Genomic DNA, 72,089 nt, shown 5'->3' on the forward strand with positions numbered 1-72,089 from the left:
TTACAAGTCAATCTGGTGAAATCATAAATTATACATACATAAAAATAAATGTCATATGTACACTTGCATATGTATCTCTATATACTTATTATTTATATATGTATAATTTTATTCTATTTTCTAAATAAATACTGTGGTTCATCCATAGAAGTATCAATGCTTCAATTTTACAGTGTTTTAATAAGAGTGTGTATCCAAAAAAGGTGATCAAAATGGCACATTTGTCTTCTCATTATATTCAACATTTTCTCATATTTCATTAAATACATGATATTTTCCTTTTTGCTGCCTTCTAAATAGAAGAAGTTCTGTTTTAAAAAAAAGAGAGAGAGAGATAGTATTTCTACCTTCAAGCCCAATTTGGACTTCTCAGTTAGGTTCATAAAAAAAAATTATGTAAACATCTCATTTTCACTTGATTGAATACCTTGTGTAGCTATTGAAAAGTAGACAAAGCTATTGAAAAGTAGATATGAGTCACTGTAAAATAGTTAAGAAAATGCATTGAATGTATACTCTGGGACACTAGCTGTTAAGAGCAACTAAATAGATTTACACACAGCATGGGAAGCATTCTCAACTGTGCGAAGTGAACAAAGAAGTATTGCAAATCTCTCTCACAGCATTCTTTTTGTAAATTAAAAATACACACACACAACACAGCACAAGGACAAAGAAGTAATGAAGGAGACAATGAAAAACATACTGCTGCTCACCTGGAACAGCTTGCCTTCATCCTATCCAAACTTAGTGGTCTATCAGTCCCCAGAAAAGGACTTATCTCTATACACAAATTTCCCAGAAAAAAACTACCTTGCTTTTGATCTTCTTTATATTCTGATTTCTTAGAGTAAATTTACACATTGTCCATTAGGCAATGTCACACAGGTAACAAAGCGAAGATACTATTATTAGCTGTTAACTGGTGTTTCTCACAACCACCTTCTTGTCTCCAACTAGCTGTTGGGTTAATTGATTAAGTCCATGCCTGCTCCGTGGAGCACTGGGCTTGTTGCTGGTTGGACTTTATGAAAGTATTTTATCTTCATGCTGAGTCACAGTCGAAAGCACTCTACCCTTGCTCAGGGCTCAGTATCATTTTTGGTTGTTCCCACACTTGCCCCCTAAACTGTCTCCATTATCTTCTCTTTCCATAGCTTTCCTTCAAATTCCCACCCACTCCTCACCCACTACACATTTCTTCTCGTTCTTTTACTTGAGAGAAAACCTTGGCATGCACCTGGCTTTCTTTTGCTTTTCTTTCTTCTTCACTGAATACTGCAAGATCAGGGACAGAGAATGGCAGTTTTCAGTATTGTTTTTGTCTTACCTGTTTCAATGATTTCTTTTAACTGGGTAGCTGGAAAAATATGTATGCATTCTTGAGTGGCTCTCCTGGCTGTGTAAAGTCCTCCTTCATCCTTGTCTGTGAACAAATTTATTTTCATCTTTCTGCATTAAATGTACCTTGGTTTATTACCTTGGGTGTAGTTGTGAAAATAAAGAATAGTGCAATTAGATGGTGACATAATCCCACTGGCTCTGCCAATCGGCAGTTTCTCATAGTGTTTGAGATTCACTTTACGTTGGTAGGGAGTCTTGCGAGTGGGATTTTCTTAGGTCCAGGATGGCTAAGGTCCTTAAGGTAAATCAAAAGTCTGTACAATCATCACTTCCAAGGGACCAAATCCTGGCTTTTTTCCAGTCTGAAAAAGAACACAGCCTCACAGTAAAAATACATTATAACTAACAGAGGGATGGAGCTGAGTTTGAGGATCCTGAAAAACCTTATAACTAATTCAAACCCAATGTCAAGACTGTCTCCACTGATGGTGTCATGAAGCTCGATATTTTCACAAGTTTTTACTTTTCCTCCTCCTTCTCCTTTTTCTTATTATTTTATGATACAGTTCCTTGGCTCTGGGATTTCCCTACTCTCTTTTTCCAAATCCACACCCCATTCTGATTTTCCATGTTATTACAATAATTTACTTCTTTGTAAACAGTCATTAAGTCCATCATTGTGGGCATGGCCAATGGCAGAGAGTCCAGTATCCTATTGTCAAGATATAGTAAACAGTTTCATTAGGAGTCTATCTGTGATCTGGAAGTAGAGATGCATAGTGCATTGTATCCTCACATCTGGATATGATAGTCTCCATTATACAGTTACTATATATCCTCTTAAAGAAAAAGGCACACACACACACACAAAAACCAACAACAGGATGAAAAATAGAAGTTTACAACGCCATGAAGTTAAGTAACATGCCATTGAAAGACTATTGTGTCAATGAAACATTAAAAAGAAAATCAAGCTGCTTCTTGAAGCAAATGATGCTACTGTATGACCTATGCGTCGATGAAGAATTTAATGAGAAAAAAAGCTATTTTGCAGAAAAGAAACAGAAAAGAAACATAACAAACTTTGTGAGATATAGTTTCTGCTGATGTTTGTGAGATGTGTCTCCTATAGGCAACAGATGGATGGGTTTTGATTTTTTGATCCAGTCTACTAATTTGGTCCTATTATTTTAGCAATGGGTTGCTCATTGTTTGATTTAGTCTTCTGTTATCCTTTTACTGGGATGTTCTTCACATTTGCCTTTGGTTTTGGTGGGTGCTATTCCTTTTCTCTGTCAGAAGAACATCTCTAAGTATCATTTTAAAGCAGGTCTAACTCTTTCATTCTGTGATTGAGACTTTCCACTGAATTTTTAATTTGCTCTGTTTTGTCCTTCATTTCCAATATTTTGGCTTGATTTTGTTTTAGTGTTTCTGTGTGACATACTACTTAAATTCATTGAATTCCTTCATGTGCGTCTCATTGTTGGTAAGAAGCTTTATAATGAATTTTCTTAACTTTGTATCCCTCATAACCTTGATGTATTTATTCCTCAGATAACTGTAATGTTGATGAAGGATTTATTGTTTTGCTGGGAAGTCTTCAGTGATATTCATTGTGCCTTTGTCTCTTTTGCTCTTGGTCATTGTACTTCTGGTTAGTGATTCTTCTCCTTGGAGCAGCTTTCCAAGCTGTGTCACACACAGGTCTACAGTTTGATATTATTGTTTTTGGTACCCAATTCTTGGTTTGCAGTCAGTTGTGCTACTCCCTCCAGCGATCTCCAGGTCTGGGTTCTTATGTTAGACTTCCACCACAGTTGCCATAGCCCCAGGCCCTGGCTTAACATGCTCCACTTCTGGTGATCCCGTGCTGGGACTGCACCATTGTTTATATAACTCTTCTCCCACTTCTGCTTCAAGCAGTCCCCAGGATTGGGGAAATACAAGGTGTTCTAAATAGCTAGGTAGTTGGTGGTGCTGATCTTGCCAGAACCTGCTGACCATTAGGTCTGAGGGCCCCATGGACATATTTTGAGTTGTAAGATGCCTAAGATGGTATTATATCCTCTGTGGGACCAGTGCAATGCCCTGAGCTCAGTGAGTTCACTCCCAGCTCAGCACATGTGCAGCTCACTGTTGTCCCTCCGGTCTCAAAGCCTTTGCTACAGTACTGTACAAAATGATGCCTGATGTTCCACTGGTGGAGTTCTGCATCTGCTGGCCATTAGCTCTGGGGTCTAACTGGACCTATTTTGGTTATAATCTGTAGCATGTCAGGTTGTTGCAATTCACTGAGCCAGAAATGAGTTTGCTCCCAGCTCAGTGCATGTACAGTTCTGTCCCATTTGGGCTTGTGTACATACACAAAGTGGCACCTGATTTGGCTCTACCTGGGGTCTCGGCTGTGAGTTCCACACTGCTCCCAAACTGCCTGTTTGGGGTATACTGCTCTGTCTCTCCTTTTGCTCAAATCAAACAAATCAGCAGAACAGGCAGTTCTTTGCTTGGGTTCAGCTCCTGAGTGCCCGGTGAGCTACCATTCCTACCTCATTGCTGGTGGAGTTCAGATCACTGGTGTAGTACAGATCACTGCTTGCTGAATTCTGCTGGGGTATCTGGTCACTGCAACACGACCCCTCTGTCTCCACTGCTTTCCTATTTCCATCAGTATGCAGGTGCCCCTCTATCGTCAATCTGCCCTCTTCTATTTCCTCTTCTATTGCCCTCTCTGCTTTAACCTGGATAATATTTCTCCATCTGTTGAAATTCTGCCATCTTGAGAAAAAAGAATAAAAACTGCTTTGAATAAATGACAATAAAAACAAAAATAGCAAAACCTATGAGATGTAACAAGCATAGTATTGAAAGATATATTTATAACTTCAGATGAAAATAAACAGTCAAATGTTTCAAATGATCTAGTAATTCAAATAAAGGAATTAAAAAAGAAAACATGAATAAGAAACAAGAAATGCTAAAATTCACTGCAAAAATAAATGCAATTGATATTAAGAGACTGCAAACTGCAACCACAAAGAACCATTTTTTAAGAATGTGAGCAAAACAAACCTTTAGCCATATTAGCAAAGAGAAGAATGAGGGAAAAATTAACTAAAATTAGAGATGAAAAAATGATTCCAACTTTGTTCTTGTTCTGTGGGTCACGGCAATGTTGGTGTAGGCAATGGTAGAAAGTGTATTATTTTTTTGTCTAAGTATATTTAGAAGTTTCATTCGGAGTCTACATTTATTCCATTGTATAGATGTATTCTGTCATTTTTCTTTGATTCCAGGTACTCTGATCTCCATTACATCCTTCCTTTGTGTGATTACATATGTGTGTTTATTTACCTTTATTTTCTGTTTTGTATTTTCAAAGGAGGTTGTCTTATATTAGAGCTAACATATATTCATTGTTTTGGAAATGACCCATTTCACTTAGTCTGAATGGTCTCCATTTGGGCTCTTTAGTTGCGAATGATAATGATACGCCATCCTTTTTTCAGCTAAGTAGTATTCCATATGATAGATATACCACAGTTTCTTTATCCAGTCCCCCGTCAATGAGCATCAATGTGGTTTCCATGATTTTGTTATTGTTGATTGTGCTCAATGATTACAGGGATGTAGGTTGCCTTTTCATGTGCATGTGCCAGATGTTTTGGACATATTCCCAGGCAGGTTTGGGATTGCTGGGTCATACGGCAAATGAATTTTCACTTGCCTGCGTATTTTCCATACTGACTTCCATAGTGGCTGCCCCCTACTACAGTCCCATTAGCAGTACTGGAGGGTATCTTTTTTCCCCACATCCTCATCAACAGGTGTTGTTGATAGTTTTCTGTATGTAGGCCATTCTTACTGGAGTTAAGTGGAACCTCAGTGTGGTTTTTATTTGGATTTCCCTTATTGCTAGGGAGTTTGAACATTTTTTCATATGTTTATTCGTGATTTGGATTTGTTCCTTTGAAAAGCTGATTTCCTTCACCCATTTCCTGATTGGTTTTCTTGTTTTGCTGTTAATCGTGTTTCTGGATTTCCTTGTATATCCTGTATATTAAGCCCCTATCTGGGGCCCAGTGCAATAGTGCAATGGTTAAGGTCCCCACCTTGAATGCTCCGGGATTCCACATGGGCGCTGGTTCTAATCCTGGCAGCTCCACTTCCCATCCAGCTCCCTGCTTGTGGCCTGGGAAAGCAGTCGAGGATGGACCAAAGCTTTGGGACCCTGCCTCTGCTTGAGAGATCTGGAAAGAAGTTCCTGGTTCTTGGCTTCAGATTGGTGCAGTACCGGCCATTGCGGTCACTTGGGGAGTGAATCATCGCATGGAAGATCTTCCTCTTTATCTCTCTCCTTCTCTCTGTACATCTGTCTTTCCAATAAAATAAATATATCTTTTAAAAAAACACCCTATCTGTTTTTGCAGTGTGCAAAGATTTTTCTCCTACTCTGTTGGTTGTTTTTTTACTTTGTTGATTGCTTTTTTTGCTGTGCAGATGCTTCTTAGTTTGATGTAATGCTATTAATTTATTTTGGTTTGGACTGCCTGTTCTTTTGATAATTTTTCTGGGAAGTCTTTGCCTACACCTATATCTTGTGGAATATTTCTCTTGTTTTCTTCTTTCCAGCTCTAGGTTTAGATCCTTTATCCACTTAGATTTGATGTTTGTGTACAAAGAAAGTTATAGTCTTTTGTTGTTGTTCTTCTGCTGGCTGCTATCCAGTTGTCCATACAGCACTTATTGAAGACGCCATCTTTTTCCCTTGGGTTTCTTTCTGTTTCTTCCTGTTCTCAGATGGGTGTACATTTGTGGGCTCTCTTCTGGTGTTTCTATTTTGCTCCATTGATTTTCCTCTCTGTTTCTGTACTGGTACCAGGCTGATTTGATCACTACTGCCCTGTAATATGTCCTAGGATTTGGAAAAATATTCCCTCCATCTAGATTGTTAATACAGCTTTGGTTATCAGTGAGCTCTTGCATTCCAATGAAATTTTCTGTCCTTCTTTCCAGTTCTTGAAGAATGTTCTTGGTGTTTTGATTGTGATTACATTGAATCTGTATATTACTTTCAATAGTATGGATTTTGATGGTGTTGAATCTACCTATTGAGGAACATGGCCTATTTCTCCACTTTTTAAAATCTTCTATTTCTATTTTATCTTCTCTGTTACTTTTGAAAGGTACCATACTGCCTAGTTCTTTTAGCATCCTAGATTTGTTTGTATACACTCAGGACATTGATGTGTGTTCATTTATTTCATACCTGCCACCTTACCAAACACTTTCATAAGTTCTGGTTGTCCCTTTACGGAGTCTTTTATTTCTGTGTATAGAACCATGTCATCTGTGAACAGAAATAGTTTGACTTCCTCTTTTTCAATTTGAATTTCTTTAATTTCTTTTTGTTCTCTAACAGTTCTTGGGAGTACTTCCAGTACGTTGTTAAATAGCAGTGGTGATAGTGGACATCCTTGTGTAGTTTCAGATCTTAGTGGGAAAGCTTCCAATTTTTCCCCATTCAGTATGATGCTGGCATTGGCATTGGATTTTTCATAAATTGCTTTGATTGTGTTGTGAAACATTCCTTCTATGCCCATCTTGCTTATAGTTTTCAAATGAAATGGTGTTGAATTATATCAAATGTTTTCCCTGAATCTATCAAGATTATCATACAATATTTTTGTTCTTTAAATCTTGGTGTGGTGTATCACATTTATAGGTTTGTGTATGCCAAAACATCCCTGCATTGTAGGGATAAATTCCACCTGATCCAGGTGAATGATCTGTCTGATGTGTTGCTGTGTTCCATTGGCTAGTATTTTGTGTCTATGTTCACCAGGGATATCAGTCTGTAATTTTTCTTCTCTGCTGTGTTCCTGCCTCTTTTTTTTAAATCCTTGTGAATAAATGTTCTTTGGTGTTTTAGGAGGAAAAAGCAAATGTAGATTTTGATAAATCAAATTTCAGATTAATAACTAAGCTTTGAAAGAAGAACATTTTTTCTATTTTTAATGAATATTAATTTATTTTTAATGGAAAGGTAGATACACAGGGAAGAAGAGAGACAGAGAGAAAGATCTGGTCTTCCCAGTGGTTGCAGGGTCCCAAGGCTTAGGGACATTTTTGAATGCTTTCCCAGGCCACAAGCAGGGAGCTGGATGGGATGCAGGGACACAGGAACACAAACCGATGCCCATATGAGATCCGGGTGTGCAAGGCGAGGACTTTACTAATAGGCTACTGTGCCAGGCCCAGCAGGCTGGTTTCTTATGGGGCCTCTGCTATCATAAGCTTGCCCGCTGGCACACTGGCACAGGTAAGCCTGAATTAACATGGCCCACTTGTGTAAGTGTGACCATGGTATCCTTCTTTTGCTTTTTTCCCCCACATTTTGTTATTATTATTGTTACTATCATTTTATGATTTCATTTTATTTAACTTCATGGCATTGTAAAATTGTATTTTTCCATAAGCTCCTGGTATTTCCCTTATTCCAGCCCCAAATCCGCTCCCCACCAACTAGTTCCTCTATATGATTACTAAAGTATAGTTCTTCATACACAGTCATATGTCCATCATTGCAGGCATGGACAATGGCAGAGAGTCCAGTATCCTATTGTCAAGATATAACAAACAGTTTCATTGTAAGTCCATCTTTGTCTGGAAGTAGAAATGCATACTACATTGTATCCTCACATTTGGATATGACAGTCTCCATTTCACCTCTACTGTACATCCTCTCATGAAAAGCCACAATACAAAATCAACAACAACAGGTAGGAAATAGAAATTTACAATGTGATGAAGTTAAACAGCATGTTACTAGATATGACAGTCTCCATTGCACAGCTACTACACATTCCTTTAAATGAAAAGCCACAAAACAAAATCAACAACAGGAAGGAAAAAGAAATTAACAACACCGTGAAGTTAAATAACATGCTACTAAATGACCAACGTGTAGCTGAAGGAATGAAAATCAAGAACCTTCTGGCAGAAAATGATGCTACGGTATGATCTATGAGTCACTGAAGAATTTAATCAGAAGAAAGTGTTTTGAAGAGAGGAAACTAACAGAAAACATCAAAATCCATGCAATACAGTTTCTGCTGATGTGTTTTTCTTTTTGGTGAAAAGTGTCTCCTAGATAACAAAAAGATGGGTTTTGCTTTTAATCCAGTCTAATACTCTATGACATTTGATTGAGTTTAAGTCATTCACATTCAGGGTAAATACGTTCGGGTGGTACTTCGGTCCTGTCATTTTAGGAATGGGTTGTTCATTGATTTAGTCTTCTGCTGTTATGTTACTGGGATGTTCTTCACATTTGCCTTTGGTTTTGTTTGGTGCCATTCCTTTTCTCTGTCATCTTGAAGTATCATCTTGAAGTATCATTTGTAGGGCAGGTTTGGATGAGGCAAATTCTTTTAATTTTCCTTGACTGAAAGAATTTTATTCCATTTTTGAAGACAAAAGAAAGCTTTTCTGGGTATCCTAGGCCGACAATTTTTTTCTTTTAGAATCTGGAGTATATTACTCCGTTCTCTTCATGCCTGTAAAGTTTCCTGTGAGAGATCTTTCACAGGAAACTTTAATTGGCATTTCTTTATATGTCAATTGAACTTTTTTATGTGCACATTTAAGGATCATTTCCTTGTGTATGATTGAAGAGAGCATAATGATTATGTGTCTTGGTGAAGACTGCTTTTGATCAGGCCCATTGGATGCTCTGTGCCCCTCCTGGATCTTGTTTTCCATTTCTTTCTCTAGATAAAGGAAAAGTTCCTTAATTATTTTATTAAATATATTTGCAAAACCAATTTTTCTTTCTGCACCTTCTGGGACTCCCATAACTCTTATATTTGGCCTCTTAATGGTGTCTTTCAATTTTGAATACTTGTTTTGGCCTGATCCAGCTCTGCTTCCAGCTTTTTGTTTGCTTCCCCCGATGACAGGAAGCTTCAAAATGAGTTTTTTAAATTCTGTGACCCCAATTTTTTCGTCGTCTTCCTCAGTTAACTCTGAGGTTGGACTAGGGTTTTGTTCATTTACAGGGAAGTCTTCAGTAATGTTCATTGTGCCTTTGTCTCTTCTTTTGCTCTTGGTCATTGTACTTCTGGTTATCAGATTCTTTTCCTGAGCAGGCTTCTAAGCTGTGTTACGCACAGGTCTACAGTTTGATTTTACTTATTGCAGTTGGTTCACAACTCTTTGCTTGCAGCCAGTTGTTTCACTCCCTCCTGTCAATACCAGGTCTGAGTTCTTATGTTAGGTTTCCACAAAGAACTCCATAGCCCCAGTTCCTGGCTCACCAATCTCTACCTCCTGTGATGCCATGCTGAGGCTGCATGATTGTCTCTGCAACCTTTCTCCCACTTGTGGTTGGAGCAGGTCCCAAGATTAGAGAGACACCAGGTGTCCTATCGAGTTAGGTTGTTGGTGGAGCTGACCTTTCTGGAACCTGTGGGATGTTAGGTCTTGGTGCCACACGGACCTATTTTGACCTTAATGATGCCACAGTCAATATTATTTTCCTGCAGGACTAGTGCAATACACGGAACTCAGTGAGTTCTCGCAAGCTCAGCACATGCGCAGTTCACTGTTGTTCCTTGCAGTCCTAAAGCTTTTGGTGCAGTGTACAAAATGGCGCCCAACATGCCCCTACTAGAGTTCTTGATTTAGGGCTACCCAGACCTGTCTTGGGTGGAACCTGTAGAATGACACGTTGATGCAGTTCACTGAGTCAGAAATGAATTCACTCCAAGCTCAGCATATGCTCAATCCTTTCCCTTGCCTTTGCCTCCTTACGCAAAATGGTGCCCAATTCAGCTCTAGGGGGCTGACTGGGCTGTGAAATCTACCCTGTTCTTGCACTGCCTGTCTGGGATCTGTCATTCTGTCTCTGCTCCTGGTGCAATCAAATGGACCAGCAGGGCGGACAGTTCTTTGTCTGTGTTCATCTCGCAAAATCACAGTGAAAGTCCCTTTGCACCTGGTTGCTGGAGTATTTCTTGCTACTGGTACATTTCAGATCCCCACTTGCTGAATGCACCTAGGGTATCAGTCACTGCAACACCACATCATCGTTTTCGCTGCTTTCCTGTGTCTGACCATCTCTAGGTACCCCTCTGCTGTTGTTCTGCCCTCTCATATTTCCTGGAATGTGTCCTCTCAGCTTCATCCTGATTAAATGTTTCTCTGTTTAAATGTGTGCTTACCCTATTCTGCCATCTTGGTTCTCCAAGAAGACCACTTTACACAATTTCAGTGAAGTGTGAATATTTTTTTGACAATGGCTTTCTCAAAGAGAATGAAACTTTTGCAACATTTTCAGTTTTTACAGAGATGCCAAATGGATATATTTACATGTAATGGAAACCTTAAAATAAGTTTTATTGAACAATTGTTCATAGCTGTGCAGACATTTTAATTCAGTTTCCAAAGCTCTTAAAAACAAAACAAAGCAAAACAAAAACACAAAACACATAAAAAGCCTGTTTTTGAAGGTTGGAGTGATACAATTTGGGGCGTTAACTCATGACTGATTCCTAACGACTCAACTGTCGAAGCCTTCAGTTATTTCCACAGATTTTCAGGTTTGTGTTGCATGCATGTTACCAATGACTGGAATTCTGTGACATTTTGGTAATAAATGAAGTGGGATAACTGAAACATGGAAAAAAATGTGATGTTGGGCTCCTAGAAAAGGTTTGGAAGGATTGCCTTCTTTTTAATTTTCTGAATGATTTATGCAGAATTGGAGGTAATTTCACCTTGGAATGTTTATTGAAAACAGCAGTGAAGCTGTCTGGGTCCAGGATTTTTTGTTAGGCAGGATTTAATTACTGATTCAGTCTTTGTGTTGGTTATAGGTTTATTTAGATTTTCTGTTGCCCCATGATGGTGTATGTCCAGGAATCTATCCATTTCTTGACAGTTCTGATTTGTTGTCATATATTTTACTTACACTTTTGGATAATTCTTTGTATGTCTGTAGTATCTGTTCTGTTGTTCCCATTTTCATCTTTGAGTCTATTAATTCTTATCTTTCTACACTTTTTTTTGTCAGTTGTGCTGTTGGATGTCTATCCTGTTTTGTTACAGAATAAACTCTTGGTTTCATTGATGTTGTGTATTGTTCTCTTTTTCTTCATTTGTTTATTTCCTCTCTTATTTTGATTATTTATTTTTTTCTGTTGATCTTGGGATTATTTTATTTCCGTGTTTCTAGCTCCTTCAGATAAATGCTCAGCTCATTTACCTGGTGTCTTTCTTACTTCCTAATACAGATACAGATTGTGATAAATTTACCTCTTAACACTGTGTTGCACAGTCCCACAGGTTTTGGCATGTTGGGTTTGAGTCTTCATTGTTTTCAAGGAATTTTAAAATTTCTTCTTTGATTTCTTCTCTACTATATTCTTCATTCAGTAGCATGCTGTTCAGTTTCCAAGAATTCACAATTTTTTTTTTTTACCATGTTTTGGTTTACTGATCTCTGGTCTGACTCTGGTATTCTGAGAAAATGCATGGGATGATTTCATTTTTTTTTTTGAAAAAATTGCTGAAGCTTGTTTTGTGACCTATATGATCAGTCCTGGAGAAGTTTCCATGTGTAGGTGGAAGAACATGTATATTTAATATTTGTGGGATGAATGGTTCTGTAAATGTCAATTAAGTCCATTGTTTTATTGTCTTTGTGATATCTGTTGCTTTCTTGTTGAGCTTTTCTCCCATCAATCTGTCTATTGTGTTAAAGAGGTGCTTAAGTCCCTCACTATTATTGAATTGGCATCTATATCTCCCCTTACATGAGTCAATAAGTATTTAACGTATCAGGGTTTCCTTGTATTTGGTGTGTGTACATTTATTTTTATTTGTTGGCGGATGGTTACATTTCTCGTGATCCAATATTCCTGTTTATCTCTTAATTTTTTTTTGGTGAAGTTTTTATAGTTTGATATTAGAATGGCTATGCTGGCTCTTTCCACTTATCCATTGGTGTGAAATTTTCTTTTGCCTGTATTCTCTCAACTTCCATAGATCTTTTTTGATTATATGTGTCTCTTGTAGACAACATACATGGGTTCTGCTTATTTTTGTTTTTAAGGATTTATTTGTTTTCATTGGAAAGGCAGATTTACAAAGAGAAGAGTCAGAAGGATCTTCCTTCTGCTGGTTCACACCCAAAGTGGCTGCAACAGCTGGTGCTGAACCAATCTGAAGCAGGAGCTTCTCTTGATTCTCCAATGCAGGTGGGGGTCCCAAGGTTTTGGGCCATTCATACTGCTCTCCCAGTCCACAAGCAGGGAGAGGGATGGGAAGTGGAGCAGCAGGGATAGAAAGAGGTGCGCATATGGGACTCCGGTGCATGTAAGGCATGGACTTTAGCCACTATGCTACCATGCTGTGCTGTTTCCCTTAGATTCTTGGCAGTACCCCTCTTTGTCTCACCTTGCCCACAGCCCATTGAGTCGTGTAGAGGGGCAGGCCAGCAGTTTTGTTGCTTGCATTTCTGCTAAGGCCTTCTCTCTAAACCCTATAACAGGTATATGTATGTATCTCTTTTTTTTGCTATTATTGTTAGATGCTTTAATTTTATAAGCAATAATAGCATATGTAGTTTTTACCACATTGTATAATATTTATTCAATTAGAAATTTAAACAGCTTCTTTTTCATGTATGTCATTCGGAACATTTTCTTTCTGGTTAAATAGCTACCCATAAATCTATGCTTCCCATAAATCTAAGTTTCTAAGTGAGTAAATCTAGGTTTCATCCTGTCCCACTTATTTTGTTATCAATGTTGAGATTATTTTTCTGCTGGTATGTAATTCTATATTGACAAGTTTTTGGTTAACTTTGTTTTTAGAGTACATAAGACTTTCTCTATGGTGTGCCATTTTTTCCTCCTAACTTCTCTTTGCTTCTTTCATAATTTTTCTCTGGGTAATGGACCTCTCATGTCCTCATTGTCTTGGTAGATTGTTGATACATCAAATTGATCAGAAATAAGATTATCAACATTTTTAGTTCTTTTTTTTTAAAGATTTATTTTTATTATTTTTCATTGGAAAGGCGGATATACAGAGAGGAGAGACAGAGAGGAAGATCTTCCGTCCGATGATTCACTCCCCAAGTGAGCGCAACGGGCCGATACTATGCTGATCCGAAGCCAGGAGCCTCTTCCGGGTCTCCCTCGCGGGTGCAGGTTCCCAAAGCTTTGGGCCGTCCTTGACTGCTTTCCCAGGCCACAGGCAGGGAGCTGGAAGGGAAGCAGGGCTGCCGGGATTAGAACCGGTGCCCATATGGGATCCCGGGCGTGCAAGGCGAGGACCTTTAACCACTTGCGCCACAGCGCCGGGCCCAACATTTTTAGTTCTTAAAAAGAGGTTGCAAGACAGTATGTTGAAAATGTCAATCACATTGAAATATAAATAGATATAAATATACATTTATATACATATAAATATTATATATTGTTTTATGTATAGTGTGGTTATATAAGATATACTGACGTTATTTTATAAATTATAACATGATAAATACAGATAATATGTAAGTTATAACATATACAATATGTAATGATAAATGATTTCTAGTTGCATCGATTCTGTTGCGAAAGGCAAGATCTCCTTCAAAAAAATTTTTTGATGATCTTTACATAGTTGACTAAGGATCAAGGGGTAAAAGATCACAAGAAAGTGGATAAGATCACAGTCTCCACATTCTCTTTCTTCCTTCCTGCATCTGGGGTAGAGGGAGAGACAAAGGGAGAAGCCACACCCACCCTCCCACCCTATCCCAGGGTCCACAACAGAAACATACTCTGAGGGCACTGCTCAAGTGGTTTGGATAATTTAACAGTTCTGAATTGCTGCAATTGCTGCCATTCTCGCCATTCCAAGCACGATGAAATCTCTCCAGAATCTGATGGCTGACACAGTCCACTTTAGATTCTCCGTTTGCCCGATATTCACTGCCAATACTTGGCTGGGGTAGTTGATAAATTTGTTGTGTCCCCCACCCTTGTAGTGGTACCAGCTGTCCTCTGCAGGCTCTGATGGGCTGCCATTTCCTCCATGTGCACCTGAATATGTTATCCACAGATGAGGAGGCTCAGTTTTGAAATATACACTCCATGGCCAGACCATGGAATCTGCAATTCTCTTCACGGCTGTGGTTCTGAGTCCAGCAGTTTGATTGGACAGATACGCACAGAAACTTTGTCTGAGGTGATCCCAGACCTGATTCTTGTGTGTGCATGCCAGTACAGGTTCTGGAACAGTCTGTCGTCCCAATCATCCTATGTGTGTGCTGGTGGTTGTAATTGCTGGGTCAGTTCTGTTTCCAGCCCTGTCTTCTACATGAATTAGTGGGTGTTGCAGCCCATCCTGCTTCTGTCCACCACACACTAGGCCTCCACACATACCAGCGGGAGCTTAAGCCTAGTAGAGTGCCCAAAATATCCCCCATGAGACCCGCCAACCTTCCCTGGTTCCTGTGTTTGCCAGTATGTACAGCAGACTTGTCCAGTCTGTCCCACATCCCATTCTGCTCTTACATATGCCAATGATCATTGAAACTTAGTTCAATCCAACCAACTCTACTATCCTGCCCATGCACATGCTGGTGATTGTTATGCCTGCCCCAGTCCTGGTTCTCATGTTCACCTGGCCGAGTGGCAACCCAATAGGGAGATGCCATCTATTTCCCCAATGGGCCCACTCCCACTCCTGGATCATGCATTCTCCAGGCGGTTCTGCAGTTGGCTTGACAGAATTAGACCCCCATGCCAGCATCTGCCAGCTGATGCTGTGACAGAGTCTAACCAACTCACACCCACACTGATTTATGCTTGTACCAGTATGAACCCAGCCTGGCTTTTTCCTGGTTCAGCTCACATGAGGCCCACAGGTGTTGTAGCTCTTCCAAGTCTGGTCTGTCCTGATCACCACTTACTTCTCCAGTTGGAATTTTGATTTAGCAGGAGAGCCCCATGTAGTCCCACTATCAGCTTTGCCCCTCCTCCTCCTCCTGGATTTTGGGTGTGCTGACCAATTGGCACGCTGGCCAACCAAATCCCAGGAGTAACTCACTGTGTGGCAGTGGTGGCTCTGGCCAGGGTGACTTTTGGGCCCAGGCAAGGCCAGGAGTCGCTCACTGCTTGACAGTGGTGACTATGGCCAGGACCCCAAGCATTGAGTCCAACCTGGCTATCGGGCTGTGATAGCTCTCTCCTCTTGTCCCAGTCTTACAGTCAGACTTTCTTCCCAAAATGTCTGATGTCTTTTGGCAGGCAGTTTCCTTGGGGTCACAATTGGGATACTCAATTTAGGAGACAATGTGTAGAGACATATCCAAATTTAGCATTTAAAAAATTCTTAAAATTTGAAGTTACATTTCTTATGTTAAAAGTGCCATAGATAAGCACCATTTACTTTAGTCAATAGTATATATTTTTTTAAAACTTGCAAAATAGTAGCACCAATTCTGATAAAAATATTTTGCAGTTGTGTTTATTTCTTAGAATATACTTTGCAGTGGAAGTGCAAATCGTTTTTTTTTTTTTTTAAGGCAGAGAGAGGAAGATGGTTTTGCATTACTACCTTGATTTGTAGTTACGTTTGTAGTTACAAACTATGTGATGATGTTTCAGGCAATGACAGATCGTATTTACAACAGTAGTCTCATTGGACAATGATGGAGCTGAAGATTTTGTGACACTTACTGGTGTCACAACCGTCTCAACATCAAGGCTCAATGCATTGCTCCTGTGTATATATAAAAAAAAGCCTACTGTGATACAAGTGGTGTAAAAATAAAGCACATTAACAAAATTTTATACATTGTGTAATACTTAATAGTATGACCATATGAAATGATGGTTATAAGCTACTATTTTTAAAGATGCCTTTTTTTTAAAATGTACAAGTCATGTTTACAGAGATGGAGACATAGAATGGGAAAGATTTTCTATCGGCAAGTTCACTTCCATCATAGCTGTGATGGCTGGAACTGAGTCAATTGAAAACCAGGAGCCAGCAACTTCTGGATCTCCCACATGAGTGTAGTGTCATTTGCTGCTTTCCCAGGCAAGAACAGGGAGATGGATATTAAGTGGCACAACTGGAGAACAAACTAGTGATCGTATGAGATGCTGGCCCTAAATATGGAGGATTAGCTTATCAAGCAATGGTGCTGACCCCTTATGTATTTCATGTCAGAAATAAACTATAGTATAAACTATCATAATTAAAATTATAGTATAATTTAAAAATTTACTACTTATACTTTTTGTTTATTTCATAAAATACCTTGCTGTGCTATGTTGTAGCAGCCTCATGAAACTCATTTGTACCTAGTGTCTTGCTTGAGGAAGTGTATTGCACGATGTTTGTAGAACCTTAAAATCTGCTAGTTGTGTTCATTGCTCAGGACATATCCCTGTCATTAAAAGATGCGTAACTATGTTTTTCATTTTCAGAATTTTCTTGTTTTCCTTTTTAACTACTAAAACATAGAAATCATGTACATATTTTTAAAAGAATAACTATGTAAAATATGTTTGGAGCAGTCATACTTGACCCTGAATTTGTAATGCTTTGGATGAGTTTGATTTGAGAACTCAATCAAGCCCTCCCAACTTTTGAGACTTCTCTGCTGCCTTCTACATTGCACATAAGCAGGAAACTGGAATCAGGAACAAGAGATTGGGTCTTGACTCAGGTACTCCTAAGTGAGACGCAGGCATCTTAGCCATGAGATCAAATGCCTGTCTCCATCCTAACATGTTTAAAACTCAAGAGGTTATATATTATTTATTAAAGATATCTTTTCTCCTTACTCATATATCCTGAGAGCCACATCTTTCTAGTACATGGAGCTCCTCATCGTATTTTTCGTATTTGTATTGTGTTTTTTGCAATGATGCCTTTGCTTTATCAGTCTCCTGATGTTGCACATTTGGGTTGTTTTCCAAGATGTGCTTACAAATCTTGCTCAAATGAATAATTGGTACACAGTTACGAGATTTTTTTGTTAGCATCTTTGGGAATTTTAGGTTCAAAGGTAAATAAATATGTAAGTTTTCAAATATTGTCTAATTTCCTTCATTTTGATTTTCCATCAGCAAAAGTGACAGCCTTTCCTCCTGCCCTATCAATATAAAATGTTTCTAAGCTTCAGGATTTTACTCTATTTGGTAGATGAGAACTGTATCTCCTTGTAGTCTTTTTTAGTTACATGTTGGGTAACTGAATGACTTTGAGATTTGTTTATTTTTATTGGAAAGTCAGGATTCAGAGAGAAGGAGAGACAGAAAGAAAGATTTTCTGTCTGCTGGTTCAGTAGGTGCAATGGCCAGAGCTGATGCAAAGCCAAGAGCCAAGAGCTTCTCTTGGCTCTCCCACACATGTGTAGGGTCTTAAGGGCCTCGACACTCCTCTGTTGCTTTGTCAGGACACAAGCAGGGAGCTTATGGGAAGTTAAGGAGCTGGGACAGAAACTGGTGCCCATATGGGTTCCTGGTGCATGCATATCCTAGTGGCTATGGCACTGGGCCCAAATATTTATTGTGGCTCTTAAAGATACATTTTCATAGTTTTAATGTATTTTCCTAATTTTAATATTTTTCCCCAAAATTTTATTCATTTGTTTGAAAGGTAGAGTGACAGAAAGAGAAGGGAGTGTGTGTGTTTGTGTGTGAAAAAAAAGGAAGGAAGCAAGGAAAGAGGAAAAGAAAGAAGGAAAGAAAGAAAGAAAGAAAGAAAGACAGACAGAAAGAAAGAAAGAAAGAAGGAAAGACAGACAGAAAGGAAGGAAGAGAAAGAAAGCAGAGCAGGAAGGAAGATTTGAAGGAAGGAAGAGCACATTCCATCAACTGGTTCACTCCCCAGTTTGCTCACAAGTGTTAGAAGTGAGCAAGGACCAAACTAACAACCAGAAACTCCATCCAAGGCTCCTGTATTTGTGTGTGTGTGTGTGTGTGTGTGTGTGTGTGTGTGTGTGTGTGTGTGTGTGTGAGAGTGAGAGAGAGAGACACACAGAGACAAAGAGAGGACAGTAATTGGATCATCATCTTATGCCTCCCAGGTGTGTCAGCTGGATCAAAAACAAAGGGGTTCTGACTTGAACTTGCTGTTTAATATGGGTTGCAGGTATCTCTGGAAGCAGCTAAGCTTAATTCATCATAACATAACACCTGTTGTTTCAGTGGTATTCCTTTGATAAGCAGTTCCTACTTATAATTATCCCAAACTCATCAGTATTTCTTCTTCTGATACTGCCTTTAGAATCCATTGTAAGAAATTATACATATCATATAATTCAGAATTATAAGGATATTTGCTTCTATTACCTTTAGCAGTTGTAGGGTTTGTTTATTACCCTTCACTCTAACTGTGGTCTGCAGGAGCTATGTGAGCTTATAAACTGGTTTTAGTACTCCACCACGAGATAATCTGAGATTAAGCCTTAGGAGACTTTTATGGACAAGTCACAACACCATGTACTGCAAGATGGATGGATCTATTTCATCTATTTCATCAACATTTGGGTTACATCAAACTTACATGGTGGGTCACAGGTGGCAGAAAATGCAAAGCAGTTTTATGTGGTAAGACCATATCACATATGGTTCAGGTTTTTTTCTTTTTCTTTTTTTTTTTAAGAAACTGACTCCGTCCCAAACAGTGTGAGGTGCAGTCTCTAAGAAGCTATATTGTTTTGCTTTTCACAGATCTATGGTTTCCCTGGTCTTTATTGCAAATATTGTAATAACAGAGGGAACCAATTTTATTTTTTCCCATGTGAATGTCCTGTTTTTTGCATGAACTGAAGAGACCACTTTCCCTCACTGCTGTTCAATGCTCCTTTTGTCACGGAGCCTGTTGCACATATGCAGGGCCACTCCGTGTTTCTTCTAGTCTGTTTGCGTGGTCTTTGTGTTTTCTTTGTGCCATGCCACAATGCCATCGTTCTGTAAGTGTAAAACAAGTCTTGGCATTTACAAAAGTAAGTTCCCCAGCTTTCCTCATTTTCAGGAGTATGTTGTTTATTTTGTCATTTTCTATAGGGTTATTTACTCTTTTGGTGTGTGGCATGTGATTTTGTATGTGTGTGTGTGTGTGTGTGTGTGTGTGTGTGTGTGTGTGTGTATACTATGCCGCATACATTATACATATTCCGAATTAGGAGGCTATTTAGGGATCTACTCTTGATAGTACATTGAGTTGTGGGTTATAGGTTTTGTACATATTTCTAAAATAGTGTGTGTTTATAATTTTAGTGATTTAAAAAGACACATTTGCAGTATGACAAAAGCACCTATCTTCTGGGTGTAAATATAAGGAAAGATGTAAATAATGTCTATACAGAGATGCCATGCTATTTTAATTATGTTGTCTTACTACTCTATTTTAAGGGAGTTTGCATGCTGTGGTTTCATGAAGATACCTAATAAATTCCTTTTTTTCATTAATTGCATTGCATTATGTGACACAGGTTTTAGGCACTGGGATTCCCCCAACCTCTTCTCACACCCTCTCCCCATGGTGGATTCCTCCAACTTGTTGTATTACCACAGTTCATATTCATTGAGATTCTTTCATTGGAAGCATTTACCAAGCATAAAGTCCAGCATCTTATTGTCCAGATAAGTTCAACGGTTTCTTGGGGAGACCATCTCTGGTCTGACGGTAGAGATGGCAAATTATCATCCCAATCAATTAAAAGCTCCAACATAACATCAACAACAACGTTATGGAATTAACTGACATGATATTGAGTAACCAATATGTCAAAAAAATGCAGGGTTTTAACCTCATCCTGTGACATCTTTGTTGACATATCAATTTTGGTGTATTTACAACCAGGTTCTATACACCTTAAAATGGCTATAGATTACTATTTAGCTGTCTCGTGTCTATTTTCATTTTAGTATTTAGCAGTTTATAGCATTGACGCATGATTTTGCTGAGCCTGGTTGTATTTTGAGTGGTCTGAACTGGCTTATAATTCTAACAAGACATGTGTCAACAGTTTAGGTGCAGAATATTTTTAGGAGGGGTGTGTAGAGAAATCCTCAGTACCCCAGTGAGGAGTAACTGATCTTTGTGTCGCACCTAGTGAGGCATGAGTGAATCCACGCTGACTGTATCCTTGTCTGATTCTAAGCTTTCCTTGTTGTTCTCTATCTATTCTATATTTTTTGTTTGTTTTTATGTTTGTTTGTTTGTTTTGAGGAGTTTCCTGAGCGATCCTGATGGTCATTGCGAGAGAGGGTGGTGACCCAGAGTTGGAGCAAAACAAGGACCAGAGAAAGCTCCCCTCCCTAGTCCTGGAGGAAGCTTATTGTTCTTCTGTCTGCTGATCACTCAGGGCTCCTGGTTGTCGTTCCGATGATGTTGGTTCCTTCATGGCAGGGTTTGGACTTCTTCCATCCCCTGTGTAAGATCTGGATGGGTGTGGGTGACCTCAGAGTTCTTGGACTCCGAAGGTACTCCTATTCCCCATGGTCTCCTTGGCCGTTGGGATGTAGTCCTTGTTGCTCATATTAATAGTCCTTGGTGAGGATCTGGGAGTCTTCAGGGTTGGGATGCACACCTCCTCCTGTTCACTGGCTCCACTCTGGGGTCCTCCCCCTGCTCCATACGCATGACCTCCTGTTAAGAGGTTGTCAGGATCGCTTTTGATTTCCCCCATATGCCTTTTTAGCTTGACTATTGTCTAATGTCAACTCAAGTTTGATATCTATGAGTTACCTGATATGATCCTGATAGGTTATACTTCACATCTTCCCCACCTGATAGGGAGATGAAATTTTCTCTGCACTCCCTCTCCATTACAGAATAACAGGGTATTAAGAGTGTATTAGGTTTTACAGTTCTTTGATGTAGATCATAAACAGTCTGACTCTCATTAATTGTTGATTCATAGATTATATCACATTATCTTATTGCATTAGATACAGCCTGTTTGAGGTTGCGATAGTATTACAGTATCCAAGTACTATTTTCCAGATTGACATCGTTTTATCTTAAATTAAGGCAAACATGTGGTATCTGACCTTTCGGGATTGGCTAATTTCTCGTAGAATAATGGTTTCTAGTTGGGTCCATTTGGCCACAAAGAACTGCATTTCATTTTTTTTTTAATAGCTGAGTGGTATTCCATGGAGTAAATGAACCACAGCTTTCTTATCCAGTCTTCTGCTGATGGGCATTTTGGTTGCTTTCAAGTTTTTGCAATTATTGATTGTGCTGCTGTGAATATAGGGGTGCATGTTGGTTTCTCGTGTAACAGGTGTTTTGGATATATTCCTAGGAGTGCTATTGCTGGATCATATGGTATGCAGATTTTCAGTTGTTTGAGTGTTCTCCATACTGATTTCCATAGAGGCTGTACCAATTTGCAGCCCCACCAGCAGTGGAGTAATGTTCCCTTTTCCCCGCATCCTCGCCAGCAAGTGGTGTTGGTGGTTTTTTGAATGTGAGCCATTCTTACTGGTGTTAGGAGGTACCTCATTGTTGTCTTAATTTGGATTTCCCTTATTGCCAGGGAACTGGAGCATTTTTTCATATGTTTGTTTGCCATTTGGGTTTGTTCCTTTGTGAATTGTTTGCCCATTTCCTGTGCCCATTTTTTGAGTGGCTTGTTTGTTTTGGTGTTTTGATTTCTCTGGAGATCTTTGTATATTCTGGAGATTTGCCCTCTGTTGCCTATGTAGTGCGCAAAGATCTCCCATTCTGAGGGCTGTTTTTTTACTTTGTTGATAGTTTCCCTTGCTGTGCATAAGCTTCTTAGTTTGATGAGGTCCTATTTGTTTATTTTGGTCTTGATTGCTATTGCTTTTCGAATTCTTTTTAGGAAGTCAGGGCCTACACCTCGTTCTTGCAGGGTATTTCCAACTTTCTCTTCCAAGAGTTTGAAGGTTTCTGGATGTAGGTTTAGGTCTTTTATCCATTTAGATTTGATCTTATTGTTTTGTGAGAGATGCGGGTCTATCTTCTTGCTTCTGCAGGCTATTAACCAGTTGTCCCAACAGCATTTATTGAAGAGACCTTCCCATTTGCATGGATTGTTGTCTGTCTTTTGGTCAAAGATTATTTGACTGTATCTATGTGGACTCCCTTCTGTTGTTTCTATTCTGCTCCATTGGTCTTCCTCTCTATCTTTGTGCCAGTACCAGGCTGTTTTGATAACCACCGATCTTTCATTGCTTCTTCTCATCTTATGGCCACTGCGAGTACCTCTAGAACTATGTTGAATAGCAGTGGTGACAGCGGACATCCTTGTCTTGTTCCAGATCTCAGTGGAAATGGTTGTAGTTTTTCTCCATTCAGTATGATGCTGGCATTGGGTTTTTCATATATTGCTTTGATTATGTTGTGGATTGTTCCTTCTATGCCTACCTTGGTTAGGGTTTTTAGCATGAAGAGGTGCTGGATTTTGTTGAAAGCTTTTTCTGCATCAATTGATACTATTATATGGTTTTTGCTCTTTAGTTTTTGGATGTGGTGTGTTACATTTATGGATTTCCGAATATTGAACCATCCCTGCATTCCAGGAATGAATCCTACTTGATCCGGGTCAATGATTTGCCTGATGTTTTTTTGAATTCTATTGGCTAGGATTGTGTTGAGAATCTTAGCATCAGTATTCATCAGGGAGATCGGTCTGTGTGGTTAATTCCTGTATTTGGTGTTTTTCTTGAGCTTTGATGTAAACACCAATTGCAATGAACTTGCCCCGTAGCACTGCTGTGGCAGTGTCCCACATGTTCTGGAATGTTGTATGTGAGTTTTCATTGGTTTCCATAAATTTTTTGATCTTGTCTTAAATTTCTTCTCTGACCCTTTGTTCATTTAATAGCATATTGTTTAGCCTCCAAGAGTTTATATATTTTCTGGGGCATTTTAAGTTGTTGATTTCCAGTTTCACTCCTTGGTGGTTTTGGAAGGTGCATGGTATGATTTCAATTTTTTTGAAGTTAGTGTGGCTTATTTTTTGTCCTATCATGTGGTTGATCCTGGAGAAGGTACCATGCACTGCTGGAAAAAAGTATATTCTGCTTCTGTGGGGTGAAAGATTCTGTAAATATCTACTAAGTCCAGTTGCTGGATTGTTTGTGTGAGTTCTATTGTTTCTCTGTTGAGTTTTGTCTTGTTGATCTGTCTATTGGTGTTAATGGTGTGTTGAGGTCTCCTACAATTATTGTGTGAGCGTCTAGGTCTCCCTTTAGGTCCATCAGCAATTATTTCACGTAGCAGGTGCGTTTGTGCTTGGAGCATAGATGTTAAGGATGGTAATCACTTCCTGTTGGATCATTCCTTTCAATAATATAAAATGTCCTTGCTTATCTCTTTTGATATATGTCACGTTGAAGTCTATTTCATCTGAGATGAGAACTGCGACATTGTCCTTTTTTTCTTGTCCATTGGCATGAAATATCTTTTTCCATCCCTTTACTTTCAGTTTCTTAGCATCTTTTCTGGTTAGATGTGACTCTTGTAGGCAGCAGATAATTGGGTCCTGTTTGTTGATCCATTCTGTTAATATATGTTTTTTGATTGATGAGTTTAGGACATTTGTATTAAGAGTTAATATTGAGAGGCTACGATTTTGCTCTGTCATGTGTGTGTGTGTTTCTGGGTGTGGATATCTAACTGTCTTTCCTTGTGTGGGCTTTAGTGGGAGGTCTTGCCATCTGCCCTCTTTACTTACTGTTTGCCTCCTTTTTTCTGGGTTTAGGACATTTCTAAGGAGATTTTGTAGAGCTGGCTTTGTGCTAGTATATTCTTCTAGTTTCTCTTTGCTATGGAAGTATCTAATTTCATTCTCGAATACAAATGACATTTTGCTGGGTACATTGTTCTTGGCTGACATTTGTTTTGTTTCAGGATTTTAAAGATCTTGGTCCATTCCCTTCTATCTTGGAGAGCTTCTTCTGAAAAGTCAGCAGTGATTCTGATTGGCTTGCCTCTAAATGTATGCTTGTCTATGCTTCATATGTGTCTCAGAATTCTTTCTTTGTATTCACTAGAGGTGACTTTGAGTACCACATGTCTGGGAGAAGATCTCTTTAGATCAAATCTGTTGGGGGTTCTCTGTCCTTCCTGCATGTGGGATGGATTCATGTTTCCTGTATTTTGGAAGTTCTCCTGTATTATTTCATTGAGTACCTGTTGTAAGTCTGTCTCTCTTTCCACTCCTTTGGGAGGGCCTATTACTCTGATGTTTGACTTTTTGAAGTTGTTTTTCATTTCCTGAATGGTCTTGTTGGCTTTGTTCGGTTTCTCTCCAGGTGTATAATGAGCTGCTTGTTCTCATTCTGATCATCTTCCATTTCTGATATCCTATCTTCTGCTGAATTAAAAAATATGGAACGCTTCACGAATTTGCATATCATCCTTGCACGGGGCCATGCTAATCTTCTCTGTATCATTCCAATTTTAGTATATGTGCTGCCGAAGCGAAGCACCTAATAAATTCTTAAATTTAGTTAGTTTTTATTTTATTTTATTTTAAGAAAAACACCAAACAACCAGAGGCAGTTCCTTCTCTGTTTTGATTATACTGCCACTCCATTACTGAATAGAAATAGTGATCGGGCCTTCCATTTTGTTTTTTGTCTGACATTAGTGGTAAATGTTATATTTTGTTTAGTAAGTGATGTTTGATTTAAGTCTTTAGGTTACATTTTCTAAAATTATGAACATTTTCTTTTATTTTTCTTTAAAGATTTTTTAAAAAAAACTTGCTGAAAAACAGTGGAAGAGAGAAATGTAAAGACAGGGAGAAAGATCGAGGGTGATACTGACAGAGAGTTGGGGTGAGACAGAGAGGGAGAGAACAATACTTCCATATTGATTCTCTCCTAAATGCTTACAGCACCGAGGATGAAGGAGGAGCCAGCAAGCTCTTCCAGGCTCCTGTATTGCTCACAGGCTCCAAGTATCTAGGAGATTTGTATTCAACTTTACCTGTGTCGATAGTCTCCTAAAGGATAAAAAAAAATACCCACAACATTTTTTAAAGCTATCATGCTTTAAATGTAATTTTAATGATTTAAAATGATTTAAATGTAATTTTAGAAAGCAGGTAAAAATCAGTAGAATATATTGTGACTTGTAAAAATTATATGAACACACGTTTATATATGCATATATTAAGTTTTATTGAATCAATCAAACCCACTTGTTTACGTGTTGTTGGCTGCTTTTACACTACAGTAAGAGCAAGGGACAGTTGGGACAGACACCAGGTGGCCTATAAAGAGTAAAAATCTTATCAGCTTGTTGTTTACAAAGTTAAGTGATCCCTATTTCAGAACATTGTCACATTCTACTTCCTCAAATGAGTAAGGAATGGCAATACATATGGGATCATTTGCAAAGATTGTTTCATAGCGATGTGTGTGTGTGTGTCTATGTCAGCAAATGTAATTGAAGAACATATTGATCTGATTTCCAATCACATGCTCAGGTGGGTGGACGTTATTGTTGCCGTATGCAATGGTCATGTCCCAGGCATCAATGAGCCCCACGTTGAGGTCCTTGAAAATGTCCTTCATAGTAAGATACTGAATGTAACCATGGAAATCTCCAAACCTCCAGGGCTGGGTCATGCTGAAGCCAGGAGCTTCTTTTTGGTCTTTTTCCATGTGGGTACAGGGGTTGAAGGACTTGGGTCATCATGCTTTTCTTCCCCAGGAGTGTTAGCAGGGAGTTGCATCTGGAGTGGAGCAGCTGAGACTTGAACCAGTGCCCATATGGGATGCCAGCATTGTGATGGGGTAGCTTAACTCATTATAGCACAATGCTGATCTCAAGAATTTCAATTTGGTGATTCATTGAGGTGTAAATTTAACTTCTATGCGTAATTTGAAATGTGGTATGTTTTATAAGAGTAGAGATTTATAAAGACACACTTATGATATGCCAGAAAGTTTCCAGTTTCTAATAGTAAATATAATGAAAGATGTGTGTGATCTCTATGTAGGGACAGCATGCTATTTTGATTATGTTGTCTCTTTTATACTATTAAGAAGGGTAGTTTGTATGTTGAGCTTTCATGAGGTTGCATTCTAAATTCCTAGATTTAGCCTTTTAATTTTTATTTTTTTCAAATTAATATACTGAGAATAAAATTCATGCATTCCACAAATACAGTTTTAAAACATAACTATGCCTCCCTCCCTTTCCACCATTCTCTTGCCACACACCTCCCTCTTTCTGTCATCGGTTTTTGCAAAGATATAATTTTAATCCACTCTATATTCACAGACATTTGAGTATTTTTTCTTTTTTTAGAGATTTATTTAATTTTTATTTGAAAGGCAGATTTTCAGAGAGAAGGAGAGACACAGAGAGAAAGATATTCCATCCACTAGTTCACACCCCAAATGGCTGCAACAACCAGAGCTGAGCCAATCTGGAGCTAGGTGCCAGGAGCCAGGAGCCAGGAGCCAGGAGCTTCTACCTGGTCTCGCTAACTGGTGTGGGATACCAAGCTTCTAGGACATCTGCTGCTGCTTTCCCAGGCCACAATGAGGAAATTGGATCAAAGTGGAGCACCTAGGACATGGACCAGACCAGTATGAAATGCTGGTGTTTGAAGGTGGTGGATTAGCCTACTGAGCCATCGAGTTGGCCCATTAATTCTTTTTCTGAGAGAATGACCTAGCAACCAAGAACAGTTACTTCTGCTTTCTGACATTCACTGTGAGTTCATTATTAAACAGAAAGAGTGATAGGCCTTCATGTTTGATTTTGTATGACGTAACAAAAAATGTCATCCATTGGGTGATGTTTGTTTTAGTTTTCTGGTTAAATTTCTTCAAGGCTGGGAGTTTTTTTTTTTTTTTAACTTACATTAGGATTTATTCATTTATTTATTTATAAAGCAAAGTGACAGGGAAAAAGAGGGGGAGGGAGAGATTTTCCATGTGAAAATGACTCATCTCTAGGCTCTCATGCGTTAGCTACCACCAAATAGTTGAGCCATTATTTGCTACCATCTGTGTGCATTAGCAGCAAGGGAGATTGAAAAAAGGGCACCTGGTAGTCTGACCAGTGCTTCAACAGGTGATATTAGTTTTGAAAGTAGTAGATAAACTCATTGTGTCACAATGCTGACGTTGGAATTTTAATTTTCTCCAGTGTGATACTAGACTTTTCTCATCCTCCATGGGATTTCTGTTTAACTGTACTAGAGTTCTTGCTTTAAACAGGTGGCGGCAAACAGTGGCCTAGAGAATAGAAATCTCTTTTGAGTCTATGATTAGAGAACGGCTTTCAACCCTTAATAAGCTGGGTAGCAATCAGAAGACAAATGCATCATGACATAGAAATTATATAAATTAGAGTTCATAAGTGAAGTTTCATTGAGAAGTAACCAAACCCTCTTGTTCACATGTTGTTGTTGGCTGCTTTTACACTACAGTAAGAGCAAGGGACAGTTGGGACAGACACCAGGTGGCCTATAAAGTGTAAAAATCTTATTAGCTTGTTGTTTACAAAGTTAAGTGATCCCTATTTCAGAACATTGTCACATTCTACTTCCTCAAATGAATGAACCTTTTTGGCAATGCATGTGGGATTATTTGCAAAGATTGTTTCATGGCAATGTGTGTGTGTGTGTGTGCGCACACACCTATGTGTGTCTATGTCAGCAAATGTAATTGAAGAACATATTGATCTGATTTCCAATCACATGCTCAGGTGGGTGGACATTATTGATGCCGTATGCAATGGTCATGTCCCAGGCATCAATGAGCCCCACGTTGAGGTCCTTGAAAATGTCCTTCATAGTAAGGTACTGAATGTAACCATGGAAATCTCCAAACCTCTCTGTGTCTATGTGCATCTCTCTGATGTTTTCTGTCTTAATGATCACCTTAGTGGCTGGGCTTCTCATGAACAGTCGCTCAATAGCCTTTCGGACACTGAGGGCCCTGCGAATGAAGATGTCAATGGGGAAGGGTCTGAAGTGTTGGCCAAAGGTGATGATGATGACGGTATCCTTGTCACCTGGTATCCGGTCAATTTCCCGAGGGATGTAGCCATCATCTACCACTGAGTAGAGTTGAACTGTGACAAAAGGATGACTATGTTTTTTCCATTGAACCTGAGTGTGTTTTTCTGGATCCAGAAGCAAATGTTTCTTAAAAAGTCCGGTTCCATGAAGATCAAAAAATTTTAGTGCTGATAAAAACAAACAAATCTTCTAGTTAGAAGATAACTAATATTGATCTAATATATATTCAGTTATATATGTATATATAATTGAACATATTTAGACTTATTTATTTTTATTTGAAAGGTGGAGTTAGACAGGAGAGAAAGAAAGAGAAAGGAAAAGGGGGGTGGATCTCATCTGTTGGGTCATTTCCTAAGTATGTACATAGCTGGGACTAGATGAGGTTTCAATTCATGTCTCTGAACTAGGTGGCAAGGACAAAGTCACTTGAATGATCACTTGCTGCTTCCCAGAGTATGCATCAGCAATTGGGAGCAGTGAGTGGCCTGAACTCCAGGCACTCCAATGGGGTCAGCATCCTGAGTGGTTGCTTCAGATCTTAACTGATTAGTCAAACATCGCCCCCCACTCCTAGATTATTTCTGACTATTTTTTTCCCTTATCCTCTCAGGCAGGTTGCAATCCACATTTGGGAATTGTCATTCAAAGTGTAAAACTATCATTGGAATTTACAGAGAGGATCAACATTTCTTATGAAATGGGGAATGAAATATATTTTAAATTGATAGACTTGAATTCAGAAAGATACATGCAGTGGGAAACAAAGCAGTTCAAATGAGACAATGAGACCTCATTAAACAAGCAATAAGACAAGCCCGAATTTCTACAAGAAAATAGCACATCTACATACTTTTCACTACTTTGGGTAAGTAGTAGATCCATTGGCGCAGTGTAGAGTCTCCCAGGAGGTAGATGAGTTTTCCTTTCAAGCAGTGACTCACTGGAGCTGTACCTAGTAGAGTCTGATTACAAAATGTTGTGAACCATCTTCCATGTATGGTGTAACCACCAGGGACGGGGATCTCCATTCCAATGTGGCATTTCCCTTTTGTCTCTGTAGTCTCTGCTAACACAGATACTTGTGTTTGCATAAGTTTAACATTGAAATTTCTTTTTTCTTGCCATTCACTATGCTACTAACCCATCCCGAGTGATGGGCACATGTTGAATTTTCATTTTTGTGCCATCCACAAATCCATTGACAATTACATTATGTATTAATTAGGAAAAAAGCTGGAATTCTGCAAGAATGTTCAATATGTAATGAATTAAAAAAAACAGGAACTTGATTCTCCTTTAAATCACATAGCTGGAGGGAGCAAATTAGCCAGGGCTAACCTGGAGTTGCACATGTCAGGGACTCTAGGGCCTTGTAGCCTGCTTTTACACTGCCCTTTTTACATGTGGCTTCACTCTTATTTCTCACATGAAATCTACAGATCAGCCAGAAAACAGGAGGGAAATGAAAAGGAAGGACAATCTGTTTAAGTTTTGAAGACATGACTTAGAATTTTTTAATATCACCTCCATTCATTTCCTCCTAAAAAAAATTGAGCAATGATCCTGATTACAATTATGCACAGCCATTGACTTGTTACAAGAATGGGGAATACCCCAGTAACATCTGCTTTATCCTCCTGGCTTAGTTTCTGAGTTGCCTTGCAGTGCTGGTTATTTCTGTTCACAGATCAGCACATTTTTACTGGGTTGTACTTTCTTTGTAACCTATGGTCAAAGTGGCAAAAAGAGTGCTAGTGGCAGAACTGGAAGAGGTACCTAGAACGTGCTCTATGTCCTAGCGACTTAGTTTGCTAAAGGGCATATTGTTACTCCAGAATTATGTTGCAATTATTTTGATTTGGTTTCTGTGAAGCTCAATAGCTTATCCTGCTGGATCTCTGTTCCCATGAGCCTAGAAACTTGAAATCTCTAGTCATTATTTTCTTATTTTCTCGGCATACTTCAGTGAGATGATAGTTTTTGAGATATTTTTATAAACTATTTATTGTATACTATGTATGTGTCAGAGTATTTAATAATTTCAGATGCATAGCATATTCTCATATGTTTTCTGTTACGTGTTAATTTTGCTTAATACTTTTAAAATTAATTACATTGTATTATGTGATACAGTTTCATAGGCTCTGAGATTCCTGCAACCACTCCCATGCCCTCCCACCATGGTGGATTCCTCCACCTTGTTGCAGTATTACAGATCAAATTCAGTTGAGAATCTTTCATTGCAAGCATATACCAAGCAAAGAGTCCAGCATCAAATTGTCCAGATAGATTCAATGGTTTCTTGGGGAGATCATCTCTGGTCTGAAGGAAGAGCTGGCAGAATATTATCCTGATCAATTAAAAGCCCCAACTTAACATCAACGACAATTTACAACATTATGGAATTGTCATGGTATTGAGTAACCAATATGTTACAAAATGCAAGTTCTTAACCACATCCTGTGACTACTTCATTGACATTTTGATTTTAGTTTATATACAACCAGCTTCTATACACCTTAAAATGGCTATAGGGTACTATTCAGCTGTCTCGTGTCTATTTTCATTTTAGTATTTAGCAGTTTATAGTGTTGAAGCATCATTTTGCTGTACTTGACAGATTTTAGGATAGTCTAAACTGGCTTATAACTCTAGCAAGGTGTATGTCAACAGTTGAGGTGTAGAACTATTTTAGGAGGTGTGTGCAGAGAAATCTTCCATTCTCCAGTGAGGAGTATCTAATCTCTGTGTCCTACTTAGTAAGGTATATGTGAATCCATGCTGACCATTTCCTGTCTGGTTCTAAGCTTTCCTTATTGTTCTCTTTTGTAATGGGCTTGAGTATTATGGATAGTTTGTGGGTGATAGTGCGTTTTATAATATTTACCATTTGTTTAGGAGATTGTTTTTGATAGATTAATTGCCCATGAAATATTTCCACATTCTATTTCCTTCTCCCTGTGACCTTTCCACATGTGACTAAGATTATGGCCTTGAAGATATGGATATGACCCTACATTATCTTTAGGGCCCAACCACACATCATTTTTCTTCAGATATAGAAAGTGGCTGAAGGCTGGGTCAGGGAGATGTGACATGAAGGCTCGCTCCAGTGTTGTGACTTTGTAGACAGAGAAAGGAGATACAAGCAATGTGGGTATGTATAGAAGCTGGAAAAGGCCAGGAAGTTATTACTGATGGGAACCACACACCAGGAGACCTGCAGTGACTAGGGCTCCTGTTGTAGACACATGTGAAGCAGCACCTGGCACATGGAGCAAACTTACTGTTACATTGAGAGACAGCAATGTGTTGGTCTTGCATGATTTCAACTCCCACTTTGGACCTTCAAAAAAAAATTAGGACAGTAATCAGCCTGTTGTGTGTCCACATAACACAGGTAACTTGAATCACCTGGTTGGAATTGAAGGATTATTTTTTATTTTCTGTAACTGAAATTTATTGTTATTATTGCAAAGTTAGACTTGCTTGGTATTGCTAATAATTATGTTTTGTTATGCGGAGAGAGCTGAAGTCCAAACATGCATACTCATCTGTTGCATACAAGCTGTACTTACAGGAGTTTGTGCTCTAATTGTTGTCTCATCTATAAATTCACATATTTCTTGCACACTTCACAATTCTTTTTCAAGTTCATGTAATTTTTTTTTTTGGATGATGGTCAGTCTCTAAATGCTCACTCTTACAGCCCATCATGTCATGATCTCCTTATTAGTTGCCTAAGGACACCCGTCTCCTTATCAAGGCACATTGAGCTTTTATTACAAGGTCCCTGATTCCCTCTTCAGTCTGTTTCCTGTTTACCTACACGATTCCCACAAACTTGCTTTCTGCATGTGGTAAACTTTAGAAAATGAGGTGATGCATTTCCCTAGCCCACTGCTATATCCTTATCGTCTGTCAAGGCAGGGGCATAAGGAAGTGTTCAGTCTGATGCATGAATGATGTTCGCAGCATTTCATTCTTCCAGTTGATCAAAGACTGCCCAAGTTTTCTAACTTAAAAGCTCTTACAGTGTGTTATCAGTCTTTGTATCCAGTGTGTGTACTATAATGTAAGTGGATTTAGGCACAGAGTGGCTCAGGGGGGAATGAGGACCAGGCTTCAGGCACAACAGATGTGCTACCTGATTACTGCTATAAGGTCCAATGCAGAGAGTCAGTGAGTCAGTATACTTTCCCTTTGGACTGAGGGATTAAAATGGTTGGTCATGGATAGGAAGATAATTGGTGAGTTGCATCATGAAGCATAAAAGACAAGAAACAGAAACCCAACTATGCATTTATTTATTCAGCAGGGAGTCAGGGACCTAGGGAGTATAAGGTAGTACTGCATCCTGAACAGTTAAGTCCTGAGAATTATGTGACCATGTGATCAGCTGGAGCTCATTGTAAGGAGTGGGATATTACCAGATCTCAATGTAGAGAATTGATTAGCTGTGGGAAGGATTCTCGACAAGAGGTTTTGTTAGGTATCCATTAGAAGTAGTTTAGAGATAATGACAGCGTCTGAAATTCACATGGAGAGAATTGGATGAATGTGAAAGACATCCAAGAAGCAGATTTTATGGAATATGATCTGATGGGTAGAGGAGCATGGCTGTCACACATCTAGGACAGAAAGTCTGTGAACACAGAGAACAACTTTACATAGAGAACATGGTGTAAAATCAAGGTCAACAGTTAAGGACATGACTGGATCTGACAATAGCAGTCGTCCTGGAGAAGCACAGGTGTATTTTGCAGTTCCACCTTGGGCGCCTGTCTTTTATTGACCATTTCAAAGAAAACACCAACTTTGTTGTGGACTGTGACAACATGCCCCATGGAGCAGCATACATTTGACCAGAATCTTGAGTAGAGGAGGCATCTGAGAATGTCATACACAAGGAAGAGCATGATAGCACTCTAGAGGATCAACTGTCAGTGTATGGAGATGTAGACTTACCTGTGGAAAAGGCTTTTCTCCTTGCTGGTAAGATATGTAATATTCTGGTTCATGGATGTCACATGGGTTAAGGCTTCACAGGGCATGTGTTGAGGTTTCACACAGTAGAAGATTTCTTGGTCTCTATCATTCAAGTATTTGCACCATTGGGTGTTGGAATTTGGAATCAGGCTACACTCAGTGAAGACATCAGAGGTTCCATTCACAAATTTCCCTTTGAAAAAAATTCTGTTATAGCCTTGGTTCCTTGCCCGCCAGAGAGCTGCTGCCCCTTCACTGGGGTGGATGAGGAGCACAGAAAGAGAGACCTGGCCTTCCCAGAACAGAGTGAAGCTGACAAGGTAGGTGCCATTGTTGAAGTCGGTCACCTTTCCTGAAGCTCCTGCCTTCAGGGCCGGGGAGGACATCCTGGCCCTCAGGAAATCCCCACCGTATTCCTTCCTGTGACCCAAGTGGTCCTTCATCTCCAGCAGGATGTGCAGCTGGTCCCCTGTGCAGTATGAGTCTTGCGGGTTGAGGATGGTGGCTGTGCTGTGTGTGGCACTGGTGGTGGCATCCATGTTGGTGAACGGTCTGGGTGGGATCAGCCGATCTAGCTTCTCCAGGATTTCCTTCACTCTCAGGTCTGTCCCTGTAGGTGATGTCACCAGGCTCAATGGTGTATTTGGGAATGCGGGCATCATGGAGGCATTGCAGTAGCCAAGGGAGACGGGGACTTTTAGAGCACTCCAGATCTGAAATGACAAGAAATGTGAACTACGAAGAAATGAATGTGAATATTTAACTTAATATTAACTTAATATTATCATCAGTTTTTCCAACTTCACAAAACTTTTGAGTGTAAAATTATATTTATGTCTTATTGTTTTAGGGCATGGTTATAGACAAACACATTAAAACCGAAGTGTATGACTCAGAGAATATTTTTGTGTAATACCCTGATTCTCTTGGAATTACACTTCCTTTTCACATACGCCTAACATTCAACTAGTAACTTATGTTGTCTTTGCCAATTGAAACATAGGTGAATCTAGTATTTTTCTTTTTGCTTCTTTTTTATTTTTATCACTTTATGATACAATTCCATCAGTCCTGGGATTTCCCTTATGCCCTCCCCAATTCCCTCCACCCTCACTGAGTTCCCCTATATCATTGCTATAGTATAGTTCTTCATATACAGTCATATGTCCATCATTGTAGACATGGACAATGGTAGAAAGTCCAGCATCCTATTGTCAACATATAGTAAAAAGTTTCATTGTGAGTCTATCTTTGTCTGGAAGTGGAGAGCATATGCATTGTATCCTCACATCTGGATGTGATAGTCTCCATTACACAGTTAATATACATCCCACTAAATGTAAAGCCACAATACAAAATCAACAATAACAGGCAGGAAAATAGAAATTCACAATACCATGAAGTTAAATAACATGCTGCTAGATATGATAGTCTTCCTTACACAGCTACTAACATCCCCTTAAATGATAAACCACAAAATTAGCAACAGAAAGAAATACAAAAAGAAATTAACAACACTGTGAAGTTAAATAACATGCTACTGCATGACTTTACGTCGCTGAAGAAATGCAAAAGAAAATAAAGAAGCTTTTTGAAGAAAATAATGCTACTGTATGTATGTATCATGGATGAATTCGATCAGAAAAAAGTGTTTTGAAGAGTGAAAGTAACAAAAAAGATCAAAATCCATGAGATATAGTTTCTGCTGATTTTTGTTGGTGAAATGTGTCTCCTACAGGCAACAAACATATGAGTTTTGTGTTTTTAATCCACTCTACTGATCCATGATTTTTGATAGATGAGTTTAAGCCATTTGCATTCAGGGTTAATATGAATGGGTGGTAATTTTGCCCTGTCATGTTATCAATGGGTTCTTCATTGATTTAGTCTTATATATATATATATATTTTATTGCATTTAATTTTATAACAACGTTTCATAGGCTGTGATGTTCCCTCTTGCCCTCCTCTTGCCCTCACCCCATGGTGGATTGCTCTACCTTATTGCAGTATTACAGTTCAAATCTAGTCTTGTTTCTTTAATGCAAGCATGTGCCTTGCATAGTGTCCAGTATTTTATTGCCCAGCTTAATTTAACAGTTTCTTGGGGAGACCAACTCTGGTCTGGAGACATAGCTGGCAGATTGTCGTTCCGACCAATTAAATGCCATAACATAACATCAACAACAGTTTCCAACATTATGGGGTTAATTAACATTGTAATACTACATGTTACAGGTACCCTTTTACAAATTGACAGTTTTTCAACTTAAATTAAGGCAAACATGTGGTATTTAATCTCTCGGGATTGGCTCATTTGCCTTAGCATGATGGTTTCTAGTTGGGTCCATTTGGCAACAAAGAACTGCATTTCATTTTTTTTTAATAGCTGAGTGGTATTCCATGGAGTAGATGAACCATAGCTTTTTAATCCAGTCTTCTGTTGATGGGCATTTCGGTTGCTTTCAAGTTTTTGCAGTTATTGATTGTGCTGCTCTGAACATGGGGTGCATGTTGGTTTCTCATGTAACAGGTGTTTTGGATATATTCCTAGGAGTGCTATTGCTGGATCATATGGTATGCAGACTTTCAGTTTGAGTGTTCTTCATATTGGTTTCCATAAAGGCTACACCAACCTGCAGCCCCACCAGCAACGGAGAAGGGTTTCCTTTTAGTCTTCCGTTGTTATTTTCTGGGATGTTTTTCGTATTTGCCTTTGGTTTTGGTAGGTGCTATTCCTTTTCTCTGTGAAGAGAACATTTTTAAGTATCATTTATAGAGCAGGTATGGAAGATGCATATTCTTTTAATTTTTCCTTACCTAGGAATAATTTTATTTCGTTTTCAAAGACAAAGGAAAGTTTTGCTGGATGTGTTGTCCTGGGATGACAATTTTTTGTGTTTAGATTCTGGATATGTCGCTCCATTCTCTTCTGGCCTGTAGAGTTTCCTGTGAGAAATCTCCTTTGAGACCTATGCATTCATTTAAATTTCAGTTGATTTTTTTTTTCATGTGCACATTTCAGGATCTTTTCCTTATGTTCAAATAAAAAGAGTTTGTGGTCATGTGTCTTGGTGAATATTGCTTTTGGTCAACTGTGTTGGGAGTTCTGTGCCCCTCCTGGATGTTGTTTCCTAATTCTTTCTCTAGATTAGGGAAATGTTCCGTTATTATTTCATCAAATACATTTTGAAACCCAGCTTCTCTTTCTGCACCTTCTGGGACTTCCATAACTCCTATACTTGACCTTTTAATAGTGTCTTTCAATTCCTGAATACCTTTTTTTGGCTTGACCCAGCTCTACTTGCAGCTTTTTGTTTGCTTTCCCCCTGATGACAGGAAATATCTTCCAACTTTGAGATTGTTTCTTCTTCCTCCACAATTCTGTTTTGTAGACTTTACGCTGTAGTTTTAATTGGCTGCACTATATTCTTCCTTTATGATATATCAGCTTTCATTTGATTCATTTCCAGTGTGCAACATATTTCTTGAATGCCTGTTTTACATGCTTCTCATTGTTGGTAATAATTTTTATAACAAGCATTTTGAATTCTGTGTCCCCCACATTCTCGGTGTCTTCCTGAGTTAACTCTGAGGTTGGCAAAGGGTTTTGTTCCTTTACAGGGAAGTCTTTAGTAATATTCATTGTGCCTTTGTCTCTTCTTTTGCTCTTGGTCATTGTACTTCTGTTTATCAGATTCTTCTGCTTGGGCAGATTTCTCAGCTCTGTCACCGACAGGTCTACAATGCGATTTTACTTATTGCAGTTGGCACACAACTCTTTGCTTGCAGCCAGTTGTTCCACTCACTCCAGCGAATTCCAGGTCTGGGTTCTTATGTTAGATTTCCACCATGATCTCCGTAGTCCCAGTTCCTGACCCAACAGTTTCTACCATGCTGTGATACCATGCTGAGGCTGCATTGTTGTCTGTATAATTTTTCACCCACTTTCAGTTGGAGCAGGTCCCAGGATTAGGGAGACACCAGGTGTCCTATATAGCTAGGTTGTTGTTGGTGCTGATCTTGCTGGAACCTGTTGTCCATTAGGTCTGGGTGCCACATGGACCTATTTTGACCTGTATGATGCCATAATTGGTATTATTTTCCTGTGGGACCAGTGCAATGTACTGAGCTCAGTGAGTTCTCTCCAAGCTTAGCACATGCACAGCTCACTGTTTCCTCTGGAGTCTTAAATTCTTTGCCACAATGTGAGAAATGGCACCTGAAGTAGCACTATTAGAGTTCTTGATCTGTTGGCCATCAGTCTGAGGAGTACCCGGACCTATTTTGGGTGAAATCTGTAGGATGTCATGTTGTTACAGTTAACTGAGTCAGAAATGAATTCACTCCCAACTCAGTGCATGTGCAGTACTGTCCATAGCCCTTGCCTCCTTAAGCAAAGATGGTGCTGGATACAGCCATAGGGGGCTGGCTGCATTGTAAAATCCACCCTGTTGCTGTACTGCCTGTGTGGGATCTGCTGCTCTCTCACTGCTCATGGTCAAATCAAGCAGACCAGCTGGACTGGCAGTTCTTTGTCTGGGTTCACCACCTGATCTCCTGTTAGAAGTCCCTTCCCACCTGGTTGCTGGTGGAGTTCCAGCTGCTGGTGCATTTCAGATATCCACTCATGAATGCCATTGTGGTATCAGTCACTGACACTAAACCATTGTTTTCACTGCTTTCCTATGTCTGTCAGTCTCCAGGTACTCCTCTGCTCTTGCTCTGTTCTCTCCTGCATCCTGGAATGTGCACTATTTCCTTCACACTTGCTAATATTTCTCCATCTGTTTAGGCGTGTACGTACTTTATTCTGCCATCTTGATTCTTCATGAATCTATTATATCTCTCAGATGACAGCAGTCATCATGAGGATGAATATTGTGTTAACCTTTGTGAAGACTATCCTGTTTTTTCTGCTTTTGATTTCTCCCATTGTGAATAAGCAGTATTTCTGAAACAAAACTCTATTAGTGAACTGTCCTTGTTTAAACTCATTCAAAGGCTTCTCAGTTTTTAGAAGAATATCTAGTCTTACAATGGCTTTATGGTGTCACTACTTTAAGAAAACATAGGTATGTTTGTTTTTATTTGAAAAGTTGAGGAGAGAGAATGATAGAGAATCTCCCTCCATCCACTTGTTTACTGTTAAAATACCTGTAACAGATCAATATGCTAACATAGTTGTTTTTTAAAATATACCTGTAACAGCTGGTGATGGGCTAATGGGAACATCCAAGAGCTGATGCAGGTCTTTGAGGCAGGAGGCAGTGTGACAATTACCTGAGCTATCACCTGTGCTCCCCTCAAGGTGTGTTTTTGTTGCAAGGTAAATTGGGAACATCCATGACTGCACCTAGGCATTCATGTGTGGGATGTGGGCATCCAAAATGCCCCTCTATGACACGGCCCCATGCCACCCCTGTGGTCTCTATATCAATGCTTCCACTTTCTCACTTTTCCCTCTGTTTTGATGAAACCAGCTGCTTTAATTTTTCAGAGCTGCTCTGCCTTTCTTTCAGCCATTGCTCTTTGCTAATACTCTGTCTCTTACTGGAGTGCTGGAAATTCCAAATTTTTTTCCATGAAGCAGCTGAACATCTCTATCTTCTGTTTTATAAATCAGTACCACATTAGATATCACTTACTCTTTTAGCATTGGGCAGTTTCTTTTAGGTACTCAAGTTCAGTGATTTCCATACTTTGTCATTAGTGGTAGGCACCTTTTATGCTATTATACAAAGATGGACTCTTTCATTGCAGTCTAGATCTGCTGAGTCATAATCACTGAATGTGTTTTGTGGGAGTATAAGAAAAATCTTGAAAAATTCGTGGTAAATGGAATTAGGAGGTACTATCATTTTGTTACTTTTTTTTTTTTGGATATCCATATATACATCAGGTATTTTGCAGATATCTACTTCCATGAACTTTATTGAAATATCCTCATAGATTTTCAAAAGCCAAATCAGGTATCCTAAGCTCAGTGTATTTGAAGGAAGGTGGTTACAGATTGTTTGTTGTCAACTCTTTCATCTTTTAGAGCACACATAAGCTTTTATTTAAAAAGCTTATTAAAAAGTTCTGGAATAAGCCAAAAGAGATGAGAAAATGGGAATGAGATATAATGCAAAATAAAGATGAACAGAATCTACGTGGAAACGTTGGAAAAAAATCTCCACCTGAGGCTGGCCTTGTGGTGTAATGGGCACAGCTGCCACCTGCAATGCTGACATCCCATGCAGGCACCGGCTGGAGTTCTGGCAGCTTCTCTTTCAATCCAGGTGTTAGGACTGATAAAGCTTTGGAAGAGGTAACCAAGAATTTAAGATATAAATAAATAAAATCCCACATAAGGACTATTTTTGTGCATTGCAAGAAAACATCTTCAAAAGCCTTAATTGGTACAATGAGGAGCACAAAAATGAGATAGAAACTAATCATGCAATATAGAAAATAATTCTGAGAAGAAAGATATAGTTACCATCACGATAAACATATTTATGTTTTTCACCTCCAAAATTGATAGTCTACAATGTTTTAAGAATTGTTATTTAATTGGAAAGGCAGCTTTACAGAAAGGAGAGAGAAATATCTTCCATGTGCTAGTTCACTCCCCAAGTGACTGTAATGGCCAAGGATAAGTTATCTGAAGCCAGGATCCAGGAGTTTTTTCTGGGTCTCCCATGTGTGTGCAGTGTGCCAGGGACTTTGGCCATGCTCTGTTACTTTCCCAGTCCATAAGCAGGGATCTGGATCAGCAGTGGAGGAGCTGAGACATGAATGCACATCTGTAGGGTTGCTGGGAATTTTGCGGTTAAGGCTCTATCAGCTGAGCCATTGCATAGCCTCATAGTCTATGATGTTTTGAATTACATGTAGAGTGCTCCCTAACTTATATAATTGGAAAAACAAATTTAATGAAATGGGTATACATTTTATAGTAAAATATGATAGGCACAATGTAAGAAAATACAAGATTTATTTCACTCATGTACAGGGATTTTGTCTTTTACTCAGTTTCTATTTCTTCCTATTTTTAACATCTTTTGATGAAAGTGACATGTAAATTCTTTCTTATTCCTTTTGTGTAGATAGAGTACTAATAGTTATATCTGTATAGTGGTATGTTTGTATGTATAATTACCATAATTAACTATGGCTTAATTCAGGATTATGAAGATAGCATCAAAAAATAAAATCTTTTTTTTATTGTTGTTTACATTGTATTATGTGGTACAGTTTTATAGGCGCTGGAGATTCCCCCCACCCCTTCCGTACCCCTCCCCCCATGGTGGATTCCTCCACCTTGCTGCATAACCATAGTTCAAGTTCAGTTGAGATTCATTCCTTGCAAACATGCCTAGCATAAAGTTCAGTGTCTTATTGTCCAGATAAGTTCAGTGGCCTCTTGGGGAGACCTTCTCTGGTCTGAAGGTAGGGCTAACAGAGTAAAGATCCGGTCATATAAAATCCCCAAGAAAACCTCAGTATCAATATACAACATTATGGAATTAATTAACATAGTATTGGGTAAACAATATGTTAAAGATAATGCAAGTTCCATTCTTCGAAACATCTCGGTTGAGACAGTATCAATGACAGGTTTAAAAAAATAACAACCAAACAAAAAATTACAGGTTAAATCAAGGCAAACATGTGGTATCTAACCTTTTGGGATTCGCCCATTTCCCTTAGCATTATAGTTTCCAGTTGGTCCCATTTAGCCACAAAGAACTGCATTTTGTTTTTTTTAATAGCTGAGTAGTATTCCATGGAGTAGATGAACCAAAGCTTTCTTATCCAATCTTCTGCTGATGGGCATTTCGGTTGCTTCCATGTTTTTGCAATTACTGATTGTGCTGCAATGAACATAGGGATGCATGTTGGTTTGTCGTAAAACAGGTGTTTTGGATATATTCCTAGGAGTGCTATTGCTGGGTCATATGGTATGCAGATTTTCAGTTGTTTGAGTGTTCTCCAGACTGATTTCCATAAAGGCTCTACCAATTTGCAGCTCCACCAGCAGTGGAGTAGGGTTCCCTTTTCCCCGCATCCTCGCCAGCAAGCGTCGTTGGTGTTCTTGTTTATGTGGGCCAGTCTTACTGGTGTTAGGTGGTACCTCATCGATGTTTTAATTTGGATTTCCCTTATTGCCAGGGAGCTGGAGCATTTTTTCATATGTTTGTTTGCCATTTGGACTTGTTCCTTTGTGAAATGTTTGCCCATTTCCCATGCCCATTTCTTGAGTGGCTTGTTTGTTTTGGTTTTTTGGTTGTTTTGAAGTTCTTTGTATATCCTGGAAATTAGCCCCCTATCGCCTATATCGTGTGCAAAGATCTTCTCCCACTCTGTGGGTTGCTTTTTTACTTTGTTGATTGTTTCCCTTGCTGTACAGAAGCTTCTTAGTTTGATGAGGTCCCATTTGTTTATTCTGTTCTTAACTGCTATTGCTTTTGGTGTCCTTCTTAGAAAGTCGGGACCTACTCCTAGGTCTTGCAGGGTATTTCCTACATTTTCTTCCAAGAGTTTGAAGGTTTCTGGATGATGGTTTAGGTCTTTTATCCATGTAGATTGGATCTTAGTGTATGGTGATAGATGTGGGTCTATCTTTTTGTTTCTACAGGCTATCAGCCAGTTGTCCCAACAACATTTACTAAAGAGGCCTTCCCACTTGCTTGGACTGTCATTGGTCTTTTTGTCAAAGATTAATTGGCTGTATCTGTGTGGGTTCCCTTTTGGTGCTTCTATTCTATTCCATTGATCTTCCTTTCTGTCTTTGTGCCAGTACCAGGCTGTTTTGATAACCACTGCTCTATAGTATGTCCAGAGGTCCGGGATTGTGATTCCCCCTGCTAACTTCTTATTCTTATTCTTCAGCTATTCGTGGTTTTTTGTGTTTCCAGATGAACTTTTGAATCATTGTATCCAGTTCCGTGAAGAATGTTTTGGGCAATTTGATTGGAATTGCGTTGAAAATGTATATTGCTTGTGGTAGTATAGACATTTTAATGATATTGATTTTGCCTATCCAGGAGCATGGAATGTTATTCCATCTTTTGAGGTCTTGTTCAATTTCCTTTTTAAATAGTTTGTAGTTTTCTTCGAATAGGTCTCCTACGCTTTTGGTTAGATTTATTCCCAGATACTTCATACTTCTCTCTGCTATTTTGAATGGTATCCTGTTGGTTAGATCTTCTTCCATCTTGGTGTTATTTGCGTACACTATGGCTGTTGATTTTCGTTCATTAATTTTGTACCCCGCCACTCTGCCAAACTCTCGTATAAGTTCTAGTAGTTTCTGTATTGAGTCTCCTGGTTTTTCTATGTATAGGATTATGTCATCTACATATAGTGAAAGCTTGACTTCTTCGTTTCCTATACGTATGCCTTTGATTTCTTTTTCTTGTCTTATGGCCTCTGCAAGTACCTCTAGGACTATGTTGAATAGCAGTGGTGATAGCGGGCACCCTTGTCTTGTTCCAGATCTCAGTGGGAAGGGTTCTAGCTTTTCTCCATTCAGTATGATACTGGCGTTGGGTTTTTCATAAATTGCTTTGATTATGTTGTGGATTTTCCCATCTAGACCTACTTTGGCTAGAGTTTTTAGCATGAAGAGGTGTTGGATTTTGTCGAAAGCTTTTTCTGCATCTATTGAAACTATTATGTGGTTCTTGTTTTGCAGTTTTTGGATATGGTTTATAACATTTATGGATTTCCAAATGTTGAACCATCCCTGCATTCCAGGGATGAATCCTACTTGATCCGGATGAATGATCTGTCTGATGATTTTTTGAATTCTATTGGCTAGGATTTTGTTGAGAATTTTAGCATCAATGTTCATCAGAGAAATAGGTCTGTAGTTTTCCTACTCTGACGGTTCTCTGTCCGGTTTTGGGATTAAGGTGATGTTGGCTTCATAGAATGAGTTTGGAAGGGTTGCTTCCTCCTCTATTGTTTTGAAGAGCTTGTAGAGGATTGGGGTTAGTTCTGTTCGGAATGTTTTGTAGAATTCTGTAGTGAAGCCGTCTGGGCCTGGGCTTTTTTTCGTTGGGAGATCCTTGATGACTGTTTCAATCTCTACCTCGGTTATGGGTTTATTTAATTCTTCAGTTGCCTCCGGACTGAGTTTTGGTAAGTGGTGGGAGTCCAAGAACTTTTCTATTTCTTGGTGGTCCTCAAATTTGTGGGAGTACAGTTCTTTGTAGTAATTTCTAATTATTTTCTTAATGATTGCAGTGTCTGTTGTTATGTTGCCTTTTTCATCTTTAATGCTATTGATTCTCACTTTCTCTTGTTTTTTTTTTTGGTCAATCGGGCCAGTGGAGTGTCTATTTTGTTTATTTTCTCAAAAAACCAACTTTTTGATTTGTTGATTTTATGTATAGTTTTTTTTGATTTCTATTTGGTTTATCTCCTCCCTTGTTTTGATGATTTCTTGTTTCCTATTGTGCGTGGGACTCTTCTGCTGCTGTTTTTCCAGATCCTGGAGGTGTGAGGTTAGTTCCTGTATTTGGCGTCTTTCTTGGGCCTTAACATGGGCTCCGATTGCGATGAATCTACCTCGTAGCACTGCTTTGGCGGTGTCCCACAAGTTTTGGAATGTTGTATCAGAGTTTTCATTGGTTTCCATAAATTTTTTGATCTCATCTTTAATTTCTTCTCTGACCCATTGTTCGTTTAATAGCATATTGTTCAGTTTCCAAGAGTGCCTATACTTCCTGGGGAGTTTTGAGTTGTTTATTTCCAGTTTCATCCCATGGTGGTCTGAGAGGGTACATGGTATGATACTAATGTTTTGGAAGTTGTTTAGATTCGCTTTATGTCCTATCATGTGATCGATTCTGGAGAAGGTGCCATGCACCGCTGAGAAGAATGTATAGTCTGTGGCCTTAGGATAAAAAGTTCTATATATGTCTATTAAGTCCAGTTGTTCTATTGTTTGTGTGAGCTCTGTTGTTTCTTTGTTGAGTTTTTGTTTCGTAGAGCGGTCCATTGATGTTAGAGGCGTGTTGAGATTGCCTACAAGGATTGTGCGGGTATCTATGTCTTCCCTTAAGTCTGTAAGTAATTGCTTTACATAACTAGGTGCATTAAGATTCGGTGCATAAACATTAATGATGGTGATTGCTTCTTGATGGATCATTCCTTTCACCAGTATAAAATGGCCTTCCCTGTCTCTTTTGATTTTAGAATGAAATCTATCTCGTCTGAAATTAGGATAGCTACCCCAGCTTTTTTTTCTTGTCTATTGGCGTGAAATATCTTTTTCCATCCCTTCACTTTCAGTTTCTTTGCATCCTTTCTGGTTAGATGCATTTTTTGTAGGCAACAGATGGTTGGGTCTTGTTTGATGATCCATTCTTTTAATCTCTGTCTTTTGATTGGTGAATTTAGACCATTTGTGCTGAGAGTTAAAATTGAGAGGTTGCAATTTTGCCCTGCCATGCGATTGTGTTGTGTGTGTGTGTTGTTGTCTATGTAATTGTCTTGTTTGTGCGGGCTTTAGTTTGGAGACCTTCTTATTTGCCAACTTTGTTTGTGATTTGCCTCCTTTTTTTCCGGGACTAGCGCATTTCTAAGGAGACTTTGCAGAGCTGGTTTTGTGTAGACATATTCTTCTAGTTTTTCTTTGCTATTGAAGTATCTGATTTCGTTCTCATATACAAATGAGATCTTTGCTGGGTAGATTATTTTTGGTTGACAGTTGTTTTGTTTCAGGACTTGGAAGATCTTTGTCCATTCTCTCCTTGCTTGTAGGGTCTCTTCGGAGAAGTCAGCAGTGATTCTGATGGGTTTTCCCCTGTATGTGATCTTTTCTCTACTTCGTACTTGTCTCAGGATTCCTTCTTTGTCTTCATTGGAGTAGAACTTGAGCACCGTATGTCTGGGTGAAGATCTCTTTGGATCATGTCTGTTGGGAGTTCTCTGTCCATCCTGTATGCGGGGTGGATTCGTGTTCCAAGTGTTTTGGAAGTTTTCCTGTATAATTTCGTCAAGCACTGCTTGCATTCCTGATTCTCTTTCTACTCCCTCGGGGAGGCCGATGATCCGAATATTCAATTTTCTAAGGTAATCCTTCATCTCTTGCATCATCTTATTAGTTTTGCTGAGGCTTGTCTCCAGCTGTTTAATTCGCTGGGCACCTTCATTTTGTGTGTCTTTTGTGTCAGAGATCCTTTCCTCTGCCGCATTTATTCTGTTGATCAAGCTTTTAATTTTATGATCTTGGGCATCCAGTTTGGTTTTGATTTGTTGTATTTCGGTGATTATGCGGCTCTGGAGGTCTTCCAGCTTCGTGTCCACGTCTCTGATAAATTTTAGCATTATTTTCATCAATTCCTTTGCTGGTAACTCTTCCATGTCTTCATCTCGCATTGCCGATATTGATAATGGCTTTTGGCCCTTGTTCGGTGGGGTGCTGGCTCTTTCATCTGGAGCACAACTCTTTCTGGTGGTTTTTCCCATTGCGTTGGTGTATTCTGGTGGGGCCAATGGACCCGTGTGTTGAGGGGCCGTCAGGCGCTTTCCTGTAGAGATTGGAGCCTGCAGGTATGGTGTTGTCAGGCGTGGTAATTTTCAAGGCACCGTTGGTGCGTTCTCAGGGTCTGGGGCTGTAGAGCACCACCTTGGGGGCCCAGTGGATTCCAGGCACAATCTGGGCAAATCTTCTACAAGTGTGACACCCCAGGGCGTGGAGGGATGGAGGCGCTGTTTGGGTGTGCCCCCTGTGCGGGAATCCACAGGGCGTAGAAGGTTTTATGTGCTTTCTCCCTGCGTACTCCGTGTCAGGGACTGCAGGGTTTTTCAGAGCCCACCTGGTGCATCTCCCACACACGGGACTGTGGGTGAGGTACTTTCTGGGCATGGCTCTTGTGCAGTGATTCCACCACTCGTGGTGTGTGGGTGTTCAGAGCCCCTGCTCCCGTGTGGCTCCCCCACACAGGCCCTTAGCGGAGGAGTGACCCAGGCGCCCTGTTAAAATGACTTCTCGGCGGGTTCGCACAGTGCCAGTGTGGTGCAGGAGTTTTCAGAGCTCTCCTGGTGTGTCGCCCACACTCAGGACTGTGGGGTGGGAGGCGAGGAGTGAGCAGTTCACACTATGGGAGTGGCACCTGCGTGTCAGGGACACACAGCGCTACACTTCCCACTTCAGAGCCCTCCTGACTCCTGCGCTGCGGAGGCGGCTGCTGCAGACGGTACCACCCAGCCCACCCGGCGCGGCGTTCAGAGTCCTCCTGGTGGTTTCGCGCACCCACAGGGTATCAGGGTGTGGGGGATTCCAGACCCCCACCGGCAGCCTCCGCGCTGAGATGCACCGGCCCACTCAGCGCAGGAATATCTGGGCCACCTTACCCCGCGTTCTCTCAGCCCCCAAGGCCACTGTGCGCCGTTCCCAAGGCACAGACCCGGCAGTTTCAAGGTGCCTGTCGTGGTGCACTCTCAGAGGCTGAAGCCTCCGCTGCCCCCGCAGGGTGAAGGGCAGAAGGAGCACCCCAGGGGGTTGGAATGTAGAGGCTGTTAAATCTTGGCTTACCGAACCTCTGGCTGTTGCAGTCTGTTTCTGCTGGTGTTGAAGACCTCTGCTGGTGAGGATCCCTCCCAATTTCCTTGTCTCTGGGTCGCCGTTCTCAAAGGTGACTCAGCAGGTCTGGAGCGGGATGTCGGCTTCTCTGCCCCTATTTTGTTTCGTTCTCGTTGTTCTTCCGAGTTGTGTGGATCTTTTTGGCTCCACACTGTCCAGGGAACTTCACGCACCTCTCCCTGCGGTTTTTTGCTGTTCCTCTTTGCTGCTTCTGTAGCGCTCTATCCCTCTCTCACTGGACGCTCCCTCACAGCCTTCCTCCTACGTCGGCTTACAATAAAATTTATATTGGAATGGATCAAAGACAAAATGTCATGAGTTTTCATTTTCTGAAATAAATGAAATTGCAGTTACCGAAAACCAAATTGATTTACTTCAGTATTTACTTAGCTTTATACTTTCACAAATGAAAAACCCTACAACATTTTCAAAGCGAATAGGAAAACAAGAACATTAGCCACCAGTAACTGCATTCATGTTTAATATAGCTATTTTGGTACTGAATGTACAATGGAATTTTGCTTGCTGTCATTCTCTGTAACACTGTACCTTGCATTTAAAATTAATAAATAAAACTTAAAAGAGAAATCACAGATGCAATAAGATGAAATGACAGACTAGATTTATGTGGTTAGGTAATAGGATAGTAATTAAAAATGTAGTTCAAAGATTAACTTTATTTTGTTTGAAAATATCTGAAATCCATGCATAGTTTTTTCTTAATATCTATTTTATATGAATATCTTTTAAGAGTCATTGTATATGTACCTGGATATTTTAACAAGGTAATTCTTTAGTGTCAAGAGAATTGATGACATTGCTGAGGGCTATTTTAAGGGCACCTGGCGGGTGGATTCTGCTTAGAGTGGATTGAAGGCAATTGGGAAAGAGAACTGAAGACAGGATTGAAAATTCTTCCAGGAGATTAAGTGGACTAGAGGTAGGAAGGGTAAGATAGTAATGGAGCACCGGCCTGACGGAGAGACAAACTGGACACAGATCAGATCACACAGGTGAGAACATCACATCCAACAGGGAGAGCTGTACTGACCTTAGTGGAGTTCTGAGAAACTGTGAAAATTATCCAGAGACTTGCTAAAAGACATATCAGTGTCAACAGTTTCTGATGTGTTCCAGCTGCGAACATGGTGAGTGTCCTGAGGAGGAAGACAGAGGGAGTTAAGTGAAAAATGAATCTATTATTTTTTAGTATTTTTGCATTATTTAGTTGTTTGACAATGGAGAGAAATATATATATATATATATATATATATTCCTATGTATCAACTTACATATATTACCTTTATCAATATACAAAATACATGAATGTATACATTTATACATACATATGTATTGTGCCCACTTATTTTAAATGTAATATCTATTGTGTGAACAATATAAATATTTTTCCAAAAATTATGGAAAATTTCTATCATTTCTATCAACCGAAAAATTCTTGTCATTCTACAGTCCTAATTTTTAAGTTTATTTTTATTTATTTATTCATGTATTATTATTATTGTATTCCATGATACAGTTTTGTAGATATAGGGTTACTTCCCTCTATCCCTTTGTTCCATGTTTGTTTTGCACTCTCACCATTTCCCCCATATTATCACAGTAATACGGTTCCTTTCGTAGTCTTTGGTTTCTCTGGGTATTTCAAAATGTTTGTGGAAAAGTGGAATGAAATTATGAGTTTGCTTTGATGCAAAATATCCTCTTTCATAATATGTGGAAAATGCATATTATGGAAATACTACATGTGGATTTTAAAATTATCCACTAGATTAAACTGATAATTCTTTAATCCTGTTTCTGGTATACCTTTTGGAGATCTTTGTATTTTTTGCTTGTCAATGAGCACCGAGGTTTTGTGCTTCCATGGGGGAAATGCTGTCTTCTATTTCTCTCCCAACTCCCCTCTGCCCACCTGTTGTCTTCTCTTGGTGCATTCAAGTGGAGGACTTAGTCAAGATTGTTCTTTCCTCCTTTCATGATCCTGAAATCGGAGCCACATGCCCCACAAGTGCTTCGTCACTACATTCTTTCTTTGCCAGTTAGAACACTAGAGTTACGAAGGGGGAAGACTTGGAAAGCTGATGAGACAACGGATTATGCTTGGGTTATGAGACATACTCTGTACAGTATCCTTGCATAAATTCTTTCTTAGCACGGCAGGGAGAGGGGCAATTCATTTCGTTTTGCTGAGCACCAACTCCGAAATTTGGAGATAACGATTTTGTCTGGGCTGAATTACTGTGCTTGGTCAAGAAGAGCTGATCTACCAAGGAGAGACAGTGAATGAGGAAAGGGAAAGAGAAACGCGGGAAGAGATGGTGAAGGGGAGAAGGGTAGGAGAGAGAAGGTCCTGCCCAGCATGTCCTAAGGTGATGTGTTTGGGAGAATAGACATCAGCCTGAATGGCTTGAAAAGCTTAATTTCTTTCACATTCTCTCTCTCTCTCTTTTTAAAGATTTATTTTTATTACAAAGTCAGATATACATAGAGGAGTAGAGACAGAGAGGAAGATCCTCCATCTGATGATTCACTCCCCAAGATGATTCACTCTCCAAGTGAGCAAAACGGCCTGTGCTGTGCTGATTAGTGGTCAGGAGCCAGGAACTTCCTCCAGGTCTCCCACATGGGTGCAGGATCCCAAGACCTTGGGCCATCCTCGACTGCTTTCCCAGGCCACAAGCAGGGAGCAGGATGGGAAGTGGAGCTGCAGGGACTAGAATCGACACCCATATGGGATCTCGGTGCGTTCAAGGTGAGGACTTAAGCCATTAGGCCACGCCACCAGGCCCTCATATTCTCTTTTTTCCTTCTTGTATCTTGGGGAAGGGGAGAGATAAAGGGAGAAGCCACACCCACCCTCTCAACCATCCCAGGATTCCCAATGTGGGGCATGCTCCAAGGGCACTGCTATAGTGATTTTGACAGTTCAACTGTCAAATTGAATTGCTGCCGATCTTGTCATTCCAGGCTCGAGGAAATTCCTTCAGGATCAACTGGCTGACATCAGAATCCACTGACTAAGTCTACCTTAGTGTCTCCACTTTCCCAGATTTTCACTGGCAAACACTTGGCTGGGGTAGTTGATCCATCCACTTTCCTGTAGCCTTTGACCCTTTGTGCCCTAATCAACTGTGTAAAGATCATAAAAATTTAATAAAGCTTAATTTGTAATCTAAAATATAAACCCTCCTGCTCTCTGCTCATCAGCTCCCTAATGAAACTGCAGATTGTGCGAAAAGATTTTTGTTGTTGAATTTGCTTGGAAGCATCAAAAATGATTTTATGTTTTGGATCTGGTTGATGCAGAGACAAAACAAACGTTTCAAATGCAAAATAGAAACTGGAGCGCCAAGATCAATTAGAGTTGGTTCACCTTTGAACGTTCATGATGAAATTATTTTAAACAAATGCAGTGCCCATCACATCTCATGTTACATTACTGACTTTTGGTTTGAATGATAATGGCTGTGTAACTGTAGCATATGAGGATGAAGGGACATTTCTTATCTCTGACTCACATCATGAGATTATTGCAGTATCTTCTTTCAAATCTCAAAAAGACTGTCAGTTACTGAGGAGTTGGATTGATGTCTCTCTTAGCACTGTGTGCCCACTGCCTGACAAACAGGAGTTGTTGAACAAATACTTTAAAAACAGAATTCTGCTTTTTGACCAACTTTAACTTGTATTGATGAAGTCTCATATTTTCTAATAATTTGAAAATGTCATATTTTGACAATAATTTGATAATAGGACCTACACAGAATCAAGTGGCTTCTCTGAATGGACAATGGTCATTCCAACCCCAAGACTGATGTGGGTTTTAGGACATTTAAGTGAATTTTGTAATGTGTGAGTTGTAAAGTCTGATGTTATTTATTTTTCCTTAGCAGGAAAATAGTGTGTTATTGTCAATTTTGGCAATACACAATATGAGCAGACATAAAAACATGACTACTCACCTATTTTCATGACTTCTCAGACTCTTTTTGTAACATTTAATCTCATTCTTTTTATTTATTTATTTAAAAAAAATTGAATACTTGACCCTGATTTGGTAGCCTAGTGGCTGAAGTCCTTGGCTTGTCTTGCTTTGCATTCTCCGGGAACCCCTATGGGTGCTGGTTCATATTCCGGCTACTTATTTCCTTTCCAGCTCCCTGCTTCTGGCTAGGGAAAGCAGTAGCAGATGGCCCAAGGCCTTGAAATTCAGCACCTGTGTGTGAGATCTGAAAGAATATCCTGGCTCCTGGCTTCAGATTGGCTCAGCCACTTGAATGTTAACAGCAGATGGAAGATCTTTCTGTCTCTAATTCTCTCTGTAAATCTGGTTTTCCAATAAAAATACATCAATCTTTAAAAGTATGTACTGAATACTTACCAATCCATGTCAGGTAGTATAAAATATTCTGGAGGTAATCAAATGAACTAAAGGAACATTTATGAAGGATTAGAATTCAGTGGTAAATGTGGTAAGGCCTGGTTGGCTTCTGATTCACCCATTCTTGTGCAGGCTCTTGCCTCTCTGTATATAGTTCGCTGCCTGAAACTCTGCTCACTTCTTCCTGCCTTGCATCGCAACTCTCTAGTTCTCACTGTGTACTCTGCTAGTCTGGAAACTTTCTATTTCTTGAGTTTGAACTTGAGTACCAGATCTTCTTTGGTCAATCATCTTTTCTGATGTTTATTCTTCTGTGATCTGTGTCGAACACCTTGGTTTTAGTGAATGCTGCACTATGTTGTGTCTCTTTCTGTTCCTCTTCCTTCTTTAGATTGATGGGCATTCTGGAGCAGGTTTCATTATCCAAGGGGAGATTCAGTCCAGACTAAAACACCATCTAGGATTGCTAGTAGTGTACCAGTTTCATTCTTAATAATAACCCAGTTCGATTGCTTGTATCTGGTCTAACAATTGCAGAGGGGCACTGCTGATTTATGCCTGAATTGATTTTCTTGAGAATGGAGAAAGTGCATCTTTGTAAAAAGGTGTTTTACTCATGACAGGATCCATCCTCCATACTGATTATTTGTCCATGTGTTTTCTGTTTGGAACACCTGATCATGATACCATTTATTTAAACCAAACAGAATTGCAACTCAGAATTCTCTTGGAACTTTGATGTTGGTAGTATCATATATTTCTAGATAAATGTCTTATTCATATTGTACTCTTTAGCTAGAGGTGTGTACATTCAGTTATTTTTGTGATGCCTGTACTTGGAAATCCTCTTATAGACACATGCTGGACCTGGCTTATGCTAGCCAATGAGAGCCTACTGTGTATATCTTATCTCAACCCTTCCATTGAGCTCATTGATAGTTTGAAATAGGTCATGAAGAGCATATTTATTTGTGGAAATCAGCAATGACTGAAAAGTTTTTTCTAGGAAAGCAGATTTGTCAGAGACTCTCAAATCCAAATTGCCTAACTGGAATGTTTTCTCTCCTTCCTATTGTCTTCTGCCTCTTCCTCTGCTTATCTTAGTGACTGTCCTTGCCTCAGTTCCTGAAAACATGGACTGCATATCTCACCGATGTGTCTTCTTATGCTCATATCCTGTACTGAGAGGCATGACTACGTCATTATGTAAACAGTGTCCTTTAGGTAGCAATAGAAATATATTGTTGGGTAGTTGTCACCTAATTACACTGCATTCCTTGGCCTCTGCTTGCTTGGGTTTGGCAGTTGGTTCGCAGACATTGTAACTGAAGGTAGAAATACATTATATGCTATATCCACCAAGCTTTCTTTCTTTTTCCTACTTTTTGTGAGATAGGTATAGTATGTAGCTTTGACCATGATAAGGTATCCTGAGAACAACCAATTCCCAAAACTTCTCTTAACATGACCCATTTGATAGTCTTGGTCTTTGGATCTCTCCTGTAAATAATTTTTATGAATGTGAAGCAAAATATATATGGACTGATGACAAAACCCCATTGTATTTAGGTACGGTTATTAATGTTTTACATAACCAAAACCATTATGTATTAATATACAAAGTTATTATAAACATACTAATTAGCACACTTAGTAACCAAATCTTACATTTCCAAAAATCCCAAAACACTGAATATATAAGTGATATTTCCATGTTTTAAAAATAATTGTATCATGATATGAAAAGATTTGCTATTTCAAATGTTGGCTGAAGCACAGGCATTGGTAAATCTGCTGTGATTTATTACCAATATTTGTAACTGACATAATAGCTGAACTTCGTTTATTCGGAGGTTTTAAGAAGGCTGCAAATTTTCCCATGCAATTCCACAGAATGCCTGGCTTGTAACAATGGGAACATTTTGGGAGTCCATCACCCACACACTAAGACCCCAAGTAGGGACAGAAGAGCTTCCCTGGTACCTGGCTTCTTGAAGAACCTCAATGGCAGGAACCCACTAGGTAGTGACGTAAGAATGGGATGGGTCCATGTCTTCTCTTCTTTGACTCTTTTGGGAGTGCTTTCCCCTCTACAGTGGTTCTCCCTATTTACATCTACAAATTAAGTATGCTTGTAATTTGTGGTCTTCTTTCTAGCTTCACCAATGCTGCCTGGTACAGATATTGCTGAAGTATCATCTACAGATTGCTTCAATATTTTAAAAAATGTTAATAATTTTTATTTGTAGGCAGATTTACAGAAAAAGAGAGACAGAGAAAGATCTCTTCCATCAGTTGATTCATTTCCCAAATGGTCATAAACATCCTGAGCTGAGTCAATCTGAAACCAGTAGCCTTTTCTGGGTCTCCCATGTGTGTGCAGAGACCCAAGGACTTGGGCCATCCTTCACTGCTTCCCCAGTGAATAACAGATAGTTGGGTTGGAAGTGGAGCAGCATATCATCCATAAGGTTGCTTGCTCTGCAAGCAGAGGATAAATCTGTTGGAAATGCACTTTTTCAGAGTTGGTGGGTCAGTGGAAAGTTTCCAAGGACTCAACTATGTTGCCATCTTTACTCATATATGGTTGCTTCTAATTACTGAACTGTACTTTGCAGTGCAGACATACTCTTTAAAAATCTATTCTTTGATGAATATTTGGGCTTGAGTTTGGGGCTACTGTGAATAGGATGGCTATGAATATTCATGTATAGTTCTGATAATGGAAAGATTTTCACTTAATTTTTATGAAGACCCAAAGTGAAAAGACTGGATAACAAGGATAATAAATAGTTAAGGTTTGGTTTATTATTGAGATCCTGCTTGATTTTGTGGTTTTAACACTGTAGCCAAAACTTGTTGAAGTTGCTTTAGTAAAAATCTCGGGTGTTTCAGTTCTGGAAAGTTTTTTTTTTTAATTATTATTATGTTATGATACAGTTCCATAGGTCCTGGGATTTTCAGTTCCTATTCCCAAGTACCCCACCCCTGGCTATTGATTTCCCATCTAGTATTACAATGGGTAGTCACTCATGATGGAAAGTTTTTCTTATCTCAGTTTGACTGATGAAGGCTTGATTTTATCTATATTAAAATGGGTTTTTAACAGATTGGGCTTTTCCCCCATGGTTTTCCTCTTTACTGAAACTCAAAGAATGAACTTTGCTTGCCCTGCAAAGAAATGAAGTCTCTAACGAGTTGTTTCCAGCTTCCAGGTGCAGTTTCTGCTGGGCTCTGCACACTCTGTCAGGGTCAGTCAAGGAGGACTTCAGAGTCCCTACTTAGATTTGGGGCTTTTCTCTTTCTGGGCTATCCTGGCTTGATTTCCAGCCGCTCAGACTGCCTTGGATGCCGTCATATGGCACCTCTACACCAGAAAGTCTGTGGTTTTCTGTTTGAACTCAAGATGTCCTTGCACCTCAAGTAGATACGAGGATATATTGTCAGGGAGAAAGGTCTTAGAGGAACACTCCCTCCAGATTGATTGTCCTTGTTCAAGGGTTAAGTCCTCTCCAGTTGATTGCAGTTTTCTCTAACTACTTTTTATACATAATATGCTTGGCCAGTTTCGAGTACTGTTTTTTGCAAAATATTCATCCAATGTAAGCACACTTGCCATCTTCTCCATTCTATATTACCGTGAATGCATCTGTAATCTTATCTTTTTTGTTTTCATTGTCCTATCCATCTCTATTTATTCCCTTTTGATTTCTGCACAAAAATTTTTTTTGTTAGTCAATGTTTTTCTCACCTTATCAGTTGTACAAACTATTTTAGTAATGTTTACTCTATTCTAGAGATTTTAAGATGAAACCTTGACTTAATGAGTTCTGATGTTCATTGGCAGTTTCACTGCTTTCTAGTGAATGAAGGACCTTAGGGATGGTACTCCACTCACTTCTAGCTACCTTACTTTTCCCCTATTATTGTCAGATATTAGTTCTCAGAATGCAATAAAATATATAATACTTTGTATAATCCTTATTCAATTAATTTTTTATATGTAGTTTCTTTTATTTGTTCTTTTTTTCCATGTCTGTAGTGCCACTTGGAACTTCTGCTGCTGAAGAACTAGCTTTAATACTCTCTAAACCAACAGTCATGAGTGATGAATCTCAACTTGCATCTCTTCCTCCCTCCGTTTTGTTGTCAATTTTGAGAAAATTGTTGCTAGTATGTAGTTCTATATTTTCAAGTTTTGTTCTACCCTTTGAATATATTTCTTTAGTTTCCTTTTACTTCCCTAATTACTCTGCTTCTGTCATAATTTCTCTCTGGAATTTGGGTCTTTCAAGCCCTCACTGTCTCAGTAGCTCTCTGAAGCTTCAAATAGATCTGAAATAAAGTCAAGAGCTTTTCTAATTGTCCTTAAAAGAAGTTACAAGTCAATCTGGTGAAATCATAAATTATACATACATAAAAATAAATGTCATATGTACACTTGCATATGTATCTCTATATACTTAGTATTTATATATGTATCATTGTATTCCATTTTCTAAATAAATACTGTGGTTCATCCATAGAAGTATCAATGCTTCAATTTTACAGTGTTTTAATAAGAGAGTGTATCCAAAAAAAGGTGGTCAAAATGGCACATTTGTCTTCTTCTCATTATATTCAACATTTTCTCATATTTCATTAAATACATGATACTTTCCTTTTTTGCTGCCTTCTAAATAGAAGAAGTTCTGTTTTAAAAAAAGAGAGAGAGAGAGATAGTATTTCTACCTTCAAGCCCAATTTGGACTTCTCAGTTAGGTCCATAAAAAAAAAATTATGTAAACATCTCATTTTCACTTGATTGAATACCTTGTGTAGCTATTGAAAAGTAGACAAAGCTATTGAAAAGTAGATATGAGTCACTGTAAAATAGTTAAGAAAATGCATTGAATGTATACTCTTGGACACTAGCTATTAAGAGCAACTAAACAGATTTAAACACAGCATGGGAAGCATTCACAACTGTGCGAAGTGAACAAAGAAGTATTGCAAATCTCTCTCACAGCATTCTTTTTGTAAATTAAAAATACACACACACAACACAGCACAAGGACAAAGAAGTAATGAAGGAGACAATGAAAAACATACTGCTGCTCACCTGGAACAGCTTGCCTTCATCCTATCCAAACTTAGTGGTCTATCAGTCCCCAGAAAAGGACTTATCTCTATACACAAATTTCCCAGAAAAAAACTACCTTGCTTTTGATCTTCTTGATATTCTGATTTCTTAGAGTAAATTTACACATTGTCCATTAGGCAATGTCACACAGGTAACAAAGCAAAGATATTGTTATTACCTGTTAACTGGTGTTTCTCACAACCACCTTCTTGTCTCCAACTAGCTGTTGGGTTAATTGATTAAGTCCATGCCTGCTCCGTGGAGCACTGGGCTTGTTGCTGGTTGGACTTTATGAAAGTATTTTATCTTCATGCTGAGTCACAGTCGAAAGCACTCTACCCTTGCTCAGGGTTCAGTATCATTTTTGGTTGTTCCCACACTTGCCCCCTCAACTGTCTCCATTATCTTCTCTTTCCACAGCTTTCCTTCAAATTCCCACCCACTCCTCACCCACTACACATTTCTTCTCATTCTTTTACTTGAGAGAAAACCTTGGCATACACCTGGTTTTCTTTTGCTTTTCTTTCTTCTTCACTGAATACTGCAAGATCAGGGACAGAGAATGGCAGTTTTCAGTATTGTTTTTGTCTTACCTGTTTCAATGATTTCTTTTAACTGGGTAGCTGGAAAAATATGTATGCATTCTTGAGTGGCTCTCCTGGCTGTGTAAAGTTCTCCTTCATCCTTGTCTGTGAACAAATTTATTTTCATCGTTTCTGCATTAAATTGGTTTATTACCTTGGGTGTAGTTGTGAAAATAAAGAATAGTGCAATTAGATGGTGACATAATCCCACTGGCTCTGCCAATCGGCAGTTTCTCATAGTGTTTGAGATTCACTTTACGTTGGTAGGGAGTCTTGCGAGTGGAATTTTCTTAGGTCCAGGATGGCTAAGGTCCTTAAGGTAAATCAAAAGTCTGTACAATCATCACTTCCAAGGGACCAAATCCTGGCTTTTTTCCAGTCTGAAAAAGAACACAGCCTCACAGTAAAAACACATTATAACTAACAGAGGGATGGAGCTGAGTTTGAGGATCCTGAAAAACCTTATAACTAATTCAAACCCAATGTCAAGACTGTCTCCACTGATGGTGTCATGAAGCTCGATATTTTTACAAGTTTTTACTTTTCCTCCTCCTTCTCCTTTTTCTTATTTTTTATGATACAGTTCCTTGGCTCTGGGATTTCCCTGCTCTCTCTTTCCAAATCCACACCCCATTCTGATTTTCCATGTTATTACAATAATTTACTTCTTTGTAAACAGTCATTAAGTCCATCATTTTGGGCATGGCCAATGGCAGAGAGTCCAGTATCCTATTGTCAAGATATAATAAACAGTTTCATTAGGAGTCTATTTATGATCTGGAAGTAGAGATGCATAGTGCATTGTATCCTCACATCTGGATATGATAGTCTCCATTATACAGTTACTATATATCCTCTTAAAGAAAAAGGCACACACACACACACAAAAACCAACAACAGGATGAAAAATAGAAGTTTACAACGCCATGAAGTTAAGTAACATGCCATTGAAAGACTATTGTGTCAATGAAACATTAAAAAGAAAATCAAGCTGCTTCTTGAAGCAAATGATGCTACTGTATGACCTATGCGTCGATGAAGAATTTAATGAGAAAAAAAGCTATTTTGCAGAAAAGAAACGGAAAAGAAACATAACAAACTTTGTGAGACATAGTTTCTGCTGATGTTTGTGAGATGTGTCTCCTATAGGCAACAGACAGTTGGGTTTTGATTTTTTGATCCAGTCTACTAATTTGGTCCTATTATTTTAGCAATGGGTTGCTCATTGTTTGATTTAGTCTTCTGTTATCCTTTTACTGGGATGTTCTTCACATTTGCCTTTGGTTTTGGTGGGTGCTATTCCTTTTCTCTGTCAGAAGTACATCTCTAAGTATCATTTTAAAGCATGTCTAACTCTTTCATTCTGTGATTGAGACTTTCCACTGAATTTTTAATTTGCTCTGCTTTGTCCTTCATTTCCAATATTTTGGCTTGATTTTGTTTTAGTGTTTCTGTGTGACATACTACTTAAATTCATTGAATTCCTTCATGTGCATCTCATTGTTGGTAAGAAGCTTTATAATGAATTTTCTTAACTCTGTATCCCTCCTAACCTTGATGTATTTATTCCTCAGATAGCTGTAATGTTGATGAAGAATTTATTGTTTTGCTGGGAAGTCTTCAGTGATATTCATTGTGCCTTTGTCTCTTTTGCTCTTGGTCATTGTACTTCTGGTTAGTGATTCTTCTCCTTGGAGCAGCTTTCCAAGCTGTGTCACACACAGGTCTACAGTTTGATATTATTGTTTTTGGTACCCAATTCTTGGTTTGCAGTCAGTTGTGCCATTCCCTCCAGCGATCTCCAGGTGGGTTCTTATGTTAGACTTCCACCACAGTTGCCATAGCCCCAGGCCCTGGCTTAACATGCTCCACTTCTGGTGATCCCGTGCTGGGACTGCACCATTGTTTATATAACTCTTCTCCCACTTCTGCTTCAAGCAGTCCCCAGGATTGGGGAAATACAAGGTGTTCTAAATAGCTAGGTAGTTGGTGGTGCTGATCTTGCCAGAACCTGCTGACCATTAGGTCTGAGGGCCACATGGACATATTTTGAGTTGTAAGATGCCTAAGATGGTATTATATCCTCTGTGGGACCAGTGCAATGCCCTGAGCTCAGTGAGTTCACTCCCAGCTCAGCACATGTGCAGCTCACTGTTGTCCCTCCAGTCTCAAAGCCTTTGCTACAGTACTGTACAAAATGATGCCTGATGTTCCACTGGTGGAGTTCTGCATCTGCTGGCCATTAGCTCTGGGGTCTAACTGGACCTATTTTGGTTATAATCTGTAGCATGTCAGGTTGTTGCAATTCACTGAGCCAGAAATGAGTTTGCTCCCAGCTCAGTGCATGTACAGTTCTGTCCCATTTGGGCTCGTGTACATACACAAAAAGGCACCTGATTTGGCTCTACCTGGGGTCTCGGCTGTGAGTTCCACACTGCTCCCAAACTGCCTGTTTGGGGTATACTGCTCTGTCTCTCCTTTTGCTCAAATCAAACAAATCAGCAGAACAGGCAGTTCTTTGCTTGGGTTCAGCTCCTGAGTGCCCGGTGAGCTACCATTCCTACCTAATTGCTGGTGGAGTTCAGATCACTGGTGTAGTACAGATCACTGCTTGCTGAATGCTGCTGGGGTATCTGGTCACTGCAACATGACCCCTCTGTCTCCACTGCTTTCCTATTTCCATCAGTATGCAGGTGCCCCTCTATCATCAATCTGCCCTCTTCTATTGCCCTCTCTGCTTCACCCTGGATAATATTTCTCCATCTGTTGAAATTCTGCCATCTTGAGAAAAAAGAATAAAAACTGCTTTGAATAAATGACAATAAAAACAAAAATAGCAAAACCTATGAGATGTAACAAGCATAGTATTGAAAGATATATTTATAACTTCAAGTGCTAATAAACAGTTAAATGTTTCAAATGATCTAGGAATTCAACTAGAGGAATTATTAAAAAAGAAAACATGAATAAGAAACAAGAAATGCTAAAATTCACTGCAAAAATAAATGCAATTGATATTAAGAGACTGCAAACTGCAACCACAAAGAACCATTTTTTAAGAATGTGAGCAAAACAAACCTTTAGCCATATTAGCAAAGAGAAGTCTGCTTGTTCCTGTTCCTTTTGTGTTGGTTCTAAAGACACTCGGCTTTTGACTGTGGGTTTGATGCCTTCCCATAACTACCCTGCAATCACATTCCTCTTGGGCTGTTGGCTGCAATCTTGAATGTTTTTCAGTAGGCTTTCCTTGTCTGCGTGGTTTAGGTACTGTTTTGAGTCTGCTTCCTTGTCTTGTAAGTTTCTTCTGATTCTTGTGCTTGTTGTATTTCTTTCAAGTATTAGTACTTTTCAAATGACTGGTAATCTTTGGCTGTATGTTCATGTCTGCAGTTGAGAGACCTTGCTAGCTTGGTGATGTTGAAGTTGCTCATTGTACTTTTCCTCCTGGAGAACTCTTAGAAATCTTTCCTGGAGCTGTGTGCTAACAGGCAGTATTTTGAGAGCACATGTTCTTCTTTTCCTCTTAGGTATTATTCCTAGCACTGCTCTGCCCTTCCAGTTCAAGCATGCTCCCTCAATTCTTTCTACAAAATGTGGATGAGTTATACCTCTTTACTGTTCCTGTGAAGTATTCCAGGCCTTTCTTATTAACCTGACATATTAAAGTTGTGATCAATGTGAGTCAGACTGCTTATGCTCTACATCAAAAAATTGTAAGACCTAATATGCTTTTAAGACCTAATGCTACTCGGAAATGGGACGGGAGAGCAGAGAAATCTTCCATCTCCTTAGAATGCGTGAGGCAGAGGTGAAGTATAACCTATCAGGAACATAACTGGTAACTTATAGACAACAGGTTCAAATCAGCATTAGACAATAGTAAGAATACAAAGACATACATGGGGAATCAGAGAGATCCTGACAACCTTTTAATAGGAGGTCATATACACAGAGCGCGGGGGCGGGGGGAGGGGAATCCCAGAGTGGAACAAGGGGATAGGAGGAGGCTTGTATCCCAACCCTAGAGACTCCTGGATCCTCACCAAGGACTATCAGTAAGGGCACCAAGTACTATATCCCAACTGCCAAGGAGACCACGAAGAATTGGAGTGCCTTCGGAGGCCGAGAACTCTGAGGTCATCCACTCCCATTTGGATCTCCCACATGGGATGGAAGAGCTTCACAGGCTTCAAGATCATCAGAACAACAGCCAGGAGTCCTGTGCAGTCCACAGAAACAGAACAGTAAACCTTCTTCGGGAATAGGGAGAAGAGCTTTCTCTGGTCCTTACTTAGTTCCAACTTTGAATCCCCACCCTCTCTTGCAATGACCATCAGGGTCGCTCCTGAGCTGCCCCCCCCCAAACACACACACACACACACACACACACACACACACACACACACACACACACACAAATTAGAATAGATAGATAGAGAACAAGGAAAGCTTGGAACCAGACAGGAAATGGTCAGCATGGACTTACACATGCCTTACTAGGTAGGACACAAAGATTAGTTACTCCCCACTAAGGTATTAAGATTTCTCTGTACACCCCTCCTAAAACTGTTCTGCACCTCAACTGTTGACATATGTCTTGTTAGAGTTATAAGCCAGTTTAGACGGTCCTAAAATCTGCTAAGTTCAGCAAAAGTATGTTTCAATGCTATAAACTGCTAAATACTAAAATGAAAATAGCATGAGACAATTGAATAGTGCCCTATAGCCATTTTAAGCTGTATAGAAGCCAGTAGTATATAAACTGAAATTGAAATGTCAATGAAGTAGTCACAGGATGTGGTTAAGAACTTGCATTTTGTAACATATTGGTTACTCAATACCATGACAATTCCATAATGTTGTAAATTGTTGTTGATGTTATGTTGTGGCTTTAAATTGATTGGGATGATGTTCTGCCAGCTCTGCCTTCAGACCAGAGATGGGCTCCCCAAGAAACCATTGAATTTATCTGGACAATTTGATGCTGGACTCTATATGTTTGCAATGAAAGAATCTTAACTGAATTTGAAATGTAATACAGCAACAAGGTGGAGGAATCCACCATGGGGGGAGGGAACAGGGAAGGGTTAGAGGAATCTCAGAACCTATGAAACTGTGTCACATAATGCAATGTAATTTTTATTTTTATTTTTTATTGTTTTTTTGCAATGTAATTTTTAAAAGTTGTGAATGTCTACTTATCAATTAATTTTAAACTGCAGTTTTATGCTTCAATCCTGTCTCTTTTTATTTCAATGTCTTAAGACTTTTCTACTATTCTATTGTTCTGTTGAAATAATCTCTTCTCCTCTGGTCATGGTAATGAATGTTTATAAATTTCCTTTGGGACAATACTGTGATCTTATTTGGAAGATGAAGCTTCTGCATATGACAAATCCGTGATTAAAAATATCTGTGTCTCATATTTATTGCTACCTTCCTACTTTCCACTATGAATTTATTGTCCAGCCTTCATCACCAACACCTGTCTGGTGCATGAAACTTGAGAAACAAGATCTTTGACATATTGGACAAATATTTAAGCAATGCACAAGCAATTGATCTATAATGTGGTAGTAGCAGTAATTAATGCTTAGGGTCTTACATGCATTAAAGATTGAGAAAGTTAGTTGTTCTGTTCATCTATTTTTCTCATACTTTTTTGAGAAATGGTTTGTAAAATAAAGTCACTAAGTCTCCACAAAACTGCCAGCGTCTCCATGAGAGACACAGAAAAAGAAATACTTTCATTTAAAATATTTCCAATCCAGATATCCAAGAAGTTCCCTTTAATATGGAAATAAGGGGCTAATGTGATAGCTCAACTGGATAATCCTCTCCTTGAAAGCACTGGCACCCCACATTTGAGCTGGTTTGTATCCTAGCTTTCCGCTTCCCACCCAGCATCCTGCTTATAGCTTGGGAAAGTAGCAGAGGATGGACCAAAGCTTTAGAACCGTGCATTTGCATGGGAGACTGAAGAAGCCGCTGATTCCTGGTTTTTGATTGGCTCAGCTGAAGCTGTTGTGGCTGTTTGGGGAGTAAACCAGCAAATGGAAAATCTTTCTTCCTCTCTGTCACTCTTTTCTCTGTAAATCTGCCTTTTCAATTAAAGAAATAAATAAAAAATTTTTAAATTAAAAAGAATATGAAAAGTAAACACTAGAACTGTTTATTTATGCTAACACCATACAGCCTGAAATGACTTTCACAGTGACATCTGTAATCTCCCACTCTTATTGATTACTGTGCTAGAGACAAGTGGGTGTTACAAAAGTGCATTGGTTTATTTAGTCTGAATAAACTAAATGGGATACAACACCTGAATTTTAGGGATGTGATCTAGCTTCAGATAAGATAGTCAAGGTTCAAACAGTAGAATCAAGGTCCTCTCTGAGTCTCCTCTTTTCTTGAATTATTCTGAGGAAGAACCATGGAGCTTCAGCCACACATTGATCTTTTATTAAACCATAAATGCAAAAACCCCAGCAACTCCAATCAACTCTGTATAGACTAGTCACTTATGCAGAGCATGGAGCATTTTGGTGGATGATAGGGGCCAAGGAGAGGTATAATCACATGGTTTAAAGTCCTATTTGTGCGATATAAAGTAGAAAATGTGCAGTTCTTCCAGAAAACAAGTGCTCTGCTACCAGAATATAAGGTGCTGGTTAGGATAAGCAGCGCATGTATAGAAGCAATGAAGAGCACATACGAGATTCAGTCGTATTTTCAATCACTAATCCTTTTTGTTCAAGAAGCTTTTAAAAATTTTACTTACCCTGCACAGGTCATATAATATGCTAATTTATTGGTTTATTTAGTCTGAATAATTTATTATATTTCTGAGGTTTCAAGTTAGAGAACAACTGGAATATCACACATGAGTGCTTAGCTCTGAGGGAAATATGATTTAGTTGTATGATTTAGTTTACTTGTAATGTTTTATACATTTGAGTATATACAGACACATATTTAACATTTCTAACACAGTGTTGCCAATTAGATAGTAATGATGCTATGAGTGAATGGAAGAGGGAGTGGCTGAGTACGCCTATCTGGATCTGGTACTCAAAGGAAACTGGAGTAATGAGATTGTATTGTCTGGAGAAAGCAACAAAGCATGTTCTGATGTTCTGGCACCTGCCCACCAGGCACCTGTCCTGACTCTTGACCCTCATGATAGCTCCTCAACAACTTGTGACATCCAGAATTACACAGAGGAAGGAGTGAACATCAGGAGCCTGAAACTCATCTTTTCATTTGGGACACTGGGTTACAAAGAGTTAAGATGATTCATCTATCCAAAGTCTTTAAGCTTTAGGCAATAATACAACTAAAGGTAATGAACTGTAGGAACTAAGCTCCATGAAACATAGTGTAGTATACTTTCACCTGTGTTATCTTGTACTCATGGGTAATAACTGTTGTGCAACTAGGTGATTCGGTTAGTGACAGTTATTGTAGGGAAAGAAAAGTTATAGCTTTTCAGGGTCCAGCTAGCCTTGCTTAGGATTTTGGTGCTCCCCAATGACCAGAAGAATTGGTTCACAGAACACCATCTTCAGCCTGATTTTAATGAGAGAAATAAGCACATGAGACTTTTTGTTTCCAAGTATGTATTTTACACTTATTTTAGTGGTTCTACTTTCTACTTATCAAAGAGAAGACCTTTTACCTACAGATGTCTTATCTTCTCACTGGCAAAGAATAATGTGGCTCAGATCAACAGTGTAAGTCATTGGGCCCAGCTCAGTAGCCTAGTGGCTAAAGTCTTCACCTGGCATGTGCCGGGATCCCATATGGGTGCCAGTTCAAGTCCTAGCTGTTCCATTTCCCATTCAGCTCCCTGGAAAAAGCACTCCAGGAAGGCCCAAAGCCTTGGGACCCTGCACCTGTATGGGAGACCGGGAAGAGGCTCCTGGTTCCTGGCTTTGGATTGGCTTAGCTCTGGCGGATGTGGCCACTTGGGGAGTGAATCAGCAGATTAAGGATCTTTGTCTCTGTTTCTCTTTCCTTTTATAAATCTGACTTCCCATTAAAAATAAATATTTTTTAAAAAAGAGTCATTTTCATGAATATTTTTAGTTTCATTTCAAATATTTATTTATTTAAGAGAGAGAGGGAAAGAGAAAGAGAGAGAGCTACCACTCTCTGATTCACTTCCCCAATGCCTGCAATGGTTTTAGTGCCCAAAGTCAGAAATAAGGAAGTCTTTCACATGGGTGACAGGGGACAATGACTGAGCATCCCAGGGTCTGCAGTAGTGGTTAGTGGGTAACTTGAGATAGAAACAGGAGGTTGGTATCGAGCCCACATCCTCTTGAACTGGGATGGAGGTGTCCCTGTCATCTAACACCTGCACCTGGCTCCATTTTAAATTGAAAATTCCTATTAGAAATACTTCAATGATTGCATTTCACAGACAAGTGTTAGCTAGCAAATATAATTTAATAATATATTAATCTGATTTCCTACTACATGTTGAGGTGGGTGGACTTCATTTGTATCGTATGCAATTGTTATATCCCAGGCATCAATGATGCCTACATTTAGATCCTGGAAAATGTCCTTTATAGTAAGATATTGAATATAACCATGAAAGTTGCCAAATCTTTCCACATCACTGTTCATCTCCCGGGTATTTTCTGTTTTGATGACAACCAGGGTGTCTGGGCTTCTCAGAAGAAGACGCTCAACAGCACTGTGGATATTGAGGACCCTTCTGATAAAAATGTCAATGGGGAAAGGTCTGAAATGCTGACCCAGAGAAATCACTATGACAGTATTCTTATCTCCTCCAATTCTGTCGATGGCCCGGGCAATGTATTCAATCTCCTTAACTGAGTAGGTAAGTGATCCAATCAAAGGGTAAGCATGTTTTTGCCACTGGATGTTGATATTCCTTTCCAGGTCCACAGCAAGCTGGTGGCGCAACTTTCCCGACTCATGCAAATCCACTGACTTCAGTGCTGATGGCAGATAATCCCAAAGGGAAAGGAGAATAAAGTTACAACAGGGTAGACCAGTCATAAACATAGCACAACTTGGTGCTGAAGTTAAGCTAATCATGCTTTCAGTATAGACTTACACGCAAGATGCAAGATCCCAGGATCATTTCGGATCCAGAACTTTGAGGAATCAAAAGTGTCATACAAATATAAGAAATAATGTATGCCCTCTTTCTAAAAGCAAGTATTCATTTATGTTTAAATTTTATTTGAAATCCAGAGACAGACAAACAGATCTTCCATCTGTTGCTTCATTCCACCAAAGGCCACAACAGCCATGGTTCGAGGAGGCTGACGACAGGAGCTGGGGATTTTATCTGGGGCCTCCTGTGTAAGTAACAGGGATCCAAGTACTTGAGTTGCGCCTGCTGCTTCCCAGGATGAGCATCTCCAGGAAGCTGGGTCAGAACTAGAGCAGGTACGGTTTGAATCAGGCACCCCAATGATGAGATACAGCCATCCCACCCAACAGCATGATCACTTTGTGAAACACTTGCCCTTATTAATGCCCTTTTGTACAAATATGTAGAATGAAATAGAATGAGTATATGTCATTAAGATATATCTGGAGGATGATGTATTTTCTAAGTATTATTTTGTACATGTTATAAACTACAGACTAAACTTATTTGACAAAGTTTCTCAAGTAAATTGATGTTACTTATGTTTAAATAGCAAGCCAAGTATTTTTCCAAATACTTTGTAAATCCACTTAAACCTTAGATTATAAGGTCTATACTTTTGTGTTGTCTCTGTATGTGCATGGAATTGAACCAAGCACAAAATCTCTCATAACAATAGTATAAATCTTTTTATGGTTTACAAGCATTTATTTAGCCCATCACAGTCATTTGTTTGCATGTAAATAGTTGCTGTAGAAAAAAAGAGCAGAAATCACTTTCCCAGTTTAAACAGTTCTTCAGAGTCCTAAGCAGCACTAAAACTTGAACTTTCCTTTATTTCTTACAAAAACATGCTATCTAATTATGACACTTATGAAAATAAATATAATATGAATAGAATAAAATGAAATCCTTCTATTTTTCAGTATACTAATCAATCCCTGATCAGAATGTCAAAATCAGAAGCTTTACAGTCAAGACTTCTGAGGAAAATGTGTAGCAAAGAATTAGTGCTTGACACTGTGTTCCATCTAAGAGGTAGAAGGCTAGACTCAAGCTCTGAATCCAAGGAGGCTTGAAAGTAGAGTTGGTGGACACTGGGGAGGAAAATGGGAGAAACGTGTTCTTCGTTCTTTAATTATCTTTGGCTTTCTTTTCCACAGAGTATACAATTTAACTTTTGACAATTTGTATAGCAGCTGCTTTCTGGGAACAACTAGAAGATAAACTGAAGAGGGTACTCAATAACTCAGTACTTTATACAACCCCCAAGACTCATGATTGTAGAATGCAATGCTAAAGATTTCACCACATCCTTAATTTTATGGAGGAATAAATTGAACTCTTGACAAGTTCAACCATTTGTGAGAGGTCACAATCTAAAGCTGCCCTTCTGCTGCTTTTAACTTGGAGACAAAACCTTACTGAATTTTCCCTTTTTATGGGGGAGGCAATTTTTCTTTCTAAATTTGAGATTACAAGGGTGACCTCATATCAGGAAGGGGCAGAATGGATCCACAGCATTGCTCTCTATAGAAGAGCCAGGGCTCAGGTATGTTAGAGACAGTGATGGCTTTCTGGGTAAAATAGCTAAGTTTGACTGGTGGTTTTTGAATGATTACTAGTGTATACATGATTCAGGGAAAGAGCAGATAACCTAGGGTTATAGTAACTGACTCCAGTCCCAGCTCTAAAATTAACTTGGCAATAATCAGAACAGCTTCCATGTGCCAGTGATGCTCACAATGTATTAACTGCTTTATGTCCATTACCTTACTCAATCCCCTAAGCAAGCTTGAGGTACTACTTATAATTACTCCTGGCTGATGAGGAAGTGAGACAGAGAAAGGGAACAACATGCACAAGGTCAATGTTTTAAACAGCTCAGTGTAGATCTATCAGACCCCAAAGTCCAAGCTTAATCATTATACTCAGCTGATACAAAGTCATTGCCTTTCTCCTACCATATGCCTTCTCAGGTAAGGATAATAATGACGCTAGCTTACAGCAGAGAACTTCACATTTTAGCTAGCAACATTCTAAATTGTACTCTAAACAGTGTAGTATATGTGACCTCATTTTACCAAGTGAGTACTCTTTTCCTCTCTGTTGACAAATGTGGAAACTGAGGGACAGAAAGGATTTCTCACCAATATAAAACACCCCAGGCCATCTCAACTAGAACTCAAGCATTAATCATTGTTCTGACCCCAGAGGGCACCCAATTTAATATATTACCATACCTTTACCTCCATTAGTATTTTCTGAGCATGCTGAAGCATGTACTCTGCAAGAAAATAACTTTTTAATTTATAATAATGTTTAATAATATCTTTTCTAAGCTGAATCTCTTCCACCAGATTAATATCTTCTTTTAAAGATAACAACATATGGTGAAAAATGATGCTATGTTTTGATTTAGAAATATGTTATTCAGAAGGCAGGTTCCATATTCTTTTCTCCCTTTGAAATGATAAAGAAGTTTCTGAAAAGGATAGGAATAGTAGATAGGAAGGAGGCATACTGTGCACGTTGGTTTGGAAGTATTCCATCCACTGGCGGATCGTGGAGTCTCCCATCAGATGGATGAATTTTCCTCTCAGGCACTCCTTCATTTCAACAGGAGCTAGGCTGCAGGAGGCGGGTTTCCACATGCCCTTCCAGACATGCCCACTGGGGAGTGCAGATGTCATTCCAAACTTGCATTTTTCCCCCACTGGTGCTGTTCCCTCTGCCAATGAGTCAGTAAAACATCAGATCATCAATAGGTGTTAATAAGAGCCTTTCAGCTTTGCTCTTCACAGAGGAGGGGAGAGGTGGTAGTGAGGGAAGAGAACCGCTGAAGGGTCTCAACATGCTTGAGCTACTTTTCAGCAGGACTTTTCCCTGATGTGAATGCCTACATGTTATCCACTAAAAGACATGTTTCCTCTATTAAAAAATCCTTCTGGGTAAAACTTAAGTGTTAAACCTCTTACAAAAGTAAAATCATCAGTTCTTGCATAGTAATGAAAGCTCCATAATCTTATAATTTAGCCTACCTCACTGGTATATTTGTCATACTCTCTGTCAGTGTATTCAGTGCCACCTTCAAAGTATCTATTGTTTGAGTTAAATGTAGGGTTATATATATCAAATAATAAACTAGTTTGGCTTGGGAATTGACCAATCAAAATGAGTAGCAGGTGTAGGCTGGAAAGAGGTCTTTCCCAGGTGTTAACCCTTCACTGACTGGTTTATGAAGAGTCTAGGAATCCGGGGTCTGAGGTGACTAGGACGGTCAAGAGCCACTCGTGGCTGAGGGCAGTGATTGGTCATGAACCAAAGGAAGATACCGAACATTCTCAAAATAGGGGCCGCTTCCATGTATCTGAGATGAAAACTACCATTTCTGTGTCCAGGTACATATTTACACTTGCATATAGACAAGTTAACTGGCAAGATTTTAATGCTAAACTCACGGAGACAGAAAAGTTTTTACTTTAAACCATTTCACGTAGTGATTTTCTAAGCTGTTTTGAGTAAAAAATGAGAAGTTAACAAATGTAAATATGGAACGTTTTGTATTTTGAAACTCTTTGGTGAGAAAAACCAAGAGGATAGAGTTAAAATGAGTTGCCTCCTTAAATAACAGGCTGGAAACCTCTAGACAGTGACTCAGGCTAGCAATGATGTGAGAAGTGGTGATGGTGGTGATGTGGAGAAGGGAATTTGGAGAAGTAAACAACTCGGCATAGGACTAGAAGAGAGTTTTAGTGTTTGAAGGCTAACATATAGGATAGGCAGGTAATCTGAGGAGTAGATTGATGAAGAAAGAAACTAAAACAGGTGTATGAAGTCCAACTGATTCCAATCTTTCATCCACTTAGTACCTGTTATCTTGGCTGCCTTAGGCATCCAAATGAGCAATGTGTCTATAGGATGGGAACAGTGAGCTTGTCGGTGAATCCAGCACTAAACACCACCCACCAAACACAGAAGCACTTACTGTTGCAATTGGAGACACTAATCATTTTGAAGTTTTTCAAAATCTCTACACCCACATTTGACCTTAAAAGATAAAAAGAGTAATTAATCTGAAAGTGGGTCCAAACCAAGAAGCGCTTGAGAAGTGACTGATTCGTGCTGAAGTTATTTCTCCATGGTAAGTTGAGTACTGTGCCAACAGTTACAGGTCATTCAATAAGTTTTCACTTATTTGCTTATTAGTCTGTAGAATACAGTAACTAAGAAGGTATGTAAGATGATTTTTTAAATTCACAAAGTATATTAAAGTGAAAGGTCCAGCATGGTAGCCTAGTGGCTAAATCCTTGCCTTGCAAGATACCTAGTTCTTATCCCCATTTACTTTTTATTCTATCTATGTAATATTATATCTTATTGATAGAAGTTAAATATCCTACAAGTTGGGGGCACTTCAGGAGAGTGCACACTGTCCCAAATAAAGTAACAGATTCTTTCTCAAGTGATTCTTGTTAAAAAAATCACCAAGTCTATACTCTCAGCAGACTTTCCTTTAGATTGACATACAGGCCAATCCCAACATACACCCAGGCATTCTTCAAGAAACAACGATTTACCTTACAAAGAGGCTCTGTTCTTGATTGCTAAGGTAAGATGCTTTTGTATTCTTGGAATGCATGTGAGTGAGTGCAGCACAGGGCAGGCGTGAGGGCTTCAGGCAGTAAAAGGCTTCTTGGTCTTGAGCATCCAGGTACTGGCATAACTCGGCACTTGAATTTAAAACCAGCGCACAATCAGTATTGACCTTGGAGTTGCCACTGGAAAACTGACCTGTGAAGATCACTCTGTCATAGCCTTGGTTCCTTGCCCGCCAGAGAGCTGCTGCCCCTTCACTGGGGTGGATGAGCAGCACAGAAAGAGAGACCTGGCCTTCCCAGAACAGAGTGAAGCTGACAAGATAGGTGCCATTGTTGAAGTCGGTCACCTTTCCTGAAGCTCCTGCCTTCAGGGCTGGGGAGGACATCCTGGCCCTCAGGAAATCCCCACCGTATTCCTTCCTGTGACCCAAGTGGTCCTTCATCTCCAGCAGGATGTGCAGCTGGTCCCCTGTGCAGTATGAGTCTTGAGGGTTGAGGATGGTGGCTTTACTTTGTGTGGCACTAGTTGTAGCATTTATGTGTGTGAAAGGCCTGGGTGGGATCAGCTGGTTTATTTTTTCCATAGTTTGTTTTATTTTCAGATCCATTTCTGCTGTTGAAACCAGTGAACATTGTGGTGATTTTGAATGTGAAGATTTTTTGATGAAACTCCAGTTTTGGAAAGAGACTGGCAACTCAAGTGCAGTCCATATCTGAAATGATAACAGAGAACAGAGTGAATGGACTCGATTTATTGGAGTAACTTTTGGTGGATTACCTAAGTTCAATCTCTCACAGAGTCATAACAGCTGCAAAAATTAAATGATACTGAAATTTGAAATTGATGTATGTATCACAGAATAAAATCTTTTTTTTGTTGTTTGTTTGTTTGTTTTTTAGAAATACCTCCTCCTGATAGCCAATCTTTTTGGAAGAGTCGTTGAGTCCTAAAGAGTCCTATGACCTTATTTCTTAAAATGGAGGCATCAGGTCCAGAGCAGTAAGCCTAGTGGCTAAATCCTCACCTTGCCATTGCCAGGATCCCATTTGGGTCCTGGTTCGTATCCTGGCTGCTCCGCTTCCCTTCCTGCTCCCTGCTTGTGCCTGGGAAAGCAGTAGAGGATGACCCAGAGCTTTGGGAGACTTGGAAGAAGCTCAGGCTCCTGGCTTTGAACTGGCTCAGCTCCATCCCTGTGGCCACTTGGGTAGTGAACCAGGGAATGGAAGGTCTTTCTTCCTTTCAGTAAATCTGCCTTAACAAACAAAAAAAAAATGGTGGTG

The 72,089-nt window shown here is 39.3% G+C and overlaps 2 protein-coding genes and 1 non-coding gene across 4 annotated transcripts in view; all 3 read right to left on the reverse strand.

Moving 5' to 3' along the window:
* Positions 1 to 24,726: 24,726 nt before the first annotated feature.
* On the reverse strand, positions 24,727 to 24,833 carry LOC121154335. The gene has a single exon (XR_005883479.1). It is a non-coding gene; the product is annotated as a U6 spliceosomal RNA (small nuclear RNA).
* A 3,122-nt stretch (positions 24,834 to 27,955) lies between these two features.
* Positions 27,956 to 35,366, reverse strand: LOC121153984 (NXPE family member 1-like). Its single transcript, XM_040976732.1, has 5 exons — positions 35,362 to 35,366; positions 33,362 to 34,117; positions 31,681 to 31,739; positions 29,244 to 29,456; positions 27,956 to 28,557 (listed from the first exon to the last, which is right to left on the reverse strand). The coding sequence occupies exons 1-5, from the start codon at positions 35,364 to 35,366 to the stop codon at positions 28,022 to 28,024; spliced, it is 1,569 nt and encodes a 522-aa protein (XP_040832666.1). The 3' UTR covers positions 27,956 to 28,021.
* Positions 35,367 to 65,186: 29,820 nt separating this feature from the next.
* The window catches only part of LOC121154304 (NXPE family member 4-like), a 19,355-nt gene continuing 12,452 nt past the window's right edge, over positions 65,187 to 72,089 (reverse strand). The window contains exons 2-5 of one of the 2 annotated variants that reach the window (XM_040977275.1): positions 70,788 to 71,521; positions 70,196 to 70,257; positions 68,732 to 68,938; positions 65,187 to 66,046 (exon numbers count right to left, since the gene is read on the reverse strand). In XM_040977275.1, the coding sequence (XP_040833209.1) occupies positions 65,511 to 66,046; positions 68,732 to 68,938; positions 70,196 to 70,257; positions 70,788 to 71,521 (1,539 nt within the window). In that variant the 3' untranslated portion in view covers positions 65,187 to 65,510. Of the gene's footprint in view, positions 66,047 to 68,731; positions 68,939 to 70,189; positions 70,258 to 70,787; positions 71,522 to 72,089 lie in introns of those variants that run through there. The other variant, XM_040977276.1, reaches the window with a different exon arrangement.

Source organism: Ochotona curzoniae, unplaced genomic scaffold (genome assembly GCF_017591425.1).
Source record: "Ochotona curzoniae isolate NIBS_2020 unplaced genomic scaffold, NIBS_Ocur_1.0 contig_2723, whole genome shotgun sequence".
NCBI lineage: Eukaryota > Metazoa > Chordata > Mammalia > Lagomorpha > Ochotonidae > Ochotona > Ochotona curzoniae.

Excerpts from the sequence above, each read along its gene's own strand:
- LOC121153984 (XM_040976732.1), bottom strand. Across the intron at positions 31,740-33,361 it reads GAGAAAAGCCTTTTCCACAG|GTCCAAAGTGGGAGTTGAAA; the intron begins GTAAGTCTACAT and ends TTTTTTTTGAAG. Across the intron at positions 28,558-29,243 it reads CTTACCCAAAGTAGTGAAAA|CACTAAAATTTTTTGATCTT; the intron begins GTATGTAGATGT and ends TGTTTTTATCAG.